This window comes from Scomber scombrus, chromosome 2, assembly GCF_963691925.1.
Source record: "Scomber scombrus chromosome 2, fScoSco1.1, whole genome shotgun sequence".
NCBI lineage: Eukaryota > Metazoa > Chordata > Actinopteri > Scombriformes > Scombridae > Scomber > Scomber scombrus.
In genome coordinates, this window is record NC_084971.1 from 28,968,130 (window position 1) to 29,034,347 (window position 66,218).

At 40.2% G+C, this 66,218-nt stretch overlaps 2 protein-coding genes across 2 annotated transcripts; both read right to left on the reverse strand.

The window, feature by feature from the left end:
- Window positions 1-6,200: 6,200 nt before the first annotated feature.
- On the reverse strand, window positions 6,201-23,074 carry LOC133992261 (calmodulin-regulated spectrin-associated protein 3-like). Its single transcript, XM_062430983.1, has 19 exons — window positions 22,939-23,074; window positions 16,598-16,875; window positions 16,009-16,149; window positions 14,495-14,581; window positions 14,297-14,332; window positions 13,687-13,734; window positions 12,471-12,609; window positions 11,916-12,055; window positions 11,383-11,476; window positions 11,201-11,252; window positions 10,900-10,961; window positions 10,790-10,820; window positions 8,117-10,610; window positions 7,896-8,017; window positions 7,493-7,779; window positions 7,309-7,405; window positions 6,970-7,082; window positions 6,732-6,850; window positions 6,201-6,530 (listed from the first exon to the last, which is right to left on the reverse strand). Exons 1-19 carry the CDS (start codon window positions 23,072-23,074, stop codon window positions 6,201-6,203), a joined length of 4,806 nt encoding a protein of 1,601 aa, XP_062286967.1.
- A 5,057-nt stretch (window positions 23,075-28,131) lies between these two features.
- On the reverse strand, window positions 28,132-51,052 carry lpar2b (lysophosphatidic acid receptor 2b). The gene is made up of 5 exons (XM_062439970.1): window positions 50,705-51,052; window positions 38,248-38,717; window positions 36,567-37,061; window positions 33,671-33,927; window positions 28,132-30,472 (listed from the first exon to the last, which is right to left on the reverse strand). The coding sequence occupies exons 2-5, from the start codon at window positions 38,492-38,494 to the stop codon at window positions 30,356-30,358; spliced, it is 1,116 nt and encodes a 371-aa protein (XP_062295954.1). The 5' UTR covers window positions 38,495-38,717; window positions 50,705-51,052; the 3' UTR covers window positions 28,132-30,355.
- Between the last annotated feature and the right edge of the window lie 15,166 nt (window positions 51,053-66,218).

Below are 66,218 nucleotides of genomic sequence, written 5' to 3' on the forward strand. Positions count from 1 at the left end.
AGATATAATATATATTTTAAGTCATAAGAAGGTGGTATCTTTGTTCTACTTATTTGTTCACATTCATTTTAATGTTCATGCTGTTTAGTGGATGGCAACATGGAGGACCAAACCTCAACTGGGAAATTAATAAATAACTAAATATAATGCTCATATAAACTGAGAAACAATTTACTCGTCTCTACTGTGAGCTCAGTTTATTTTCCATCTGAAAAATGTATTTTGAAATAATATAATTACGTAAAACTCATCACCCAAGACTCTTTACTACTATTAATAACCATTTATTGAAACATCTGTTCTCGCACCCATTTTTAGTTTAAAATACCGGATAACCGATAATTACAGTAATTAGACCTTAAAATATAATTCTGCAGTTTTCTAAACTATCTGCTATAATCATCAGTAAAATCCTTCTAATTCTAGTTTTGGCAGTTTTCTCACTTGCAACCACAACAGCTTTGTGTTGAAGTCTTGAGCTGCAACTTTATTATGAGATACTATGTCTAAAAACATCTGACACTATAAAAATGTATTTAAAAAGTCCAGTCAATTCAGAATCTTTATAATTGATCTCACTTCTAAAATGTGCCAGGAGTCCAAACGTTGGAGTTGTATTTTGTGCTGTGTCACCTGCTGCACTGGTCCTTTTTTCTCTGCAGCCTCTACTGTGATGCTGTCAATGTTTGATCCCTAATTGCTGACTCTGTGTCTCCTGCACAGCTGTATTTCACCGAGATGCCAGAGATGGACGTCTATGTGAGGAGTTATGGCGGCTGGATGCTGTCAGTCACTTCCAGGCTACATGCTCACCTGCTGACTAAAGAACTGGACAGAGTTCGGGCTACCTACAACCACAGCTACCATTATGGAGTCGGCTATGACAGGTATTATACACACACACACATGGACAAACACGTCCTTGTTTTATCTGTAACATTTTATGATCAACAGTGATTTTACAGTTTACAGCATATATCACTATGTAGCTCTACACTGCAATACAAGTTATTTAATTATGTCTCCATCTATGTCTCTATATTGACTTTTTGCCTGCGACATGTGGCTTTAGTCTCAGTCTTTTAGCATGATATGTATGTAGGAACCCCTATTTTAAATGAAGGAACCCAAACACACGAATATTATTATTGACTCTAATTCATATTATAGTGAATGTATATCAATAACAGAACAGACAATACAATACAACCAAATAGTGAATTCATTACCTGCAGGACATTTGTGTAAAAATGGCAATTTCGGATGACATTTTTAACCAGTTATTTCCTGTGAATATATTGCAATGCATCAGAGATGAATTTTCTCATATTTTCAGGAACTTCTTATACAGTTTTATATCTGTTTTTAGTAGTTATCTTTATTTTCTTAATGACAACATAAACTGATTATTTGTAGTTTTATAATCCCATTGTCGTTTTTGTTGCCTTTAGAAAGAGCCTTTTATATCTATATAGGGAGCGGGTCCTCTTCCACAGAGCCCACCATGTTGCACCACCATGTTTCTACAGTTGCCCAAAATGGACAAATCAAACCCTGGTTTTCAGTAGGGCCTTTTGCATGTTTCACAAGTTTTTCGAGCCACTGTAGGTTTTCCTCCATGGAGAAGGGGAATGGGAGGGGTATTCAGTTGGTTGCAATGTGTAACCTTACCACTGTATGACACTAAATCCTAAATCCTACACACTGGTCCTTTAAATGGTGAGATAAGTAACCAATGTTGAGGATTACAGCTGATATAAAGTATCTACACTGACATCATTGCACATGTTAGTCATTTCTAACTATCGTTGTCTTTCTCACTCTTTCCTGGCGTGTGTGTTTTTTTCAGTCCTTTGAAGCTTCTGAACAGACACAATGAGGTGTGGTACGTAGCCGAGGGCGAGCCAGTTTGCTCAGATCCAAAAGAACCGACCCCAGCACACATACCTCGGCCGACTCTGACCAACGCACCCACAGAAACTCCGTCTGACCCCCTCCCACACACACTCTCTGATTCACCCGCACTCACTCCCTCAAACCTGACCTCTTACACATCGACATCCAACTCTTCTTCTCCAGACACGCCCTCTGACACACCCTCTCTCCCGCCGTCTGAAGCCCCTCCCAGTCCTTCGTCCCACCTGCCATCCCAGGCTGCGTTCAGCCACCCCCCCACCTCCGCCCAGATCCTGGTGGACCCAACGACCAATTCCTCCGATCCCGTCTCCGTGAGCCCGTCCCTGGAGCCCCAGGGTGACGCCGCCTTGTGGAACAGCACGGCGCACAGCTCTGTGGACACACAAGCTGACAGTAACCCTGTGGTCGAGCCAGATGACGCTCACTAGCAACCTGCATATTTCATTTAAGCCACCATTCCAGGTATATTAACATGGAATCTAAATAGAGAGGAAACCGCAGCGTTGTGGCAAAAAAGATGAGTGAATGTGTTTGATAGATGAACTTGCTGTCCTCTCTTTCCTCCCCCCTGTGTATTACACCAACTCCTTATGGTACTTAATGTTTAACTATGTGTTTTATCACAGCTTTGCACCTGTAGCCTACTGTATCAGCAAACACATGCCTATCCACTTTGTCGTTCTAAGATTATCATGCAATTGCATCATAGAGTTAGGTAAAATATGTATTAGTTAGAAATTTAGAATTCAGAGTAATTGTGTTGATTCATCTAGCTAACACTGAAAGCAAGAGTAGATGGCCTCTAACATCAGTTTAACCCAAAATCTAACTTAGTAACTAATATAATTAAATGGAAATCTTAATCTGTAATTAATAAGTAAAGTGTATACTGGGACTAACCACAGTGGGCTGTTATATCAGAGGACACTTAACTTGATGTTACTGTATTCTAGCTACTCTTGAAAATGGAGTTTAATGCTGTTATTCAGTGATTCTGTAAACTTTCTGTGTTGCCAGTTTCCAGCCATTAACATCCTACAAGCTACTGCTCTCTGTTCAGCTTCACGTCAGGTTATTTTTCGTGTTATGTGGCAACATATTGGTGAATCGTTATAAGTTATAAGTGTGATTATTCACTGGGATCTTTGGTGTGACCTTAAACGTAAATACTGACACTGTATAGTTCTGTATATTTATAGTTTCCAAAACTCCCCAATTAAATTTTTTCATCCTGAATCCAAACAATCTTCTATTTTATGCTCAAAAGTGCCTGTATAAGAATTAGCCCATATGCATTGCAATATTATAATGTCATGCAGAGTGTGTCATTGTAATGTTTGCATCTGGTGATCTGTTGGTTAAAACACATGATGTGAAGTCAGCAGTGACGTTGACATTTCTTCTGACTGTTGGAGGCAGTCATGTGCTAAAGTGTGAAGTTTATTCTCACAGTATAGGTTTCAAAACCCTTAACAGTCTACACTAATTTGTGTCAGGCCCTAACTCAGTTCAGCTATAATGTTAAACCTGGACACACTTTCCTGTGTATCTATACCCAAATAATCAGTCCACAACTATTGAGCTTAATAATTGTAGCCCAGGTGTGTTTGTGTTTTGCTAACTGTTTGCAAGTGATCATGTAATATATGTTTTAGAGGCTACAAGTTTAAATATTGTTGGACTGACCCAAAGATCCCACAGTATCATGCCTGATCAACCAATGCAATAATATTTACATCAATTAGCACATGTCATTCTCTATCTATGCGTCTCTGAGCTGCATACTGTATGTTCGGAGGAAGGTGAATTAAAAAAACATGACAAACTCTAGTTTGACTCATTGTATTATTTCAAGGTTTGGACTCAATTTACCAAAATAATTTACTTTCAGAGCACATTTTCCAATAAGTTGGCCTGGCTGATATTAACCTATTACAGATACAGTGCAGGTGTATAGGTTAGCTGATGAATGATAAGACACTGAGGTTCAGAAATGCCAAAACATATATTTTGACAGTATTACCAATTTATAGTTTGCCCACCAGAGGGGAGTGACAAGTCTTTTATCCAAGGCAAATTAAAGGGAACATTATCAAAATTGTTTATATAATGGTTGTGTAAAGAAAATTAATATTTTCTCTATATAATCAGATATGAATATCAGCATGAGGCTCATAAATCCTGTATCCATCAGACTGTACTTTAACGATATCTGGTGGTAGTATGAAGAATAACACTTATTAACGCAGCAGCACTCATAACTCAACTTGCTCTTTGAGTACATAACACACTGTCCAGACCTGCGAAATGATCTCATCAGTAACACTCCTGTTTCTTCTAGTTCTCGGTTGGCGGCTCCAGGATTTGTAGGCACTTAATCTAAAAGGTCACTCACCTCATCTAACAGCTGCGTGGGTGTGAACAGACTGTACTTGATTGATCTGTCTGACTCGCTGTAAGTTTTGTTGCACCTGTCTCGGTGGCTCAATGGTTCATGAAGTTTGGTGACCTCATTTAATTCAAGCATATACTGAAGCTATGCTTAACGTCAGCCTGATTAAAGGTCTGATTAGCAATAAGTGAAGACGCCTGTGTGGGTCTGCAGGGCCTTAAAGGCTGCATCTACATGTGATCATTTTATACAATACAAAGAGGTGAGTCACAGCTGATCTTCAATCAGATCTTCACAGTCAAACTCAAAATGATTGAATCACCTTCCTCATTTCCAATAATGACTCTGCTGTAACTTAGTAAAAACCTCAGCTGCTGACTGTAGCACTGATTGTCCAGCAGAGACAGGTCTCTCTCCCAAATCCCCCAAAAATAACTTGTTTTTTCTGACTGTTTCTATTGTAAACTCTCCTCTAAGCACCCATCCAGGGCAGGACCGAGACTATCACTAAATAACTTGACTGTAATTAACTGTGTGCTCGCATGCATTGATACACCCACTTTGACAAACAAAAAGTGGCAGCGGCGATGCTGTGCAATTTGTTCCCCTTGAGTGGGTTTTAACCATTATAGTTGCCCCCAAAACCTTCTAAATACCCTCCCATCTGTATCAGCTTCCAAAAGACTGAACAGAGGAACCCAAACAGTTCACATTTTCAATTATTTAAGGGCCCCGTCGTAGCTGAAGCATCCATCAGGGCCCCGCTCATTCCTCATGGCAGCACTCCTCATTATTAAATCATAAACTGTCCTCGAGATCTGATAAGTCAGTGTGAGAGAAACAAGAAGCCATGTGAGCGGAGCAGGAGACCAGGAAGAACAGAACAATTCAGCAAGAGTAAGAAAAAAAAGACATTGAAACAGAGAGACAGCTTCATCAGCATCAGAGTTTATTCCAGTCTGTTATTTCATACATGAATGCTGGTCTGAAACACACCAATTTAACTGCGTGCACTCCACCAAGAGCGCGACAATCCAGGTACTTGTAAATGTAGCTTGACATGACACACGTCATCCTCAATAGGCTATTAGTTAAGTGTACAAAAGTTATTTTAATTGGCATCTGATGCTCACACGTATACCCATTATCAACATAGTTCCATCAAACCACAAGTTTTCACTGTGATATTCTAAAATAAGCCTATGCCACATACAGTAAATGACCATTCATGCTGTGGTAATCATCTCTGAAAACCATTGACACATTTACGGATCTCTGACTCGGTCCTATAGTTCACTTCTGCATCATATTATTATGGCTATCTTTCATTTAGCAAAAAAAAAAGTGTTTTTAATCCACCTACTGATAATTGTTGGTAGAATTAAACTTGAACGTTGTATAAAACAAAAATCCCGCCAGTCATTCTGACACAAGAAGGCATTTTCTCTGTTTGGCTTAATGTATAAAACGGGTAATCCACTGGAGGACTTCAGTCTGCAGAACCATATGTCTGTGTTTTTCAATAAACAACTTATTAATGTTTCCTTTTCTTCTGAGAGAAAAAAAAAAGTTGCTTTTTGAATTTGTACTTCAAACAATGAAAGTATAAGTAATGAGACTTTTTAAAAGTAACTTTTCATTGTGCAGTTAACCTAACATTTTACAAAACCTCCCTCTGTACACAGGATTTAAGTGTTATCTCTTGACTTGTGCTGTTAACATTTTCATGCACATTAAGAGGAGTACAAATGAATTTTAATATCATTTCTACTAGAAGCAAGAGAGGTACGCTGTGTGTATACGCAACAGTTTTTAAACATGATTTACTAGTTTTCACGATAATTACAGTGATTCTCTAATGATGTTTCACTGTGATGTTGTGTTATGTTCCTCACTTGGAAATTACAGCTTTCTTAGTAATGCTTGCCCTTCTGCTTCCTCCTCCTCCTGCTGCTCCTCCCCCGTACCAAAGGTGGCCGGGGATGGTGAAGGCGTCCACGCTGATGCCCATGGTTTTAGAGGGGATGGCACTAAATTGCTTCCTGTCTGAGCTGTATTTGTAGATTGTCTCCACCTGGGTGGAGCTAATTGTCCTTGGGCCCATGCCAGTCAAGCGTACAAGCTCCTGGGACTCTGGGTTCATGGTGTAAACGCCCCGAAACTGGCAGCTGGAATCACGGAAGAGGATGAGGAAGTGGTTGGCGGGACTCTTCTCCATCTCCTGGGGTTGGAGAAAGAACAGTCTGTGTTTTAGTTTTCATGATCTTCAAACATAACCTAGTTTGGTGTCTAAAATATGCACAGGTAGCAGAAGTCATGCCAAGATCTAAATTATTAATATCATGCCTTGAGGTAGCACCGAGGCTCATACTAAAATATAATACATTATGCAGAAATTTTAGGCAGAAATGTAATCCTATACCTCAACTATCTTGTTCTTTTGTGTCTCGTTGACTTTTCCAGCCAGGCAGCAGCGAGAGAGAGCGTTGTGAATGATGAATTTATTGGACTTTAAGCTTGGTTCTTTGAAGAGCTTCGGACCTGCACAGGAAAACACAGGAACACTCGTTTACACAAACCCATGTCTACAGTTGTAAGTATTATTGCAATGTATATGAAAACTCAATAAATGAAAGAAACTATACTGTGTATTACTGTACCTGTGTATTCTGGGGCAGGCGAGGTTCCATTGGAACCAGTGTCCCAGTCCTTGTCTCCATTCTGGTTAATCAGTCGGCTCGGTGTCACACATCCAGCGGGCGAACCAGGGCGGCTGTCAGGCAGAAATCCAACAATGAACCAATAAGTCTTCCTTTTATATCTTTAAGCCCATTGTTTGTGTCATACTTGGCAGAATTGAGCATGATAGCTTATTATTCTAACCTGGGCATGTTGATATGAATACCATTACTAAATGTTAATATGTTAGCATCATAGCATGAACACTGGAAGCAGGAGGAAACAGCTGATTTATACAGAGGGAGCTGATAGGAGCATACCTGTGGGTTTTCTTAGTGGGGTCGCCACTGTTTCCTGGCTCATTTGTAGCTGCCAGGTTGAGAGAGGAGTGAGAGTAGACTTTGGTCAGTTTTGAAGCTGTAGCCATACAACATAAAGAGAGTTTTGTTAATGAAATCATCTACGAACATCCACTTGACATACTTAATTAGTCGACCTCTTTACCTGCTGTTTGCTTGGCTGGGCTCCGAGAAAGCTGTGATTCCTCCCTGGTCATGCTGCGAGGCCGGGCGTGAGCTTTCTTAACGGAAGATCGTCCATGATTTGTTGATTTCTGTCGCAGCACTTTGTCCAAGTCTTCCATGATCTTGAGCTGATGCCGCCGTGCGTACTCCCCTCGCGTGAAATCTCCACGACGAACTGGAGTAGCAGGAGGTGTGGGGGAAGGGGAGGTTGTTCCAGCAGGAGGTGTTTGGGAGGGAGATGCTACTCTCTTGTCTGACGATGCTAGTCTGAGAACAAAAGACATTGGGAAACTTTGACATGCGGATTTCTGAGAGGACAAACTCAATGAGTAGAAAGTTTGATCAAGGATACTAAAACTGTTGGCTGCTGGTATTTGTTTTACCTGTTTTCTCTTTCTAGCTCATGCCACTGTCTCCTCTTCTTCAGCTCCTCAGTTCTCTTCTGCTGTCTTTCTAAAAGCAATGCTTTTCGCTGGGCCATCTCCCCCTCACTACGTGCCTCATCCTACAAACCACACAATCACACCATCAATTGTCACAACAGGATTCAGGTTGCAGGCTTGCACAACCCCCCCCCCCTCTATGTCCCTTTGCAAGTACTCACCTGAAAGAAGAATCCTATTCCTCCTCTGTTCTCCAGCTCATTCTGCTGTTCACTCGGTTCCAAAGTTTCAGTCTGTTTTGGCTCTTCTTCTTCTTTGGATTCAGCTTTTTGTTCAGACAAATTCACAGTTTGTAAGGCCAGATCCAGCTGCTCCATGGGATCTAGGGGTTCTGCAGCGAGTCCTTTAGTAGATTCCACAGCAGATTCTGTGTTGTCACTCATAGAATCAGAGGAAAACTCCTGCCCCTCATCTGTTGGTTCATCACTGCCCCCCTCTTGCCCTCCGAGAGATGACAGTGACACCTCAATCATGCTGCAACGCTTCCCTGCAACTCCACCTCTCCCTTCTTCACCTCCTATGCTGTATGCAGCAGAAATGGACATAGTCTCGCTCTCAAATGAACACTCGGAGGGAGCGCCAGAGCTGCTGCCACCAGTGGCCATAGGATGATGTCTGAGCTGTGCCAGGACCGCTAGCCCTCCCACTATGTCTACATCCTCCTGCTCAAGCTCCAAACTGAACTGGGTTGGGGTCTCACTAGAACCTGCTTCCGAGATGTTCTCATCAGGCTGTGGCTGCTGTGTAGGCTGAGGAGACTCCTGAGGAGTCCGAGGCCCACCAATTCGGAAGGTTGATGAAGTCTGAACTTGACACTTGCTGGGGGACACACGCCGCAGGTGGGGGAGGGTGTCCACATTGTGTGTTGGTGTCAAGACACGATTGAGAGGGGGGAACTTGAGTTCAGAAGGCCGCGGATGAGGTTGGGCGCGTGGGTGGTGTTTGGGGCTGCGGGGAGCGGAGGAGGAGTGGATCTTTGTGCGAGGAGCAGGGCAGGAGGAAGAGATGATATTTTTTGGGGAGGTGGCCGAAGAAAGAATGTGGGAACGACGGGATGGAGAGGAGGCAGATGGAGATTTGGGAACAGCAGAAATCATCAAAGCTTTAGTGGTGCTCCTGGCAGGATTCTTGGTCGGGGTTCTAGGTGGCGTCTTTGTTGGGGTGTGAGGAGGGGTTTTGTGTGGTGTTTTTGTGTTACTTATAGGCGTTACTTTTTGAGTAATTTTGTGTGTATTTCTGGGTCTTTGGTTGCTCATGAGCTGCTGTTGCTGTTCTGTAAGTTTCTGCATGTCTTTCTGTAGTGACTGCAGAGCTTCACTCAGTTTCTGCACCACTTCGTTATACTCCACTATAACAGTCTCACCTCCTTTTTCTTTTTCTGCTCCTTTTTCTGCTCCTTTTTCTGTTCCTTTCTTACTGTCAATAGAGAACGTGACCTGCTTCTCTAACCGAGGAGGACTGGAAACAGATGGCTTCTCTTTCTCCTTATCTCCATCTTTGTCTTTCTCCTTTTCTTTTTCCTCCTTTTCCTCCTCCTGTTTCAGTTGCTCCTCCATGTGAGTGAGGCGCTCCTCCAGAGTGATATTATCCTCAACTGCTGCCTCCGCTCCTCCCTCTCCTTGCTCTCTTTTTAGTTGAAGGAAAGCATTTTTTCCAAGCCTCTGTCTATGCTTAGCAAAGATGGCTTCAATACGTCTTTTTTGGGCTTCAATGCTTTTACGTTTTTCCTCCAGACGAGCCCCCAACTCCCAAGCCTCGGAGCCTGGTTCAGGGCCTCTGGGACCAGGGCTATCCTGCTGACCTGGTGCCCCTGCTGGGGTGGAGGGTGTATGTGGAGTTCCTGGGGTTGTTGGGGTCAGAGCTGAGGATGACTCTTCCCCAGGAGCAGCAGGGTGTCTTCTTCTGTTGTCTCGTCGTTCAGCAAAGCATGTCATGCGTGGACTGTTGCTGGTGCTGTGGTTACCCTGGCGACCGTTGCTGGGTCGCATATTACCAGGGGCGTTTCTAGGGGTATCATCAGATGCTTCGGAGGAGTCAACGCTGCCATCTCGTAGTACAGAGTCGTCATCACGGGACATATCAGAGGTATGTCCTGATCTGTCCCTCCTCTCTCCTCTTCCTTGCTTTTCATTATCACCCACTTCTCCACCGATGGGTCGATGAAGGACTCCAGAGCGGCAGGGAGCAGAGCTACTGAGCTGAGGATTACTCTGCTCTGGGGAGTGCAGGAAGAAACCAGCAGGGGCTCCTTCAGGACACAACCTGGGCTCCGGCCTTCCTCCCAACACCCCTCTTCCACTTTTCTCTTGTGTCCTTCCCTTCTTTTGATCTTTGCTGCCAGGAGTGTGAACCACCTGTAGCGCCTCCTCAATGGTCGGCAGCTCTCCCATTGGCGTTGTGTGTGCGTAAGGGCCCCAGGAAGACCGCTGGGATGGTGCAGAAGCACTGACCAGGTGGCTGAGGTCCTCTGGGGGGCTGTATGGGACACGAGTCATCCCTGCTGATTTCACTGGTGAACTCATTGCAGGGATGCCGGTGGTGAGGTTGTCAGTGCTGACAGAGCGAAAGACAGAATCTATTGGGTTGCCCATGACAATATCAACATCACTGTCCAGCCCAAATGGGATGCTGAAAGTCACTGCTGACAGAGGACGACTGCAAGGAGGTGGATTAGGATGGAAGGATGGAGAAATGGATGGGTTGTGTGAGATAACCATGAAACCAGAAACCACATGAGCCAAAGTAAGAGAATTTAAAAAAACTTATAAAATATAAAATATGAATACAACACAACATTTACTATAGAAATCACATCCAGCTTTGAGTGTAACTACCTGATTTGTTTCTTTGTCCAACTTTTGTTTTCTGGAAAGACAGAAAGAAAAAGTAAATGAGTCTATAAAAGTCTATTTTGGTTAAATACATTCAAATACCCATTTCTTACCTGGTGACACTGGGGAGGAGATGGGCAGAAAAGGTTGTTTGAAGATGAAAGAAGGAGAACCACTGAAACAAACAAAAAATACAGTAAAATGCTAATTCTCAAATGTTTGATTCTGAGCCTGAATCATCTGTCTGACTTTTACTTCTAATATTTCTTTATCCTCTGTAGTTAGTTCAGGTCCTGTTTGATCCCATCTGTCTAAATGCTGCAGTAGTTCAGGTTCATACTGAGTTAGGTCAGATTTTTCCCCCCTTGAACACATTTTAAGTTTGTGCAGGTTGAATTATTAGGATGCTGGTACCTGTTGCTGTTCCCACTGACAGGACTCGTACAGTACAGCAATCCTGAGACATCTGAAACACACAGAAGCACCGCAGTTTCAGAAACTGATCATTAATTTAATATATGTTGATCAAACACAAAAAAAATCCAACATACTAATATTACAGGAGCATTTTAAGTCACAAACTGTAAGTCACAAACCTGTGAGGTCGATGGGTTGAACTGGCTGGACAAAATCAGGTTTCTTAACCTCAAACCATTCCATCAGCTCGGCTATGAAGCTCATGATGTTCAGCTGAGGAGAAAAAATCATATTATGTCAACATGGCAGTGACTCACATGTGGACAGATTATAAAGGGCAACAATAAGCACAAAGCCTTGGTGACTTTGCTTCACAGGAACAGACAGCACATCTGGTGTCAGAACAGATGAAAATACTGACATAATCCCAAAGAGCAACAGAAAACTGCATGGACAGTGAACTGTCAACACTTCAAAGAGTGACTACAACCAGGCAACAAAATTCTGATTCTTGCTTTGCCATCCTGCAGCTCCTGCACGCTCTGTCCACACATAGACTTAAACCTTTCATCCAACAGATGTGCTTCTTAAACATTTTAGTGCCTGCCTATTATTTCCATCCATATACCTCTCTTGCTCCTCACTTTAATTGCACAGATGCTTTTCCAGTATATACATTACAGTGTAAATGTAAAAAGGTCCTAATGCTTACGTGCAGAACCGGTGGAGCATAGAGGAGGTCCTCCAAAGGGAGGGGGCAGCAGCTCTGTAAACTGCTCTCACAAAACTCTTTGATCAGCTGCAGGTTGTAAAGACTGTCAGCCACTGACATGGTGTCCTTCAGACACACATCTGGGAGAAAATAAAGAAATACTTAAACATATTAAAATGTAGTGTGTAATGTTTGTGTATCCATGTGTCTGTCAGTGGTATGAACTATGACATACATTTTGATTCACTGTTAGAAACATTACAAAAAATTCTATTTAGACTAATTACACCAACAAAATAGAATTATGGAGCATATAATGCATATCCCAAAATATCATGACTAAGCTCATTTAGAGTCAAATGATTATGCAAAGGTCGAAAAAAAAAAGGTACGTTTTCTCTCTGAGTGAAGAAATCACATTTGCTGGCCCAACATGATGGGTCCATCATTTAAGTAGTTTAGTGTCTGGAAGCATGCATCAGCTGAACATGAATATTTTATCATCCGATATGTTCGTGTATACTTGTGTCTTAATATCTGAATACATGTGTGTACCCTCTAGAGGCAGCAAGCTGGGGCAGTAGTAGTGCAACACAGCCGCTATAGCACAGCCATTAGACAGATCTTTGACCGCAGAAACCAGAGGGAAAGTAGGAGTCAGCTTAGACTGCACTTTGTCCTTCCTATAGCGAATCTAAAGAGGAGAGAGAGGGGAGGAGGAGGAGGAAAGTGAGAGAGGAAAGAAAGGGAGTTGTGCATAGACGAGTAGGAAACAAAAACAGTAAATGGGCAGGTGAGGGAAAGAGAGGAAGGATCGTAAGAGATTTTTTTAAAATTAGAGATTTGAAAAAATATTTAAGTTAAAAGTAAGAACTGAGATAGTTATAACAGCAGCAACAGAAACATAAAACTAGCCAGGTTTTTCCCTCACTCTGACAAAAAAAAACTGCAGAACCAAAGAAATAACAGCATTGTCTCAAACTGTGAAGCCAGCCAAACTCCACGAAACAAAGCACAAGACCAGTAATGCTTCAGTTCATGAACATTTGCAAACATAAACACACATACACACCAACCAGACGGTGCAGTTTAAAGCTTAAAAAAGGGCATTGCAAAAATACAACTGAAAAAAGAAAATAATAAATAATGCACAGGAAAAAAATGTCAGTGATTGTAAGTGACAATGAGGACTTTGACCCTCTGATGTCCATGCAGCAGAAACAGGCACTGACAACACTGTGAGCCTTCACTTCTGATCAGGTAACATGAACATAATCAGAGAAGAAAAGGTGAATTTAACAAAAACAAAAACACTCATACTGCATTGGTTAAAAAAAAAGTTTTAAAAAACACCCAGGAGAATCCACTAGAAAACAAAATGCTACATGTCTAAGTGCATCAACTTCAACTTATGCTGAAGGACGTTACGCAGCCCTGTTGCAGGAGGACAAAGTTCAGTATCAGAGAGTAACATCCAGTGTTATTATGCCTCCTATAACATGGCTTTGTAACAAACACTTCAAAGAAAAGCAATAAATAAAGCAAATAAAAAATGCATTAACAGTGTTAATAAGCTAATGAGTTTTAACGATTCCATCCAACCTCGGGGTTGGAGTGGCGATTAGTTTGCAGTCAGTCAGTCAATCAATCAGTCAGTCAGTCATCGACAGTGAGAGGTGTGGCGATTGGTCAGTCTGTCGGTTAGTCTGGTGCGTTGCTACGGGAGACGTGGAGGATGAGGGTGAGAGAAGAGCGAGGTGTTATACGTTACCACTGGCGGCTTATTCCCCGACTCCTTCAAACAAAAAGCGATAGCATGCTGGATGGGGGGATGGCAGAGAGAGGGAAACAAGCATAAATGACAAGGGGGCCGGTCATCATGGGAACCGCCACACCAAAAAGTCACATGGCACTGCTCGGGGAGAGAGGAGCCACAGGGGGCAAAGAGGACGAGGAGGAGGAGGAGGAGGAGGAGGAGAGGAAGGGGACATACAAGAAGGGCGCGGAGGTGGTTTTTTTTATCAGCTAGGAAGTAATTTCACCTCCCTCCCTCCCTCCTCTCCAACATCTCCTTCTCCTACTCAGCTCTGATAATCTGGGCAGTTTGAGATGAAACTGATGACTGAATGTAAGTCAGAAACACCTCAGTGTCCAAAATATCACCAGCTAATAATAATAATAATAAGCAATAATAGGACAGGACATATTTGTGGCATCTTATTGGTCAATTGAAAAAGGTCAACATATATTAAAGGCACTTTTCATGAAGAGACAGATAAGAGGTATGTGTGGCCCTTCCAGCAGGCACAGTAATGTCAGCAATAGCGGATGGACAGACTCTGAGAGAGAAAGAAAGATAGACAGAAGAAGAGAACACTTACGGGGACTAGTTTCCAGTACCAACGGGTGGATTGACACTGCCAGAGAGCAAGGCATGACAGAGACAAACCAGGGGGGGAGAAAACAGAGAAGCAGAGCAAAGTCGATGTTAGCTTTAGCGACACAGCTTCATGAGGGACAGTTGGTGTGTAGCAAAACTTCACAAGTGTGTGTTTGAGTGTGTGTTTGTGTGTTTGTACCGAGTCCTGAGCAGGCTGCATGTCTGTACACGTCGGCGGTTTGGGAGGCTCTTCTTCTTCTGTGCTTTCTCTCAACTTCTGGTTCAGCTGCAATGACAAGACAACCACAGTTAAAGGACAAGTTCACAGTTTTTCAGCCCGAGCTTTATTAAAATGTTGTGAATGAAAATGGGAAATTTAAAGATGCCACCTTTAAAGAACAAGATATTAACCCTTAAACAGGCAACATGCACCAGGAGATACAGACTCTTTGACACCTTGTTAGGAGCATGATGGGTTAAGGTGATTGTTCAGTTGTATGTGCCTTGAATTGGTAGAGTTGAAGCTTGTGGTAGGCTTACACTTCGATAGAAATGATAAAATCAGTTTAGAAATTATTAAGTGTGATATTAATGACCAGAGAAAACAAGAATGTATCACTTTTTATAATCAAATAAAGCAATCAATTGTTTACCATTATGACCATATTTATACTCATAAAAATCCAAAATATACAAAATATTTTAAATATATTTATGGTAATGGTGCAAATGAGATAAGTAGGATTTTATTTTTCACATCTCATTTTCCCCTCCTGCCTGTTTAAGGGTTAAACTTTTCTTTTTATGTGGCTACATGTGATGCTACATGTAATGTATTGACCGCACACCATAGTCTAGTCCTCATAGTCCTCATAGTCCTAATCTATCCTATAAACACAGAACTCAATCAGACATTTGGCAATTTATAACACAATATTCAGCATCTCTCGGCAATAAGTTGCAATAAGCACTTTTTTTTTTTTGCAGCTTCTAAAATGTGATGAATCTGGGCTCTACTGGATCTTCACATACATTACGGTGATTCATCTTGTACTGGCTCTATACGCAGCCCTTCAATTCATCCTCTATCTAAAACAGGCCGAATCTGACACGAAATCTTAAATATGGGCGACTAACTGAAGGTCATTTGTGGACATGTGAGAAAAATCTGACATCCGTTCGATGGGGAAGTAGAGGTGACACCACAAATGGTTACCTAAGATTTTGGAAATTTGATCAGGTTTATAATAGACACCTGACATCATAACAGTATATAAATAACAGAAAATGACTAAAAGCATGATGTTAAAACTTTATAAAAACAGGAAGTAATAAAAAGATGTCACAATAATGTTTTTATTAGGTTTTAATGACTGAACTGTTGTTACTTTCACACCAGAAGCAGAAAGCCTGTCAATATGAAGTCAGTAAAACCTGACAGCAGAGCATCATTTGTGACATTTTTTGTGGTAAAACCCTTCATGACATGTCTGGGTTTACTGAGAGCTTATTGGATTATCCTGCTTTCACATTAGCTTTCAGTGATGTTATATTTTGTATGACTATAAATGATTGTAAGTAACATTTTCATGAGATCTGGATTATAAACAGTAAATCTGCTCTTTAACATATTTACTATCTTTTGTGAATGAAAAAAGAAAGGCGATGACTGGCAGTGACATCAGTGCTGTTACCACGGCAACGTGATCTCACCCTGTTGACCCAGAAGAGCAGAGCGTTCTCCCACGGAGCCCCGACGCCCATCTGCTCCGCCTCCGCCGCCATCTTCACCCTGCCCACGGTCTCTTTAGCAGCCAGTGACATCAGCGCGTCGATCAGGGCGAGGTGGGTATTCTGCACCAATCAGAGACAAGAGGGGCAATTTAAGCTCATGACTTTCTCTCAGGGTGTTATTTTTCACTTCTGTCTCTCCTCCTTTCCTTCTTTTATCCCTCTATTCTTCCTTTGTCCCTTCCTGCTTTCTTTCCTTATTTTGTCTGTCATTCTTTTGTTCTCTCTGTCCTTTCTACCTTTTCTTTACTTCAACTGACAGAAAAGCATGAAAATCCCCAAAAGTAGACACAGCGTTTTCAGTTGACAATGACGCTAATCCTTTAATTTCCTCACATTTATTTTGGATACTGTAGAAAATTTAACTCAAATACTTGTTTGTTTATTCACTTACTTATCATCTAGTATATTGTGAGTGTGGTATTTGCTTTAGTAAAAGATCAGAGTACTTCCTTTCACTGTTGGACCACACACACATCTTTACACACTCACACATCACACCAACACACACCGTCTTAATGGGAACAAAGCTGAGGTCTTCCTCTGTGATGTCCACATCCTGGATCTTTGGAGCGAAACCTTTCTTAATGAGGAACTGCAATAGGGCGGAGTTGTCGGCCGGGGACCCCTGCGACGCTGGCACAGAGACCCCGTGCGCCTGGGCCAGCAGGGCCTGAGCTCTGCAGTAGATCTCCGGGGAGAGAAGCAGCTTGGAGACGGACGGCTTGAGGTGCTCCTGTTCATACTGGTCCTTGTAAAGCGGCTCCCGCAACTCCACAGGAACGTTCTCTGCAAGACAGAGAGAGAGGACGGCTCAGTGAGCTTTTTAAAGTGTAGAAAGAGAGAGTCATGACAGTGCTAATGAACTCAAAAGCTCAGAGTTAATATTTCAGTGGATGGCGGAAGTTGAGAGAGTCCACTCAGTCATTATCTACAAGCGGAGGTGCTCATTCATCCACACTCTCTGACCTTCATGTGAGGAGAAGCAGAACCATAAAGAACACTGAGTCAGCTTCCCTGCATTGTTCTCCGATGAGGAGGAAAAATAAAATGCAGAGAATTGCTTTGATACCGCATCGTCCCATGTGGCAGAGTTCACAAAGGCTGAACAGGCTCCACCAAGATACTGCAGCTCCGCTACATCATCTGCTCTGGATGAGAAAACAGAATGGTTTACTAATGTAGAGAGTTATTTTGGTGTATGAATCAGGTACCATTTAAATACAGAGCATTTCCTGCTGGTGATTACTGTGGAAAAAACAAGAGTAATGGAACAAGAGAGTAACAACTGGGAGTAACAATTTTATTGGAATGGAGAAATAAACTGGGAAACATCTAAATCTGATTATAATCTTATTCTAATGCATTTCACAGTCACAATATCCTACCAAAATTGCAGAGGCTCAGTAAATGTTAGGACTAAGTCACTTTTTTCAGCAGAGTGGTGAAACTACAGAATGCACTTTTCTTTACTTTGTGTGCTCAGCTCCCAGCGCAGTTCGTCAACCTGTCAGCCTGGAGAGCAGGAACAAGCTCAGTAAGCAAAGAAGTTGGACAACATGTCTAATAACAAGGTACTGCAGATTTGTGACTTCTGCTGTGTGTCTATGTGAACACACACACACAAACATACGAGCACGCACACACACACACACACACACAAACATACGAGCACGCACACACACACACACACACAAACATACGAGCACGCACACACACACACACACACACACACACACACACATACAAACATACCCACACGCACACAAACACACACACACACACACACACACACACACACACAGACTTAAGCCCAAATAAACAAACTTTTTGGGTTACATCCTTGACTGTCTGAGGTAGTGATTAGAACATATTTTGCTTCTTGTGATTTTCTGTTATTAATATTCTGTTATGATGTCAAGTGTTTGAACAAGGTCAAAGGCTCCAAAACTTGAGGTAAACTTATGTAGAAATGTCGCCTGAAAGTCTAAAACCAGGGCTTTAACTAGCTTTAAATGTTTCATTTGCAACGTTTTATTCTACCTTGCTGACGAGCTGACATTGGCTCGTTGTGCATCACTATGGATGGTCATCCTCAGCCTTCACTCTCAGACTTCAGATCAAATGTTTTCCTAAACATGTCAGAGGAAGAACTAGAAAAAAAAGGGAAATCTGTAGGAAATCAGTTTGCTGCTGGAAGTTGTGAGGCGGCCTTAAAGCAGCTGGATCATAAAGGTCAGGTATGAGATAAATCAGGAGTTTTTTTAAACTGTAAATCATACAGATATATTCCAGCAGCAAAAATGTAGACCATAATATGTCCCCATTAATCTTGTCATTTTATGATGAGGACAACAGTCGCATACAGCACTCCACAGTAAGGTAATGAAAGGGGATTTGGGAATATATCTGAAAACTCAGATGGAGGGGTTATTAGAGAACAAATAAAATATTGTAGATGGGTTAAATTCCCAAAATGAAAACAGGAGTATTCACTGATGCAATATAGTTTTGGGGTTGGAAGGTAGAAAGAAGCGAGGTACAGATCTTGGAATAGTTTAAGACTCATCAATCATTTATGGAGCACAACGATATAAGTCGATAGCTCGTTTTCTTCCACTCTATCTATATTTACATATGTGAGGTAAGTATTTTATTGGTATATCATTACACTGTAAATCATGGGCTTGTAATGTAATTATGTCAATCACAACTGCGGTATAAAACTGAGAAACTTTAACCACAATTGAAATTAGGTGACCATTCGTGACAGTGTCTGCAGGAGAAGATAATACCATCATCTGCATGAACAGCTCAGTTAGGTTAGCCAGACAAGAGTGTGTGTGCATGTCAAGTGATCTATGATGTACAAGAAGCTCAGACCACTCTGAGTGGGTCATTTCATAGACACATACACTCAGAGGACACACGAAAACACACACACACTTCCATGATTGACCCATATTCCAACTCTGCAGTCTCTGGAAGGCGGCTCAAGGAATCGGGATAATCCTGAAGATTGGAGTGGACTTCCTACAGGGAATATCAGTCTACATCTCTTCCATTTACTCTACAGTCAATCCTCATTCCCTCTACGCCTTTTTTATTAACTCTTCTCCACTCATTTATCCCCTCATCTGTCCATACGCATCTCTGTAACCTAATATTGTAAGGCTTTATTATGTTACTCCTTCTTCCCATTTTGTACCTGCTCAAATTAGAGAAGAGAAGAGAAGAGAAGAGAAGAGAAGAGAAGAGAAGAGAAGAGAAGAGAAGAGAAGAGAAGAGAAGAGAAGAGAAGAGAAGAGAAAAAATATCCACACACTCCACTGCAGTGTGACACACACACACTCGAATCATCCACCATTTTTTGGGTTAAACCCTCGTCTTTCACACTCTGCAGCACTGGGAGGAAATAGGACTGCTGTCACTATGGGAACGGTTGAAATGGCAAGCGGCCATTCTGTCCCAATCACAGCAGAAGCAATGAGACTGGACTGCAGAGTAGGACCCAGCTAACCCATTTAGCATAATACTAATCTAATCTGGGAGAATAAAGGAAACAGGCCTGTGGTACTAAGACAACACAACAGTGTATCGACAAGACAGCGTTTCATATCCTGTGGATTTTATGAGTCTGATCAGATGCTAGAAAGAATAAATACATGTTATTATCAGGACAACATAATGACAGTCATCCTCCCAAGCTGTCCTAACACTTACAAACAGCTGACACACAAAGCTGTTTTTGGATGCAGCTTGGAAACTCAAAGGTCACCGAAATTACAAAAAACCTATTTTCTCTTTTATCCTGAGTGGCATCTAGCCATGCAGATAGCTTTAGTTTTATCTGACTGCATTTCCATCCAATCCACAATGGACATGAATGGAATAACATCTGTGGTGCTCAAAGCTTTGAAAAATGACATTAAAAACAAACTCAGCTACAAACAGCTAGAAACAGTCCCCTATCTCTGGAGTTACTTTCTATTGACAGCTATAATAAGTGTTTTTTGTAATTTGGGTGAAACAACCCTTTAAAGTAAGTGAGCGACATCGACTAAAAGACTAGACAATCTCAAGAGAGGTGGGCTACATTTCTGTGTGATGTGGTGTTTGCCTGATTGTGTATTCATTTGTTGTTTGAATAAAACAATTAACATACATGTTAAAAAAGAGAAGTGGGATACAACTGAATAACTATATGACACTGAAAGGCATAACATCTTCATTGGAGAAGCTGCAACCACCAGCAGCTTTATATTTATTTTAAATTGGTGCTTTTGGGTGTGTGACAGAAAACTGTATATCATTATAAGAGCGCTGTCTCATGCTGGGTCGTCAGACAGATGATGCATCAGCAATCTTTTTCGTATATTAAAGTAATCCTGCATTAGAATGCTTTTGTTCTTTTTTTTAATTCTAGTCAGTGTCTGAAGTCTCTCATTGATTGCATTTTTATTTTAAAAGTGACTAAAACGATGAATTGATAATCAAATAGTCACCAATAAATATTCTGTCAATGGACTCATCGTTGCAGCTCTACAAGAGAGGGATGATAGGTAAGGTGGGATATGATTATATATTGTGATGTTCAGTGTTATCTGTTTTTTAAATCAATGGCAGTATCTGTTCTTATATTGATTATTATGGTATATTTAATGCCCTTATGTTAGTCTTACATTGTTTTGTGACCCCTGTGTATTCTCTTCATTATTTATATAATTCATTACAAGTCTATGTTATATGTTATATGTTATATGTATGCTTCTACCTTTGATCTATATATCTTGGCCACGACACTCATGTGACAGATTGATGACCATTTTGATAATGGAAGAATCAGTTTAGTCATTTTATTAAAAAGAAGAAATGCTGCATATTTACTGGTTGCAGCTTATTAAATGTGAAGATTTGAATCTTTTATGTGTCATGCATATTAATAAACTGAATATATTTGAATTCTGCAGTGCTGATTGGATAAAATAAGATATTTATAGTTATCATCATGTGCTATAAGAAAATAAAAAAAGAAATGAGACCCCTTTTTCACTGTTTTATTTTATAGATGGAATGAAAGTAGTAATGAATAGAATGATTCATTGAGGAAATAATGGTCAGATGAATCAATAGTTAAATTAATCATTAGATGCAGCTGTGAATCGGCAGGTCATTGAGCTTTATCCCTGTAAAATCATGTTTCATTCACTCTATCTGGGTTTAAAAGTGATTTAGTCTAACACAACAAAAATATAAGAAAACAAGAAATGCAAGTCTGCTATACTGTAACTATTTTGTGAGGCAGTCATCCTTTGTGTCTGCTAGAATAAATTTCAGCTGAATCAGCAGTGTGTGGCGAGTCCCATGTGTGCCTTTATTAGTGCTATTTCCTTGCAGGCTTTCATTAAAAGTCTATGAGGCACCCGGTGGGCATTTTCCACTTGACAGACAACAATGAGGCCTCCCTCCTGAGAGGTTTGCAGCTCATCTCACCTCATGTCCCACTGACTGACAGGATGGACACAAATGTAATCTGAAAATCCGTGTCTAAAGCTATTACTGCATCAAAAAAAGCATGGCTTATTGCTTAAAGGATAACCATGCAAGTTTACCATTGCAGTATTCATCTACGGTCTGACATCATTGTGTTAATCAGCAGAGCCTGAACCTTAATCAGGCTGAAAAGATTAGTCTACAAGCAGAAAAGGTATCAACAATAATTCTGATTATTGATCTGCTGTTAGTCATTTATCAACACAGAAGCAGCTGTTCTTTGATCCCATTTTCAGTATCATTATAAATCCAATTTATCTTTAGGTTTTGGAGTGTTGGTTTGGTCAAAATGAGCAGACTGATGAACCTTTAGCTCTGGAAACGTTTAAGATTCAATGATCAATCAACAACATAAAAGATTCATCAATATTGCCTAATTACCATAATAATGAGGCCAGCTGCAGCCCCAAACTACAGCATGGACTACAAGATGATGTCATCAAAACCAGTGCTGAACCAGCATCTCTCTGACACTGTGTCAACAAATCTTTGACATCAGCTTCAGAGGGATGACATTAGATTGCGCAGCTGTTTCTGTATCTCCTTTACATCACCACATCTGCACGAGCCATGCAACAAACATATTCAATTTGCATGTGGAAAGATGCTTTTACAATTCTGACATGCTATATGTGAAAATTATCTCTAAAATGCTTCATGAAATTAAATTTTCTGCAGCTGTTGCCACCAAAAACAGCCCATTGTCTGATAAAAAGCTCCTGTGTCACCTTCATTGGCTATACTGCCACGCGTTATAGCTCAACGTGCGTGCGTAACACTGACACAAATATTATGCCGTGCTGACCCATTTACAGCCAGCCCACACAAAAGCTATGTTTAGACATCTTTTTGCATCATTTTATTAAATTCTAGACTCTAGACCAATGTATTAATAATAAGAAAAACCCTTCCACAGGCCTGATATAGCCAAGCACTGACAAAAGGCTTTGTTGCACTGCAGCGATGACAGCCCTTCAAGCATCATGCAGCAATGAGGAGAATCCGTCTGACAAGCCTCATATGCATGTCAATAATTGTCTGAAAGTCCTTTACAACATGGTAGCCTACGTACACTGCAGGATTAAAGCTGCACAGCCTCGCAGGTGAACCACACGCATCACAGCAGCGGATTTTAAGGATGGATGCTGAGCAGAAGGATGCTGAGGTTTCCCCTCCAGCTCCAAATAAATCGACCGACGCTAGTCTACCTCTGAGCTCCATATATAGATATATATAGCAGGATGAATTATTAAGCGCCCCACCCAAACAGCGCCACGGTGATATGAACAGCGGGTGTACCTGCTGAGCCGTAGGATTTAGACAGCAGCCACCGGACGCTGGCGCAGATCTTTGCCCGGTTGAAGTCGTACTGGTCCAGGGGTTTAATCTCCGGCACCGAGAAGGTCTTTTTCATCGCGCTGGGAGAGTCCACCATGGCTGAGCTGTGCTGCACGGAGGACACGCAGGCAGCAGCAGCAGCAGCACCGGCGAAATGTGATGAGGAGGGATGGAGGAGGAGGAGGAAGAGGAGGAGGGGGAGAGATGAAGGAGGATCTTGTGATGCAGACTGAAACAAATGAGAGATAACAGAGCAGCAAAAAAACAAGTAAAACAAGATGGAAGATTTTAGAGAAACGCAGTCTATTATTAGACTAACAAAATTAAAGAATCAGTTATGATGAATAAATACCTGACTTGTGCCATCTGCCCGGCTCCACGCCCCCGGACACGTCACATGTCCCAAAACATATGGTCCTCAAATCCTCCATTTTTTCTGACTCACGTGAAAGCAGCAGCAATAATATCAATGTTTTCTACATTTATTTCTTTCTTTATTTAGTCTGTGATTGCATTATTTAGAGTTTCTAACTGGCTAATAAACCAGCAGCAGTGTCCTCTTCTTCCCCACGTGGTGGTGCTCTTGAGCAAGGTATCCGCTTCACCTCACAGGCTGACCTGGTGAACTGGTCACAGGACACAATGGGAGGATTTGTTTGCATTGTGAAAGGACTGATGTGAATATACAAACAAACAAACACAGATGAGTAAATGTTCTCTACATTGACATTTTAGAGGTAAAAGAGCCCAAATCAAAGTGCATTGATAAAATCCCCACACTGTGTCTCTGGTGGTATTCAGTACATTTAAATGTATTTATTTTTTAGATGTTATATCTTTAACATATTTTTGTAGATAATGCAGTGCACTTTTACTGGCACCTCTTGCACAGAATATTTTATTATTATTTATTACGTATATATGTATATTTGTTTTATTAGGACAACTTTGGGGTATTTTTAGTGATACATTTTTAGTTTTTTGCATTGGATAGTAGAAGAGATGTGTTTTTTATGTGATGTTATGTGTGGCGGTTTTAAGTGTGGATGTAGCTGCTGTAAACCAAGCAATTTCCTGTGAAGGATCAATACAGTATCTATCTATCTATCTATCTATCTATCTATCTATCTATCTATCTATCTATCTATCTATCTATCTATCTATCTATCTATCTATCTATCTATCTATACACTACCGTAATTATAGAAAACTGTTAGTTCTTCCTAACGTATGGATCTCTCTCTCAGAACAAGCCTATCCTGTAAAACATCTCAACATCTGTGAGATGGATTGACAAAATTTTAGCTGTAGACTTTTTTGTTATTGTATCTTGTTCAGTTCCCCAACATAGTACAACTGCTTGAAGCATACTCACTGTGGTCAGCAGAAAATATTACACTTGGATTAATATCATAACATTAATTTAACAATAAACTTAGTTGGCAAAGCAATTTAAGTTTGTTTGACAGCCATCGATACGGTCATGGGTCGAAGGATATAGGGTGCTGTACAGATTGGCAAGGCAAATTTTTGATTTGTGTAAATAAAACATTCTACTCTACTTGCTGTACTGATAAACATCTTGAAGGCATCCCTGATAATATTCATGTTTCTATGTTAAAATAATGATAAACCTTTGGCTGTATTGATACTTTGCTACAGTTGAGGGTTTTTATTGAGGAAATAACATCTATGTACATCAGCAGTCTTCTCAGTCTTTATCTGCATGTTCTGTGTATGCAGGTCTGAAAACAGGAAAAGCTTTACTGATTGTATCAAATCAAAATCAAAACACAAAATACACACGAGAACCGTATGGTTTCCATTTAAAATAGACCGCACAGACATCGAAAGGGGAAAAGGTAACTCTGACATTTGATTGCTTTGTTCTTTTTCTCAGAATTTTGTAACATGTGGGAGAGGTAATATCTGGCAATCAGCCCTTTTGAGCTGAGCTGCAAACGAGATGTAACTCTTATCTAAGCATGCACCGATCTGAGGGTGGTTTTTTGTGTCAAAGTTGTTTTGGTTGCCGTAGAGCACTTTAACAAACTGCTTTCATTTCTGAGTAAACGGCATGAATGAACGAATGAATGAGTGTGTGAGTGGGTTGTACCTTCTAGCTCAATGAGGTTTATACTCAGTCAGGCTCGTATGGATTGTTAAACTGGACTGTCAATAAATGAGTGCCTCTTGATATTGCACCTGGTTGCTATGAAAGATGTTACAGTGGATACATAAACTGTCAAAGAGCAAAAAAAACAAGCAAAACAGTAAAAAACCGAGACAACTTCTGATCTGGTTTCCTCGCATAGTCAAACAAATGTGCAAGACTGGTGAAACAGAAGCTATTAATTTTCCAAATGTATGATTGTGTTAACTTTGTTAGATTTGTGACAGTGTTAAAGGACCAGTGTGAAGGATTTAGTGACATCTAGCAATGAGGTTGTAGATTGCAAACAACTGAATACCCGACGTTGCCCTCTCTATAGCCACTGTTTGGTTTGTCTGTTCCGGGCCACTGTAGAAACATGGTGGTGGAACATGGTGGCCTCCATAGAAGGAGACCCAGCCCTTATATAGATATAAAGAGCTCATTTTAAGGAATTAAAACACAATTCTTATTTTCAGGTGGTTATACACTAATGCATGATTATATTCCATTTCTGCCAAGTCTGTTCTGCTAGATGTCACTAAATTCTCCGTACTGCACCTTTAAATAATTAAAATTCCAATTATGATTACTAAAGTTTAGTTATATATTACTATATTATTATATACTACTACATATATCTGTAATAATAAGTTTATTTTTCACCAGTGAAATATCTATACTCATATTGTCATATAATCACTACATCAGACGACACATAGTTCAGCACTAAATTCTACACACTGCACCTTTAAAGTAAGATATCCAGTGTTTCATCAGCACTTAACAATGGATGAGTACGAACACTTTGGCTAATATTCAGACAAGTCAAGTAAACACTTCATGTCAAAATCTTGCCTCAAGAGTCTTCACAATCAGTACAGACTTCAACATCCTCAGTCCTTGACCTTTGAACTGAACAATGAAGCACCCTCCAACTCCAGTTTAGGTCTAAGAATAGATAACGTTCACTTTGACTGTGCTGTTTACGTAATATTCCTTCAGTTGGATTTCACAAATGACACTGCAGTACGTGTCAAACAACTTTTTACACTTAGTCCAATGTGCAGCGGAGACTTTAAAGATAGACACTTTTAATGTAAGTCTTTTTGACATCTCTCAGCAAGAAAAAGCACAGGTGTAAAATTAAAATTGATGATGGTTGGATTTCATTTAGCTGCGTCAGTTTCAGCGTCCTGGCTAACTGTCACACTGTAAAACTGTGAGCCAGCATTAATGTTAATTAGTAACACCTTTGCTTTTCCTACAATGACAAAGCAAAAAATGTCTTCTGCGGAAAAAAACAAAAAAACAATTAAATTTGCCACATTAAAGAAGTGTTTGTAATAAACTGCCATATACATGAAATAATCGTCCACGGGCATTTAAGAGTGAAACACACATTTGGTGTCTTTAAAACTGAGGCAGCATCACAGAATGTAACAAAACCAGTTCATCCACTTTGTTCTTCCCCCGTTCCTTGTGGCTGATCGCATGCAGGAAGATTACAGTAATGAGGAATAAATAACCCTTCTGGATGATCACTCTCTCAGAATTAGTCAAGGTGTAATGGAAGTGGTGTCTGATCCGGTTCATCAGTCACTTTGAAACGAAAGGTTTATTTTTAGACTCTGTTTCGACCTCAGCACGGAAAACAAACCAGCGATCAAAACTCCTGCTTTGACTGACTGCTGAGAAGACTTAAGGTGTGTATGTACATATTTATGCCTGTGCGGTTCTGTGTGACGGTTTGATGACGTTAAAAAAGAGCGTAGACTTTTCCTGATGACTCAGGGTGTACATTTACATTGGAGTTTAAAAAGAAATATGACTGAAACTTGAAAAACTATTTTTGTTTCCTTCCTTCACTTTTATAGTATCGTTATCTCTCATGCAGCAGTGTTGTCTCTACTTGTATGACATGTAATATTTATTATAAACGACCAAATGACTGTGTTCAATCTTAATGCTATCTAATCTACTTGGAACTGATCATATCGTACATCAAATGTCTAGTCTGGCACAATTACAATGCACTTTTGTGAAGAAATAATTTCATAATTTTAGATTAAATAGCTGAAAACACCTTTTCTAGCAGCAGTGTAAATTACATTTTTATTTTTATGTTATATATTAATTTAGAGCAGAATCTGGTAATTGTCCTTTGTACAGAAGCAAAGAAAGACCATGATAATCTATATTTTATAAGTAGCTGAATATCTAATTATGAAATTAAACCGACTTATTGCGCATTGAATGTTTTACTTTTTTGGCCTCTCCTTGCTTCCGTACACAACTGTATTGAGACAAAGATCAAACTATCCTCCAGAACAATCTGTGTTTGGCTAAATAACATTTTGCTTTCTCTTGCAGGGTAACTCGCTATGGGTGGCTCCTCCTCGAAAAGCACCTCATTTTGGCAGAAGGAGAATAAGAATAATAAGAATAAGAAGAAGAAGAAGAATAAGAAGAAGAAGAAGAAGGAGGAGTCGCCTCTGGACAAAGCCTGGAGTCAACTGAGCGGGGCAGTGCCTAATAAACGGAAAAGGAAGAGTATTGTGTCACTGGATAAACTGAACATGGATAACCTGAAGAGGGGGAAAGGTTCCCAATGGAAGAAGAGACTCTCACTGTCAGCAGACAAGAAAGAGCCAATATCACTGAGGAAATTGTCTCTGGGTAACACAAGGAAGTTGTCAGGTCAGAGTCTTTCACTGGGAAAGAAAGAGAAGGACGGAGGAGGGCTGGGAAAAGTAGGTGAACAGATAAAGAGGAAGCTCTCAAGACCATAAGAGAAGTATCAGCACTTAGCAAGATGATTTCCCTCCATCTGTGAAGGTGCAGCACACGAAGGAGGACGAGACCAATGAAGCAAAAGTGTTAAAAAAAAAAAAAACTCAATGAGATAATGAGAAGCTTGAATTTGGAAGGAAGACCAAATAAAACATGTCAGTGAACAACAGACAGGCTACTTGAGACTCAGACACATATATTTTAAACGTTTTTAATGATGCCACTGTCAGTTACTGATGGATAGATTATCAAGGCTGAAAAAGAGACACAGGAAACCGAAACACAGATCACAGATTACACATTCCTATAAATGACTAGGTGTCAGTTTTACTAGATAAAAACACCAGCTGCACTTAATTAACCCCTCAATATTAATCTCACACTTGCCCTGTATCTCAGTCACACTTAACAAAAAAAGGTATTGATTTAAAAAATATATATATTTCTGGATATTAACTTAATGAAAAATAATTTCCCTTTATGGTGTTTATGACTCAGGTGCACCAAATACTGTACATAATACCTACTGTCACAGTGTGATAATAAATAAAACTTTACATCACAAACTACTTACAAAGAGTATTATTTGTTCATTTCTGTACAGAGAGAATTTACATCATGCAACATGAGCAAGAAAAATCATCAAAAATTAAGGCAGAGCTTATAGCATACTGCTTAAAACTTTAAAAAAAGAAAAAAACTTTAAGCAGACTGGGGTTTTTTAAGGGCACTGAACTGACGCCAACAGGATCTTGTACCGTAAGTTATTTGTCAGTGTTTTCACTTTGAGTTTCAGAGGAAAAGTAAAATCACAAAAACATGAATCATACAGGTTTACAGACTTGTGTCTCTTTCAGTTTCTATGAGGGCAAAAGGTTATCCAACACCTGCGTCATACACTTATGATTATTATGACATATTATAGTAAAAACTGTAAATATCCTTCATCTGAAATTTTATAACAATCGAACCAGAATCACGTTAACGAACAGAGGATTCATTTTAAATTCTACCAAAGGCTCCAATGTTGATTAATCATTTACTTAAGATTTTAGATTAGTTAACCATTGAAGCCATTAATGAGAACAACGTTTGGGTTGTCAACTTGTGACAGATTGGTGTTCATCCTCTTCCAGCATAATGTGCTTTGTCTTCTCTTGAGCTCTTTTATTGAGCCTATAAAAAAGGTCTCAAGTTTAACAGCAAATCATTAAACTTGCAGTTGAAAATGTAGGAAATCTCGATGAAAGGCTCATTTGAGTTCAGTAATCCATCTGGTCTGCTGTTTGTTAATTTAGCTAATGATTCTAAAATAAAATAATCCAACAAATCTTATGTTTAAAAGTTTAGTTGTACAACGAGGTAAAAAACAGGACTGCAAGCAGTTATACTGGGGTCCGAACATTCAACAGAGCATAAATCAGAAAGCACCAACATGTCTCAAGCAGAAGGCCAAAACATCACTAAAAACAGCTTAAAAACAGGTGGCTGGACCATATGAGCAATATAGCAAAAAGCAGCAGCGGTAAATAATAAGTTCTAAATAAATGGACATCGATCTCTTAGTGGTCAAATGATCCATTAGAAGGGTATTCTTACATGAATTTAGGAGCTAATTAAAAACATGGAAACACAAAAGCAGGTTAAACTACATCTTTCACAACCTAGCAACCCAAACATTGCTAATAAAAATGATAAATTATTAACTATTAACAAGCCCATTAGTTGCAACTTACAACCCTTTATAAAGAGGTACTGAGCTCTTGTGGCCTTTGAGCTAAACTCACATCTTATGTGCACATAAGCTCGGACGCATCACATTTACAGTGATTCTATACAATAAGACACCATGAGGATTTAACAAAAAAAAAAAACCCTAAACATTTGAGGCAGGGCCGATTACTTGTTTGCACTCTACTGCACGACGGTCCGCACAGTTTCAGTCATTTCTTCCATGAGTTGCCAGCATGTTGCAGCGGTTGTTCAGCAGCCATTAGCGCCGCCTCTTCCACCTCGGTCTGTTTGGGTTAAACTTGCAGGTCGTTTATGTATAAACAGGATATTCGCCCTCCAGTGTCCCCAGTCCTGGGCGGATGGGAGGGGGTAGGGGCGGTGGGGGTTGGCTCCTTACGTCTGCTGAAGGTCAGTGATGGAGCGCAAATGAAACACTAAGAAACATCCCCCGTCAAGTTCTCTCCGACGATGTGAAATATCCCTTTAAAAGAGGCACAGCAGGCCAAAATCTTGTCTGCTTGCAGTAGAGGTAAAATCCCAAAATGTGTAAAAAGAATAAAATATCCCACCTTGTCTGAGGAAACACAGATCTTAAGGCATGTTTAAGGTGTTCATACACTGATCAGCAGATCCCAGTGTCAAGTGTGTGTGTGTGTGTGTGTGTGTGTGGGCACGTCTTTGAGTGTGTGTGTTGAAAGTTTATGATTGCTCGAGTTTCCACTTTACTGAAGAGGCCGGGTTGTCATCTGAGGTTTTGTTCCTGAGAAGTGTCCCGTTGCTGTTCTCTGTCTGCTCACCCATACGAGACTTACAGTTCTACAGTCAGAGGTGGAGAGACAGATAAGAAGATGAGCGGAGGGTTGAAACGAGGTAAAGAATCAGGAATGGGGGGAGGATTAGATTCAGGCAGGAAAAGGTTAACAGGAGGTGAAAAAGAAGAGAAAATGGGTTAGTCATGAACAGCCTATGAAAAAAAAAAGAGTTAAATGAGCTTAGAGTGAAAATGATGTTTATCCCATTCCAGACAGTTTGACATGATGTAAATTTCACCAGTGTTATCACAGGGAGCGAAGCACACAAAGCAGACAGATGTGACCAAACAAATTACAGATGTTGGCAGATTTATGCATTTATTTATTTTAGTTGTAACAATGTTTGTACAAAAATAAACCCAGAGTAATATGAAAGTGTTTCTGCGCTGTCAAAACAATACCGACAGTAAGCTTATAATATAAAAAAAAATATATAAAAAAATCTGAAGACAAAAGAATATAGTCTGAATATAGTGTTATCCCTTTAATAGCTCCTTGTATTGGGGTTCCCTTTAAAAAGTGGTTATAGGTAATGATTTGGTATTATCCATAAATGTTTAACGTCCATTTAATTGAATGAGTCAATGAATATTTTACTACCAAATCACACAGTGAGGGAAGAAAATGCAAATATGTCCTTACCAAATGTGCCCCGCCCCCTCGCTTACTGTTCAATCATAGTATCGTTTGTGAGTCAGTACACACACTCAGATATGCATGTGGGTATACACACATACACAAACACACATACACACACACACACCTCTATGACTGCACTTCCTGCTAGCAGCAATAACAGAGTTACCAAGGCTGCATGTGAGCGAATGACAGAGTGCATGCCGTCAAACATACACACATGCCAGAGTAACACGTCAGAGGAAACATGGCAGGGAGCATGACCCACTCTAACCACCAGCACACATCTGGACCCATTTACGACTGTATGGCACGATACACACACACACACGCGCACACTCACACACATCAGCAAACAGCACGGAGAACATAGAAATGCTGCGCTCAGTAAAAACTACTGGTTGCATAAAGCGGCGGGGTATTTCCAGGCACTCGGGTAATTCCAAATAAGAAACTGGTTTATAGAACGAGGCAGTGTTTGACTGTTTAGGTAATGTTTAACAAGACTTTAAGAGGTTGAGCGAGGTCATTCCTGTATGTCTTTCTTAAGTCTGCCAGATGGAAAGTTTCACATCCTGGAAGGATGGATGTACACATGTATGGACTATATTTGTGTCTCAATTCTGAGCATGCAACAGCACATTTTTTGCGTAAACATTATCAGACAACACCTAAACTCATACTAATAATTTTATAGGAGATGAACAGCCAGTTAGAAATGATCCACTCCAACCTCTGGCTGAAATTGTGGCACATTTAACACTATTATAACTATTGTGAAAAGGGTGTAACGAATAGATCAAACACAGAAATCCTTTTTGTTTGCTCGAATGAAATCATTCTTTTCCATGTTTTCCACAAAATAAAAACTTGGGAGATGGGAGCAGAGACACAAATATCATTCCTCACATATGAAGAAAGAGGGGAAAAAAAACATCATGCTTAGGTGTTTAGGTGTGTGTGTGACTATAGTTTTAAGTTCAGCAAGCAGTTTGCACATTCTGTTTATCTTTTAGCCTAGGGGAGTAAAACACATATGTAATAGTCGTTCAGCTTCAACATTAACAAGATTTAGTGTTGTATAGGTAAGCGGTCATATCAGAGAGACATCCATCATCCGAGAGGTAGCCGTCTGACACACCTGCTGGCTATGAAGTGATGACACTCATTAATGGTGACAGGTAAAAAAAAGACTGAAGTTAAACGACTATTACACCCTGAAGAAGACATGGCCAAAGCATTTGTGCAGTTTTCTCGCCTTCACTGATAACAAAAAGGTTTAAAAAGATCATTGTGCTCCAGCTGTTTTAGGTGTCTGAACTCTTCTTACATTTGTACATATAAATGTCTCTTGAATTTCGTATGAACGTTACACACACACACACACACACACACACACACACACACACACACACACACACACACACACACACACACACACACACACACACACACACACACACACACACACACACACACCTATTTTTCAAATAGCACGGATATCAATATTGCAAGACAGGAAGTGAAAGTAGTAGGTGTGATGCAACGATTCGGAGCATCAGTCTAATATGTCGATCTGCAGTTACTGTTGCTATGTGTGAATGTCGATACACTCAAGGCATCTTCTAACCACAAGTTATATATAAATACAGTCAGAGCGTTGAATCTTCTCTGCTGTGGCTTGCTCATTAACTTGTGCATGGTAAGCAGCTTTTTGCAATAGACAATGCTTATAGAAATCCTACTGAGGTCCAGGCAGTGCTTGTCAAATAAGTATCAACCAACTGCAGGCTGATGCATTGCAACATTCATTAACGGTTAAATATCCTCCAGGCAACACAGTGATACTGCAGGGACTACAGACTTAATGCACCAACGGAGAACTGAAAAGACAGAAGCTTGTATATTTGGCCAAAGCAGAGAATTTGAACACAAACCACACAAATAAACTGACAACTCTGAAATAATGAATCACCACATTTGTATCTTATGATGAATCTGTTATGTCAAGGGTGGTTGTGCTTGTAATAAATCACGATAATAACGAACATGTGCAGGCCTTTTTTTATTTTTATTTTTTTTATTTGTGAGGCTCATCATTTGCAGTTTTTAAGGATTTTCAGAAAACCACCCCCCCCAAAAAAAAACAACTGAAGCGGATTAGTTTGAACCCATTTCCAGTCAGATTTAAAAGTTGTTTTTCCTTCCAGTAAAATAGGGAGTGAAGAACAAATGAGGGAGGAAACAGAGCTTCTGATTATGAGCTGAATCCTCTTTATGCATGTGAAATTTGATTTAAAAAAGCCTGTTTTTTTACCTATATTGTTACTTTTTACAGTTTATTAGTAAAACTGAAAATAATGAGCCGCATTCAAATGTAACATTAAGCCGTGAAGTCGAGTTGCCATGTTGTCAGTTTGTCATCGCATAGCTTCTAAACTGTTTGACTAGTGGTGAACAAATAAATGTCGTCATCGATCTACAGTCAGTGTGGTTTCAGTCCTTAGTGCGAGTGGTTGTTTTGTTTGTGATTGCTGTCGTCGGCTCCGTTGCTCTCGGACAGTACCTCTTGCTCCAGGGTGTTAAAGTGAACTCCAGATATGCTCTCTGGGTCGCCCCGCCGGAACAGGAAGCACAGGATTTCCTTGAAGGTCCTCCTCATGTCTTTGTCCCTGAAAGAGTAGATGATGGGGTTGACGAAGGAGTTGCACTCGGCCAGCACCAGGCAGTACTTCTCGTAGCGCAGCACTTTGCACTTGTCACAGCCCAGACCGTCAAGCAACAGCACCACCAGGCCGGGCGTCCAGCAGATCACAAAACAGCCTGTAGAGGGAGGATTGAGAGAGTTGTGGGGGGGGGGGGAGGGAGATCAAGGTTACATAAAGTCATCAGAACATTTGCTATAACACTGGAAATAAAAAATATATAAAGGGCGTGGAGAGTGGCGAGAAAGGAGGAACGAGAGGAAAGAAAATGAGCGGACAGGCAGTGGTGAAGAATGTGAAGAAGTAGGGGGTAGCTAAGGGAGAGACTGTAAATTCCTCTCTAGACAATGCACATGCACGCACGCACACACGGATGCATAACATGTCAGTATGTGCGCCGGGTTTAGTCTGTATTATCAGATTTCATTATCATAATACTCGATTAGGCAGCTCAGGAATTCATTATGTACACACATTCACAGCACGTTCAGCACCAATATATTCACACATACAGGTTTGACGGTAAATGCGAAGATAATGTGGACACACACACACACACACACACACACACACACACACACACACACACACACACACACACACACACACACACACACACACACACACACACACACACACACACACACACACACACACACACACACACACACACACACACACGCGCGCGCAGTATGAAATGCATTTCACACCCCTAACCATGACCTTTATTGTCTCACACGCCTGCACTACACGTATTAACACTTCTCACATAGCTATTTGAAGACATGGGCACAAACCAAAATGTCCCTCACTTAAGGATAAAAATGCAAGTTAGTCTTCATGAACGTTAAAAGTACAAGAATACACACCCACACACCCATACACACACACACACACACACACTCTCTCGGTGGTGTCATATGGGCAGAGAAGACTGTTTTCTGTCACAGTAACTGAGCTATGCAGGTCCTTGTCAGGGCATGCTCTGGGTTTTACACGAAACCTCCTCACATGCCAGAGGTGTTGAATACTGGGTGCTGAGCGACGAGAGAAAGACGTGTAACGTTTTTAAAACTTGAGGAATTTAATCCAAAGTTCAAAATGTGAGAGCAGAGGCAGAAGGGAGGATGGGCAAGAGAGCAGAGGAGTGAGAGAGGGCGGCCAGTTGAACAGAAAACAAGAGGAATCGGCAGGAGAAGGAGGGAATGAGTGAGGAGGATGTGTGTTTAGGCAGAGGGGGGTAGAGTGTACTTTAACATGCACAGACAAGCTAAGACAAGAGCTTGCCTCACAGCCTCTGTGAGGGCTCGTAGGTTTAAGAATTGAGTGATTCTGTGGAGATTTAAGTGATAATTTCCTGAGAACTTCCTGTTTCTCTTGTATGTTGAGAAACGTGTGCAGTATAATCTATATACCTGAAATCAGCTTCTCAATCTGTTTATGTAGCTGAGATTTTGAGTTTTAAGCAAATAAATACTACTAAAATTCTTTTTCTTATTGTCATGTGTAGAGCCAAACTAACAATGAATTGATTCTACTTTTGACTGTAACCCAATATATTCTGCTGTTTACTAACCCTAACCCTGATATAAGGCCTGATATATCGTATTCCTTTGTGCTGTAGACCTCTGCTGTTGTCCAAAAACTATTAAAAACACATCAATGAGCTACACTGTTGCACTGGGTGACATTTTTCTTCGACACAAAAGAGTACAGACTTGTTAGTTTGTTAAGAAGTGGCTCCAAAGATTAATAACAGCGATCACATTTTCAATCTCGGATCGGAGAGTAGTTCTGTGTAAGTCAGACGCCACTGTGCATGCGATCTATTCTATTTAACTTGTTGTGCTACATATCACAGCCTCTTGACTTTGAACTACACTGTATATCTGTCAAAGAACTTCAATACAAAAGGTTGTGACATGTAGCACACATACTAATGGGGCAGCTGTGGCTCAGAGTCGTCCACCAATTGGAAGATTGGCAGTTCCATTCCCGGCTAATCCAGTCCACGTGTCCTTAGGTAAGATACTTAACCCCAAATTGCTCCTGTTGCTGTGCCATCAGTGTATGAATGTGTGTGAATGGTTGAATGAGACATGTAGTTTAAAAGCGCTAGAAAAGCTCTATATAAGTACAGACCATTTACCAATTTACCATTTAATACATTAGCATGCATGCACAGTGGTGTCCGCCTTACAAGGAACTACTCTCCAGAGACCGGCAACGTGATCGCTGTTATAAGTCTTTGGAGGCATTTCTAAACAAATGTGACTATAGTCTAATGCCACCTAGTTTAGCAGTGTGTCAACAACCGAGGTCTACAGCACAGATATACATCAGACTTTAGATACACACACAGTATTTGTAAGTAGATGAGCTCATTGTTTGTTTGGTTGCTTTTTTTTTTTTTTTTTAAGTAACAGCTGTTCCTCTCCTGCACTTGCCTCCCAAGCTGCAAACTCTTCATACTCATGATTACTTACATTACTTAAAACTGCTAGGTGGAGCAAGAAATTGTCTTTCTGTGTTATAAATGAACCCACACATAAAAGACACAAGCGCACACTGACTGACAGTGACAGGCTGTTTGTTTTCAAGTGCATTGAAGCAGGAGGCAACAAAAGACAGCTGGTTTGAAGGAATTAATTTTCCGTAAGGCAACTTCGGTGACAGATGTGTAATGTCAGTTTGTGGGTAATGTTTGGTTTATAGCCCAGACCTTTGTGTATTTAAGTAGTGCATGTGCTGCCTCACCCAGAATCATGGAGACAGTCTTCATCAGGTTGAACACCGTCTCTCTGTGTCTCATCTGGGTGGTGTGCTGCGACATCTGCTTGCTCTTGTGCCTCACATAGATAAAGATCCTGGTGTAGACGGCCACCATGATGGAGAAAGTCAGCAGATTGAGGAGGGCCCAGAACACCAGGTAGCTGCGGCTGTACATCGGCGCCATGGTGGAGCAGTTAGGCAGGTCGCATAGGCAGTGCCAGCCCATGGTGGGGACCAGGCCCATGATTATTGCCACCAGCCAGATGAACAACATGATGATGAAAACACGCCTGGTACTCATCTTACTGTGGAGCTGCATGTTGAAGATTGTTTGGTGACGCTCCACAGCCACCGCCAAGAGGTTGAGGACAGAGGCTGTCAGGCTGGTGTCGATCAGCCCCTGTCGCACAAACCACTGGTTAATGGACAGTTTAATGGTCCAGGGACCAGTATGAAACATCAAGTGGAGGTAGGACACACCTGAGAAGAGGAAAATCAGGTATTCATTACATATTAATAATAGAAACAAGGAAACACAGTACAGGATACATTACTTCCCAGTGATCTTATTTATCTATTGCAGAAAGGGCACCCGCACCTGGTCTTCACAAATAAGTCATAGGCTATTAAATTTGTTCCTTAGACATGATCCTAATGCAAAAATTAATGTATATGATCCAAATGTGTGTTGATGTAACCCATGTAGATTACTATTGCTTTGTAATTTGGCATTAACTGTGCTGTTTTTGTTTGTTTGTTTGCCTTGTTAATGCAAAATTCAAGAAAATTAGCCCTGAATGGCAAAAAGCCCCAAAAGTGTCAAAATACACAACCCGTGTATTTTCGGTGCAAGACCGCACACTGGCATCTCCGGAGAGGCACATCCCAAAAACTGTACACTGATTACTATGTCTGGGGTGTGCTATGGGCGGGAATTTTTCAAATGAACAATAGCACTGTGCAAAAAATAAAACAGTAAAATGCAAGCTGCTGCGTTGGATACCGGTGAGACGAGCAAGTCAATGAGTTTAAAAGTTTCATCAGACTTTGAAACACCAGACGATGGTTTACAATACTATAAAAAAGTATTTTACAAGTCTGTCTTTTTAGTCAGTACCTCTTTATGGTGCAAAAGAAGAGAAAAGTCATTGAAATATATTGACTTGATTTGACTAATTTGAATGGCTGACGCTTCATATTAGCTTCAAATAAACTTTTAAACATGTTTTTGCACAACAGGAGGCTTATGTCTCCCATCACTTACACCGTAAGTGCATTATGAGGGAACATACAATTTAATCACATTTGTTATTGACCTTATTTAACTACTATAAAGATTCACAGTGCAGTCAAGGGATGTAAGATATGATTATATATATATCGTTGCTCTATAATTTATTTAATTGTGATGCAAACAGCAACAGTTTTCATCGTTTGGAGTCTGTCCATCTTTTGCACAGATTACATTGATAACTTACTCTTCTTGGCTTTTTACTTGCAAAGCTTTTATTGCACTTGGAGAGTTGAGAAGAACTAAACTCATTATGTCACGTTATTCCAACTCAGCTCTTCACTGTCTGTCTTTACTCTGCTAAACTGCACACACACACAAACACAGTAATTACAACATGAAGTAAAATGACATTAGTATTAATAAACTCGGTACCTGAGAAGAGGTCTGCCAAAGCCAGGTTACCCAACAGGTAGTAGATGGGATAGTGAAAGCGTCTGTTTTTTATAATAGCACCCATGACCAAAAGGTTCGAAAAGATGACAATGAAGCAGACTGTCATTCCCAGAGTGACGACCACATAGTCACGCTTACGCCAGTGGTCGCTGATGTTCTTGCCACTCTCACTATAGAAAAACTTGACAGTCTCATTGTTGTAGCATTTCTCTGTGAAGTTATTCATGTTGAGATGTCTGGTGGATGTCTGATCAGAGAAGAGGAGCGGAGAGCGGCCTTTCAGACAGGAAGTATAAGGGGATGACTAGGGTGCCATTCAGACTCGACCTCTCTGGTGGTTTGGACATCAGCATACCATCAGCTGCATAGGTGAGGACTGGAGGGATCCAGTTAGAAGTTTCAGGCCTTTACTGTGATGCTGTGTAGGACTCTGGATCCACCTCCTCAATCTGTGGAGAAATGAATTATCGTTACTATAAAGACAACAAACACAACAATTATTCATGATTTAATTCCAAAATCATCATGTTATAGCCCAGAGTCAGGGCCAGCTTTATGTATCAGTTCTGTGTAAAAAAATACCACCAATGCAAACCTAGCATTTCCTGCTTTAGTGCTTCAAGTTAAAAGCTTTTAAATCATTAAACGGGAGGCTTTCATTGTGAAGAATTTACAGGAAGTGAATCTTGTCCCTAACTGAACTTACAAAACTGCATTAGAGGTGCTAAAAACAACAAGACGAAACAACAACATATGGAGATGTATGGGGTTATCTGTTCAGCAGATCAGCAGATCAGAAATAATGAAGGGGGGAATAATACAAGTAATAACATCCACAGTGATGATGATTGATGAAGAGCTGCAGACGACCGGCACACCTCCAACAGGTTAACTAACTTATTTTACTTTGAAAGAGAAATCTGTCAAGAGCCAACGCCAGCAATAAAACCTTTGGAAACATAGTGTTCAGTGCAGTAGGAAACTGGTGCTTTTTGCTCACAGGAATTACTTTTACATATATTTCTGTTGTTATTTGACACACACTTTTAACCATCAACATCCAACACTGTGAAATTATGTCTGAAAATAAGGAAAAGCATAATAGGTTTCCTTTAAAATGTGTGGAAAAAGCTGCAACTGACTATTATTTTCATTAATGATTTAATTGTTTATTTTCTTGAATAATCAATTGGTCGTTTGGTCTATAAAATGTCCTCAAAGTGACGTCCTCAGATGTCTTCTTTTGTCCCAAACAATAGTCCTAACTAACCTAAATAGTCATAACCCACAGCACACTAATTAAACCAGAAAACTGCATTTGAGGCGCTGGAATCAGTACCAAAATAGTTCGGGACTCTCAATCATTTTATCAACTCATCTTTGCAGCTCTAAATCCAATTATAGATATGACCAACACACATTCATGCATATTGCAATTTAAACTGATTAAAGCTGCACAAATTACATCAGTGACTAAAAATGAAATTCATTAACTGGTTGATTATCTCTGCAATAAATCAGTTTCTACTAGGGATGCACCGAAATGAAAATTCTTGGCCGAAACCGAAAATGAGGAAACCATGGCCCGAAAACCGAAACACCGAAAGAAAGTATTATGCCAATTATTAGTACCATTGCATTTATGGCTATGACTGTGTACTAACCTCACTAAAATCAAGGCATTGCAATTCAAAGAATAAATCAATTACAAAAGTATGAAAATATTTATTTAGCAATGACATTACAACAATGCACAATATAAAATTATATTATGTTAAAAATAACACTTAGTGTTACACTTGGTGGAAGGGTGTGATCAGTATCGGTCGGGGGGGGGGGGGTGTTGCGATCGGTATCGGTCTACTAATCAGCAACACAGAGCTATAAGCACGCTTTACTCTCACACGTGCTGCATTTATATTCACACGAACACACACACCTTCTCCTGTGCTGTGCGCTTCTCCGTCTCCAAGCGGGTTCTCTGCATCCATCGCGGCCCGGATCATTTCTCGTGCGTGCTGCTTTAATCCCACATCCAGGTAATGATCTTTATAACGCGGATCAAATACAGTCGCGATGAAGTGCAAAGGATCCAAATAGATCTCAGTGAAACGTGTGCTGACAGACTCTAAGAGTGTACTACACTTTAGTGCTGCAATTAAAGGAATAACGTCTGCTACAGATGCATCAGAAGAGCTGATCTCTTTAGTTAGCTCTTTCGGTGATGAAAGTATTTCGGCCGAAAACCGAAAATCCGCTTTTGGGCCATTTTCGGCCGAAGATTTTCGGTGGCCGAATTTTCGGTGCATCCCTAGTTTCTACTTCTATAGCCTACAACATTTCAGCAAACAGTGAAAATAATCTAATATGACATCTTAATAGGGATATAAAAAAACACAGAAAATCAGTGAATAATCACTTTTAAGAACCTGGAGTCTACAGAGCCCGTCCGATCAGCTGAGAAAACAAATTGTAATTCTGTACAGTCCACACAGTTTATAATCCGTGCTCTAAGATAATAAAACCATGTGCACAGATTTGTAAACCGTGCTCTCAAATTGTGAACTACATTATTGTTTATAATTATAAAAACGTTTAAATAATGAGGATAATTAAATAATGTATTCAAACTAGCCCATATGGTAATCTAATATATGTGCCATTATGAAGATATCACACGCATGTCATGTACTGAAGCACATGTATGACATACTCTAGATTGATAGTTAACAATAGATTTATCAGTGCAGCAAGGCAGGACTCACAGGACCTTTCCCCTGACTACAACACCACAGAAGAAGACAAACAAAGGACAGTTTTTAAGGTGCGGCTCAACCCTTGCAAACCACTAACAATATATGTATCACCCATGTATTACCCATGGATCTTTTTTCCCCCCAGCTGACCCCCGGGGGTCTCCATAGGAATCAGTGTATATTTGGCATTTTTCATGTTGAATGACTGCAATGATTAATTGATCATTTAAAAAACAAAAAGAGTTGCTAATTGTCTATTGATTGACTAATAGACATTACCAACAACACCAGCAACAATCAATGGTATTTAACCACACGCTCAACCAACCAATCAGGCCAATACAGTCCAGAGTCTTACAGAGCCACACTTATTAACTCATCAGTAAAACCGTGTATCAGATACGACCCAGTAGACAGGTATTCGTCTGGAACTACAACACACAATTATTTCTATTATTGATTAATCTGCCAAATATGTTCTCAGTTCTGAATATAAATAATAATGATAATAATAAAAATATGAAAAATTCTCATCACAATATCCAAGAATTCAAGGTGATGGTTTCAAATTGCTTGTTTTTTCCCCACCAGACAGTTAAAACCCAAAGAAATCCAGTTCACTATCACAGGAGCCAAAGAAAAACAGCAAATCTTCATATAATATGAGAAGCAAAGAATGTTTGTCCGTCTGGCTTGAAAATTACTCAAACTGAATTATTATCAAAATATTTGCAGATTAATGTGATGTTGAGCAACTGATAAAGATCAGGACGTTTGCTGCGTTTTATAACAGTGAGGCAGCGGAGGAGCCTTAAACGAAGGGAATATGAATTATAAAACATAGTTCAGGGTTAGACTATTGATTGCACATTACATTTTTCTGAAGAAGCGAAAGTCGTAATAAGTATATATTTCTATAACGATATATATTGATATAGTCAAATGCATTAATGAGCAATAAGCTCACCATTCATATGCATCATGTATCAATGCGTGACTCCAAAGAGGAACTTATCACTTTTCATGTTTGTTAGCTTAGTAAAAAAAGCGAAACCACAACGCTTCTCAAAAAGGGGAACTTCCTGCTTCTCCTTATCTTACATAATAGTAAAGTAAGTATATTTGGGTTTCGGACTGTTGGTCAGACAAAACTAAACATCTAAATCAGATCATCCAGTCAATTGTGCATAGCTGATTTATGATGTTTAACTGACTTAATGATAAATCTGGGAAATAGAGGAAGATTAATCAGTAGTTAAAAAACATTTTACTTTAATTGTCAGTAAAGGAAGTCGGTGCTAAAAAAACGATGAGTCACTTGTGCTAACCCTGAACCGTGTCAGTTGTACCACAATGGTCTGAAAACACACAACAACACACACTAATTTTAACTACTACATGTAGAAGTAAACGTAGTAAATACAGCCTGCTAAAGCCGGTTTTACAGATTGTTATTTATTATGAAAAAAATATGTAAACACTTTATGCAAATAGTGGCGCTCACAAAACTCAAGTGTTAAAAGTATTTTGATCTACTTCTTAAACCAGAAAATCCTGATAAGCAGCAACAGCCGCTATTACTGTCATCTCCTACAAACTACTACTGAGCCCCATTACCAACACTAATGTACACATACTGACAAGTTACAACAGGAAAATGATGTGAGGCTTCCTGAATGTGACACTGTAATTAAGACTGACCACGAATCAGACCGACTTTCATTTCAAAAAGACGCAGTGGCCAAAATAACAAGTTTCATCCTTCTATTTACAGTAAACTTGTACAGGCTGCATGGCGCGTTTTGAGTCAACAACACTCCCTCACACATTCTCTCTCTTTTTTTTTCTTCTTTCTTGTGAAACGCCAGCCCGGCACGACGACGGGTACTGTACCGCCGACTCCGAGTTCAACTCTCTCAACAATGGAAACAGCAGAGCAGCTCCCTACAGCAGAGACACACCTCACAATTACACAATCCAGCTATGTAACCCAATCTCAATCCAAACATGCACGACACACACACACACACACACAGAGAGAGAGACACACACACACACACACACACACACACACACACACACACACACACACAGGGAGGGAGCCTCTGTGACCCACTCTCCTACCAAGGGTGTGTGGAAAGAGATGCCAAATCAAGAACAGAAAAATGTGGGGAGAGTGAGAACTTTTAGAGTCTTGAGAATGAAATGATGGATGAGACACACCGCAAAAAGAAAGGATTTGATTCAGGCAACAAAACAGTAAAACAGTTGAAGAAAGTTGAACAAAAGTACACAGAGAGAGAATGTTAAAAAAGGGACAAGCAAGGTTAAAGAAACAATAACAAGAACGCTTTGGTGAATAAGTTAACGCAGATGTGTGTTTGTGTAACCGTCTGAACACACATAGATGGCAACATGTGGGCACTGGTCTGAGAGGAAGTGAGAGACTTCTGTACTTTTCTTCTTAAACGTCTCTTTCTCTGTCGGAAACACAAGCTGTCAATCAAGCAGAAGCACTACAGCTGATCTTTGACCCCGGATCCTTCAGATCACTGCCACACACACACACACACTTGCTCCATGTCTGACGTCAGGAAAAGACCTGTGAACTCTACTTTACAGTTCATTAACACCATGCATCAGCTTTGCAGTTTTTCATGCTGCAAATCTTAAAAACATGTAAGACAATCTCAAGACACTAAGGAGAAACACAATCAGCACCTTTTTCTCCCAATACATTAAGTTACAGGATATCTACTGACAGTGAGTACTCTCTCTCTCTCTCTCTGACTGACATTCTGGGAAATATGCTTATTTGTCTTCTTGCATTAGATGAGAAGATAAGATTGAACTCTCATGTTGGTACAGTAAACATGTAGCTGGAACCAGCAGCGGGCGTAGCTTGGAAACGGGTAAAAAGCTAACCTGTCTCTCTCCAGTAGTAGGGGTGGGAATCACCAGAGGCTCCATGATACGATATTATCACGATACGATGTTACTGCGATTTTAAATAAACTGCGATATATTGCAATTCATTACCCTTTTTTCAACTGCAAACTTCCTCCTGCATGCTGACTGTCACCTCTGCTGACTTCACCAGAAAACAAACTACTAGAGCCATAATCAATAGCTACGTCTCATTTGTTTAATTTGTACAAAAGCCAAAGGACTTATCTTCCAGACTGTTTCTCCAGGAAGTTATTAGACCAGGTTTTGTGTCAAAGGTGCTCCTTTAAATGGGGTTTTCCTCCTGTTAGAAATGTTTCCTGTAGTGCCACCTTTGTTGAAATTAGGGCTTAGGTCTTGGTCAGAATTGCAGCAGAGATAAATGGTTGGGGTTAAGACAGGGCTGGTAAAGGGTTAAGATAAGGAGGGAACACATATCAACAGGGGAAACAGACTTTGACACAACACTGGCATAAATACCTCCCTAAAATAGCAAATTAACCAGAAATTCGCTTAAACTGATCTTATCTGAAGTCATTTCAACAAGCAACACTTGGCAAAATGGGAAGTCTGCTAATGCGTACCTTTTCCGCTGGCCTCTTTTTAACCATAGAAAGAGTGATAAGAAATTTTAAAAAAGTTTGTGACAGTTTCATTTGCGTCAGAGAGTTTGCCAACCTGATAAACATGATAAACATGCAATGATCTAGCTGAAATCAGTAAGACAGATCCTTATTTAAGGTAAGGTATTCACACATTATTTAACCGTTTATTTTTGTTAAAAGTCTTGTTCAGTTGCTTGTGTTTCAACATTTGTGACCTTTGGCTTTGTTTGCATTATGATGATAATAATAATAATAAGGTATATTCATCTAAAAAAAGATCAGTTGGTTTTCTGTACTGACATTTCTGAGATGGTTATCAGCATAAGTATAGAAGAACTTTTAAAATGTATGTTTATCTCTCTTCTTTTTTCTGATGTGTTGTAGGGCAGCGAGCTGTTTAAAGCCTAATGCATGAATAGCCACATATAGGTTTGTCATCAATACTCAAAAATATACATAGTTCTGTACATGCAAACATACAGTACAATAGTTGCGTTACAGCATGCAGCTACATGCTAAAACTGTTTTTGCTCATCTGCTGCAGTGCAGTTTGCAAACAGATGAGCAAAGCAGGCGAGTGATTTTGAATCTGTGTAACTTTTGTACTTAAAAGGTCACAGAACAGCAAAACTCTTGCAACAAACTTCTAACTGCCCTACTTTAGTGCACATGAAAGATCAAGACTGAAGTAAGTTTACTGCTGCTTAAAAAAAAAAAGGTAGAAAGACACACTGGAGGACAAAGACTGCAACAGATGCAACCAGACCGTGATTATGTGGCTTCTACACAGCTGCAATCACAGGATGTGGATGTTTCAACAATATAGAAAACCTGCTCTCATTACACCTGTTTCCAGCAGCAGAGGTTAGCTGGTTTCATTTAAACAACCTCGACACCAAACAACAAACAAGCAAAGCGACAAAGCTAGTGCTCATAGTGGAGCATTTAGGGGCTGAGTGGACACGTTTTTCAGGTGTTGGTGAAGAGCAAAACAGAGCTACAAGGAGAGAGGATGATGGACTTACAGACACAATGGTGCTTAACAGGATAGATTAATATTTTAGGAAATACGTTTTTTAATGCAGAGAGAAGATTTATAGTGTATCTGTGTATCTACATACTAAGCTGGAAACAGTGAATGTGACTCTGCTCAAAAGTAACAAAATCCCCCCACAGGCTAATTAATGTAGGTTTTAATAAATGTCTTACTGAAACATTTAGCTAAAGAGCAAAAAATATGTCAGGGTATAAAATGTATGAGTCCTTAAATATTAAGTTATTCTTGAATTAAATAGGGTTGATAAGACAGCCAGCGGCCAGCCAGCTTAGCATAAAGAGTAGAAGCAGCTAGTCTGGTTCTGTCTATAAGTAACAACATCTGCAACATTCAGCACCTCTAAAGCTCAATAAGTAACATCGTTGTCTGTTTAATCTAAAACAAACACACACACACACACACACACACACACACACACACACACACACACACACACACACACACACACACACACACACACACACACACACACACACACACACACACACACACACAAGTGCAAAAATAACTTTGGCCTCAAGCAGTTAGCAGGAGTCTGGCACATAACCCCTGTCATTGACTTTTTTACACTTCTGTTTTTGTATGGATTAAAGCAGATTTTTTGATACTGTGTATGTATTTGTTACCTTTTGACAAAGCCAGGCCAGCCATTACCCAAAATGTCAAACTATTCCTTTAAACCCATTTACTCAGGATGATTTGTGGTGAAGTAACCACAGTTATAAAGCGCTGTTCATATTTATGTTTAATGATGCAGATCAAACTGTTTATTCCCAATAAACCAAATAAAACATGATTTAGACTTCTAAAAGATATGCAAATTAGAGTTAATTAATTATAACATTTCCATCATAGCTCATTGTAACTCACTATAATACCTACACTTGACCTTATTGCGTATGAGCCATGTATCCCTTCACAAAAAAAAGTTACTATACAAAAATGTAATCTCTTCCTTTGATACTAGATACTTCCAAACTAACTCTTTCACTCTGTGTGGCTCTGAGGGAATACATTTGCATGACTGTGTGTTTTCATGCCTCATATATCTGTGTTTGTGTGTGACTGGACTGAATCAGTAAACACTAGTTTGAATGCAAACCCGTCATTACCAGAGGAGCCACACCCGAGTCTCTTCTCCCTCCTTCCCCCTCTCTTCCTCTCTCTGAAAAGAAGCGCCTTGGCACATCAACTTGAGGCAGCACTTCTTTGCAATAGGAAAGATTTACACCACAAACAGACACACAGACACTGCGGCAGAGGTGGCGGGGGAGTGTGTGACAGTTAATTCTGTGTGTGTACGCTCCTATTCAAGGTAAAGATGGATATTCTGCTCCATCCCCTCAGGAGGAACACACTCGCTCTGCATGTGTTCGTTCAAATTAGCCGCCTGCACGGAAGCGTGACCATCCGGCTGTGAAGTGTGGACATGCAAATGTTAGGACTGGCCAGGTGTTGTCTGCATAATGATTCCCTTTAGCCGCTTGATCACACATGCACTTGCACGATCACTTCCTCCCGTCTCACACAAGGAAACCAGAGAACCTGATTGTGTAAGAAAAACTGCAAACTACACATTTCCTGTGGAAGCTTTTCTTAAAGTGTAAACAAGACACATTTAGATGAAAACACAATCACGATATGTTACTATGCATCTGAACTTCTGCAATTAATGACTTTTTTTTTTTTTTAAATGAATTGCTCCCCATCAAAGCCTTTTAGAGATGCTGTAAGAAATGAATAAAAGGAACCAAATTGGATTCTAAAGGAGCTTTGAGGTTGCAGTCTTTATTTTAGGATTATGTATTTAAATCTCTGAATGTTGTTACTGAAATCTCTGAGAAAAACGCCCCTACAGCTAACTGTTTTCATAGTGCCAGCTGTACTTTCATTATCCAGTGTTTGCTGCAGGGTGACTTTAGGAGTTGAGACGGTTAAAAAACAGGTTTCATCTTAAAGAGTATTGCCGGTACTCCTCATTGATTCTCAGCCAACCTAACTTTCCTTTCTCTATAACTGATCGACTAGTGACTTCATGAGAAATGCTCACCAGCACAACATGAATCATGACAGTAACTGCCCCAGATCATCCATGAGCATCTAACACACAGGCAAAGCAATGTTTGTGAATACTGCGGAAACAATTATTCCATTAACGAAGTTTTAAATCGACAATTTTGATAACTGAGAATTGATAAAGTCAATTATTCCAACTTCTTGATTAAGAGGATCTGCTGCTTTTTTATATGTTTTATGTAATTGGAACTTGATATGTTTGAGTTCTGGGCAAAAATTGAACAATCAAATGAAACAATTAAAAAGAAAATCAACAAATATAAGCTTACCAAACATATTGAGAAGCTTATAATGGTTTGTTATTGTTGATATCACATCAGCAAAAATGTTGTATGATGACATAGTTTCAACACAATACACAAACTATATTACCACAACAATTATTTTTCAATACCTGCTTTTGTGTTCAATGTTAAAACACAAGCACACATATTGATTTAAATCTGTAGCTGTGTCGTTGAAGAAGAAAATCAACAAGGGACAAGACACCAGAAGAAGTGTGTGGGTGTATATTAGTGTGTTAAAGTGTAGCAGACCAGAGACTCTCACTAAACTTCAGCGGAGTAACTATAGCTTGCTTGCACCACAGGTTGGCAGTATAATTCATTTAATATTGTATCATAATAACACCAAACAGCTAACACGTTTTCATGGTTAAATTATCCAAATGTACAAGTTTACAGGATGGTAAACATCTGCGGCTGAGTAACAGCAAACTGGAAACAAGAATGTTAACACTGTCCTTGTGTTATAAGTGGCCATGCCTCAAAATCCACATTTAAAGGATAATTCAGTTAAAAACATTACTTTCCTACTGCTTCACCTTTGCAAATGATCAACATGCTGTGTCACTGATAACCTACTGAATGATAGCCTGAATAAAACTTTTGGGAGCACTTTGAATGCCTTTACTCAAAAAGGAAATGTTTTGGACTAAAACAGAGATTCTTTTAGTGGGTCTCAGATTAAAGCCGTTAACTCCCCTGCCTGTAAAAACTTGTGAGCACGCCAGAGATTTGGGTGTTATTTTGGATGCTGATATTAATTTCCCAGAAGCACATACCAGATATTTCAAAAGACGGTCGTTAAATCATCTCAGAAATATATATATGAAGTTAGATGTTTCCTGTTACAGTCACACTCTGAAAAGCTGGTTGATGCATTTGTTTCTAAGAGGGTAGATTAGTGTCATGCAGGTGTTAAATAAACTAGCAGCTCATTCATTATACATAAACCACCACTTTGAACACATCACTCCTATTTTAACTTCACTTGCTGCCAGTAAACCAAAGAATTGACTTTAAAATACTACTAGTGTTTAGTTTTTATCTGAGTGGCTCCGCTTCTTCTCACATTGTGTCATTGAGTCTACGCCTATCATATAACATGTGCTGTATAAATAAACTTGACTTTGGACCTGTCATTTCAACACGATATCGTCAACGGACTCGAACAAGATAACACACATCACTGAAACCATTATATTGGCTTTCATGTTCACTTTGTGTGACAATGTTCTGGTTGACTGGATCTGAATATTCTTCCTGTTTTATGTGCACCTGCTTTATTTTATGTAAATAAAGTTGACAGGGATGATTGAGATGTCTTATTACTGTAACTGTTGGAATATAGGAGCACTGGAAGGGATGCAGTGATTCAGCCAATGGCCACTTGCCAGACAACCGACATGCCAATATTTTGGTACTTTTGAATGGGTGCTACTGTCACATTCTGCTAGGAAATGTAAAAAGTATTATGGTTCAATACTCAGCCTTAGTGGCAAGTGTTAAATCAATGAACAATGAAAATTATGAATCACCAGCCACTGATATGCGACAGACTTTGAACTAATTTATTAAGCTCAACTATCAAACATTTACTGGTTCCAACTTCTCATATGCGAAGATTTTCTGCTATTGCTGAATGTTTTAGACTGTTGGTCCAACAACAACAAAAAGCAATTTGAAGATGTCACCTTGAGCTGTGGAAAACTGATTGGCCACGGGTCAGTATTTTATGATATTTAAAAGTTTAAATAAATGTATGCATTAATTAGCCGACCAACAGAAGATAAATAAAAGCAACTATTTTAATAATTGAACAATTGGTCTAAACTTCATTTTCTTAAAAGGAAAAATGCAAAATATTTGCAGGTTGCAGCTTCCCAAATGTGAGGATTTGTAACTTTTCTGTCATACATGATAGTAAACTAAATATCTTTGAAATTTGAACTGTTGATTAGACAAAATAAGATATTTATAGCCACAACCTTGAGCTCTAAGACATTGCATTGGACATGTTCTTGACTAAATAATGAATGAATTGAATAATTGGCAGATTAATCAATAATGGAAGATAATGATCAGTTCCAGCCATAAACCTTTTAACACTGACACTATTTACAGCCGCGGAAACCAGACTTGTGTCAACAATCCAAACAATAGCACAATGGCTCTAAGCTTCACAATAATAGGATTCATGGCAGAGCTGTAGTCATGTGCAGGGTCAACTGAAACTGGCAACACCTGTACTGTAAAATGAGAATCAGAGAAACTTACCATGTTATTTGCATATCTTTCAAAACCATGACGCATGTATGATATTTCCATACAATCTCTGTAGGATATGTGCTGTCGTGTCTACAGCAACATTCAATACGGAAGATACAAGAAATTAATACATTTTATCTTGCTTTAGAGGGCAGGACTAAAGTTGCATGGTTGCATTACTCATTTCTCAAAAAGGGCACGGTCCAACTGACAGTGTTGAGGATGTTCAAGGCTGTAATGAACTCCAGACTGTCTCCACAACGCTTTGACATTGTGCAGATGCCTCAATGTGCTGAAGGGAGCCCCGACCTCCCGGCGGAAGAACAAAAACGCGCAAAAACACCACAGCTCTGCCTTTATCCCCACTGCACACATGTCAAACTCAATGAAAAAGTCTTTCACAAAACAAAAACACATGAGAGGGGAAAAAACATGTAGTATACTTACTCTTTCTTGTTCGTTGAACTCGTTTATCAAGTATGGAGCTGAGAAACAGTGCGCGCTCGCACCTGAGGTCACCTCCTTTCAACGCGCTCTGAGCTGAAGATGAAAATATGCGTCAGGTAATAAAAGCAGGATTGTTTTTCCTCTGTTTTCTAGCGATGCTCCATTCCAGTTTTAATTCGTCCCACAACGTTGGTTGATAGCAAATGTGTCCTTTCACCACCTGTGTTCACTTCTCTGTCGTTTCCGGGTGTTTGGATGGTAGTTACCTGTGCGCAATGATCCGTGCCGTGAGTCCCAGGAGGAGCACAAAGGGTGCGGCACTCTCCAATGCTGCTGCTGCCGTCTCTCTCTCACAAAGGAGCGGCTGAAAGCTCCGACGGTATGCTGCCAACCTGAGCGCTCGGTATCCGCCCCCAGCTGCCCCCCCCCCTTCAGTGGGCTGATTGGGAGGCGGGCCAGCCAATAGCAGAGAGAGCGGAAAGTGATTGACAGGGTGATTCAGGCTAGCTTATAGGACTTTGATTGTAGTGAGAGAAAAGTGAATTAATGATGCTGAAGGTTAGATGGAGGTGAGGTTTCCAAGATCTCTGCATGTGAGAGGCAAAAACATTTATTTATTTAATTATCTGAGAGACTATTGAGAATATTAAAAGGCAGGTCCTAATGAACATTGAAACAAGTTTTTTCTTGTTGTAACATCCTGGTGCAACCTGGAGCTAAACACCCTCAGGACAGAAGAGTTAAAGACTTCAGGAGAGCCTATTCTTCTCCCCGACCCACCATCATCAGCACCAGCTTTGGAGTCATTGAGGTTCCTTGGCACCACCATCTCCAAGGATCTTTAATAGGACTTCAACATAAGCTGCAATATAACCAAGAAGACCCAGCAGATATGTGCTTCCTGAGGCAGCTGAAGAAACTCAACCTGTGATCATCCAGATCTTCACCGCCATCGAGGAGTCCATCCTCACATCATCATCCTCTGGTTGGTAGTGCAGCAACCTTACAGGATAATCCAGAGGCTGCAGCACATCATTCACTCAGTGACTGCCTCCTACATTGATTGGTTGTACTCCTCCGGGGCCAGGCGGCGTGCAAGCACGATCGTCACCGATCCATCCCAGCCTGGACACAGACTCTTTGAACTTGTTCAACCAGGAAAAAGAGATCCATAAAACCTCTTACAGCAGAAACAGGAACAGAAGCTGCTGCCCTACTAAAAGCTGAACTGTTATCAAATTTTAAAATGTTCATTAAATTTTAATACTACTTTGTGTATTTCATTATCATTATTATGACCTTATTCTTTCACTCCTCTATGTTGCATTTATGGAGCAAACGCCAAGACACACATGCATATTTGGCTAATTAACACATTATGATTCTGATACTGGTCGTTAATTTCTGTTTTAGGACTAGATGACGCAATCCCTTGTGACTTTCATTTACCTACGATGACGTGAGTGGGGGTGATCTGATCAAACGGGGGGGTTTCCAGGAGGATGCCATGGTAGGTATTTGAGGCGGGTGTGGGAGCAGGTTAGAACTTAATTGAAACACTTTCAGTTTAAGTAATGGTGGACAAAAACCACAGTCCTCCCTCAGTGCCAAAAATGTATTTAAAATATCAAAACATGTTTATCCTAATACGCTTCAGTCATTCAAATGTGTTAAATAAAATGAAAATCTGTCAAATTTACTGTTGTTTTAGTGCCTAATTCCTTTATTGTTTTATTACTATCCTTCTATCACCATTAAAAATGAGGGACCTTTATTCAAAAAAGAAAATAACTTTGGGAGATACCCGACTGATTTAACTAACATTGGCTGCTTTGAATAAACTGTTGTGGGGACTGTGGATTTCGTGTTTTAAAGGGATTTTTTTTAATGGTCAGAAATAGAAGGAGGAATAATTACAGTGAGCACAATCTCTTCCCCTGTTTATATGAGCACCTGACTGTTGTTTTAAAACAGACTTGAAAAATTATGAAATTTTCCTTTAAATATAAACGATACCATTTGATGTGTTGCACCAGAGTTAGCTTAACTAGTTTCGTCTGCAGTTCATTGGCAGGTCACAAGGAAATATTTGCCAATTTATAAATTTCAAATGACAACTATAAAAATAAAAATCCTATATATATAATTATCAACCCGTTATTATAAGTCTTTTACAATGTACTTTCTGTGCAGCTAAACAAACTGTCATGGTGTAACTTATGAATGAGGTTAGCAAATAAAACAATAAAATACAATAAAGGTGACTGTATTATGTTTATATAAGGTTTTATACAACCAGTGATATGACGTACTTAAAACAAAAGCTCATGTAATCACTTATTATATTGTGTGTGCATTTACGTTAGCTCCGTTTCCACTGCAGGAACTTCAGGGTTATTTTACGGGGCCGTTAGCATGTGTCTATAGCAGGAACTTCCCCCAAAGGACAATCTCCCGAAACTTTTACGGGAGCTAAACGAGACTTTGCCTCGGGGTAGGGACTCCGAGCAACCCCTGAAAAACTCCTGGGTTGGGCTTGAGGTTTACTTGGTGATGATTGGGTATACTCAAAGTGGGACGTGGCGTCAACCGTAGACTGTATATAAGAAATGGACGTAACATCCGTGACGTCACCCATTGGTTTGTGGACTGCTGGTCGGAAGCCAATAGTTTCGGATCTGAGCAGTGCCATCGTGAAAATTTCAGGTGCATGCAGGGAAAAATAAAAACTTGGATTCTACTTATATGGGCATCAGGAGGGGCATGAGGCGGAGCGGGGGAGTACCACAGTCTACACCAGCAACCTAGTGATGCTAACCAAGTTAGCTGTTACGACTAACTATAACCACAAAACTCCAGAGAAAACTGTTGGTGTGAAACAAGTTTACGGCTATTTCCATTCAGTCCATCTGTCCGCGCTCCTGAACCTGTGAATCAATCAACCTGTCAATCACGATGTAGCCACGCCCTAATGCATACCCTACTTTATCGTCAAATATAAAATTGGGGTGGCCAAAATTTTAACAAATGAACATCATACTGCATTGAAGAAGGCTTTAAACTAGCGATTGAGACCATAAACACATTTTGAAAACGTTTCCTGAGGTTAGAAATCAAGTGAGAAGTTGGTGAATTCTCCATTGACTTGTATAGAGACAGAAGTCCTTTTGACACTAAAACGGTCGCCCCCTGGTGGCCTTTTGATAGAATGCAGTCTTAAGTTACCTCCGCGTTGGCCTCCGCTCAGAGGACTGGAACTCCCCACCTGGCGTCAACAGAAAGCACCAAAATAAGTGGCATTTTAAAAACCCAAAGGTCCCGCCTCCTAAATTTTACCAGGAATTACCTTCTTTGTGGAAACGGTGCTATTTATCCCGGTTATGATCTTATTTTTTTCTTTTAGTATCCAACCAGTAAGCATAACCTGGTTTCAGAATCCTGGGTATGCTAGCTAACCCACGTCTAGGTTTCTGAACATTTTTTGCCTCATGAAATCAGAGTACGTGGTAGTTAATTAGTAATCCAAAAACATTTTGATAAATGATCTAATGATGATTAACACACTGAAAGGGAAAAGTCTGACTCAGGTAATGCAGACTGTTAAATGTGTGGTCACAGATGGAGTAGTCCAGACAGTCATAAAGCAAACTTTGTTCATTCTCAGTTTTTGAGGTGACTCAGTAGGTGCAGCGATCAGTGACCGAGATGTTCAGTAATAGTAAAGTTCGTCTGCAGGGAGACACCTGGACACTGTTACCATCATGTAAATGTCATGTACTGGAATATGATCATAACCACAATGAAACTGGGATAGTAATGTGCACTGATACACACCAAATGACTGGTGGCAGAAACTCCCTAAATTACAGAGGACATGACGTCAGTTTCCTCTATAGTTTCTACGTCCCTGGGGAAGAAGCACTCAAATCCTTAATGAAAGTTAAACGAGCAACACACTGACACAAACAAAACCTCAATAACAAGCCCAGCATTAAAAAATTTTCTCAGTTAAGGATGAGCAGTACAATCTGTATCCAAAATTAAGGTTTAGTTTTAGCAAACAGGAGTCCAGTCTAGCTTAATTTCATTCATGGAAACCTCATACATGCAGGTTTTGGGGGTTTTGTTGGGCGTAAAAAAAAAAAGAGGGACTGATGCACAGAATAAAATCAAAGACATAAAGTCAGAAGGACAAAAATAAGTCAGAAAAAAAGATAAAATATTTGACATGAGGATAATTGTATTGTTGCTTTCTGTTAAAACAGCCCAGGAGAGAAGCTGCAGCTTTCTGGGCTGAAAGTAGATGCTGTTACTTTACGATCTAAGAAACTATATACAAGATGACCAAATACATGAATTAGGACAGAATTACAACCACATAACATGGATATTGTTACATTAACTACTCAAGAAGTGACCCACAATCTGTAAAGTGAAACCTTTTTCAATCTGAAAACTTCTTTTGTTCATCAGACCTACTGAACTTGTCTTCTACTTGATCAGATTCACAACCCAAGCTGCCACCAGTACAGCACAATAATGACAGTGATAACGACAGAAACACCACCACTCTCCGGCAACAATGGGCTCATCTTTTATTCAGAAGTTGAGGGCACGAGGCCCACAAGCGACCCAGTTCACCATCCCAGAGATGAGAGGGCAGAATCCAGAGAGGCTGTTTTTACATCAGGGACACATGTCAGGAACAAAATGAAACCAGTGTGTTGCTTTTCTTCCATTGTTTGAAAGTGGAATAAAACACCACTCTACACGATGGATGAGTGCGGAGCGTTTATGAAAGAGCAAACAACTCTCTCATAATGAAAATGAGCGTAGAGAGAAGGAAGAAGATAAGGAGGAAATAACAGGAAGATTGTAGGGCAGACAAAGATGGTGCAAGAGTGAAAAGACAGAGCAAGGAAAAAGTGGATACTCTTTCCTGTTTACACGAGCGGCTGAGCGTGTGTGTGTGTGTGTGTGGTGGGGGGTTAGCGTGAGAGAGATGTGACAGGCGTGTTTGCTCAACATGTACAGTCTGCTGTCCTTCTTAGGCGGGTTGTGTGTTGCTAGTGTGTAGTGGATGTGTGTGTGTGTGTGTGTGTGTTCCAGCTGTCATAGTTTCCAGTTTGTCGTCTTGAGGCTCTCCATTCTCTTATTTCCTCTCAGCGTCACAGACAGCTGCCCGGAGGCTGAATGTGCCGTCACCACGGCAACGGGGATGCTGATTTCCCTCCATGCCTTCCACACCTGTTGATGCTCTACACGGACAAACACATCTTTCATGCTAGAGCATAACAACCACCCGACCGGGGTTACCACCAGGCCAAAGCTGTTCGCAATTACATTTAAGGTTTAGAATTTGTTATTATTGCACCATAAATTATATCTTTTGGCAGAAGCGAGCGTTAAACAATGATCAATAATGCTCCACTAAGGTGAAAATCCACTTACAGCTGTTTGCAACATGGAAAAAGTTATTTTAACAATATCTGGGACCAGGATGAGTTTCTGGGGTCTGAGGAGGATTGAACTGGACTTGGTTGAAGATGAAGATGTTTCGCCTCTTATCCAAGGAGTGTCCTCAGTTCTGAGTTGAAGAAGCTCACACACACCGCAGGGCTCCAATGTCCACTTACATCAAGGTGATGTTTCGAGCACCACTGCTCTTCATCAAACTCGCCACTCACCTTGGTTTAATAAATTATAAGTGGACATTGGAGCCCTGCAGTGTGCCGGCTGTTTATTTCGACATTTGCTCACTCTCTGCCCAGCACCTGCCCTCTTCAGCTTCGATGTGCGTGCATACTCTAAGCCTGAAGTGAAGAAGCTCGCTGGATGAGAGGTGAAATGTCTTCAAGTATCTTGAACCAAGTCCAGTTCTCATTGATTCAGTGGCTGATAATCTCAACAGACAGTTTCTGGGATCAATAATTGAATTTTGTAGAGCTTTGAACTGAAGTACTCATGGTTATCCAATTTCTTAAAAATAAGCATTCACAGAAATTCATATTTTATAGTTTCAAAAGAATCAAAGTAGATTTAATGTGACTTTTATGACTGATAAAACTGAAAAAAGCTGATCAGTAGAACAAATAAAAAAAAGATGATGTAGTAAATATAAAAACACTACAGTATCACTGGTGCAGTTTAGTTTTAGAAGTCAGATAGAAGCACAGGGGTTTGTAGCCTGAGGGGATTTCTGCCTGTTGCACCTCCGCCCGTGCCAGTGGGCCAGCCGCAGGGTCATCAGCTGGGAGCCACCCTTCACAGATGTTTCGCCCCTTTAATCCCAGGATATGTCTGGGTGGTGGTGCAGCGGTAGGGACGCCTCCCTAAAGCTCCCCGCAGCCGGCTCTATGATCCTTAGTTCCCCCACTTAGGGTCTTTTCTTCTGAGCCACAGCCAGAATCTCCCTTTCTTTGCCTCCTCCGCCAGCTCCCTGAGTGCCTTCTTATGAGTTAACTGGAGATCACTTGTGTGGTTAAGGAGTGTCAGTTGCTTGAAGTATAGATGCACCTAATATCTGGAAGGTCCAGTTTTTGATGAGTCAGTAATGTGGCGAAATGCACAGAAAAAAGTAACAATCCAGCCAACTCTGCAAAAAGGTGAGAGCTGACGGATACTCTCCATTCATTAGCGTCTCATATTTCACTGGCTAGGTCACGCACGCTTTCATATAATTTCCTTTTTGTTCGACATGTGGTATGCCCCACCCAAACCTCATTGCAATGACATGTTAAACTACAACAAAGACCTCAGAGTTGTTGTGCAACCAAGTTATATGGAATTGATTTGAATCAGCTGTTACAAAACGAGAACCAGCTTGTAGAGTGAAACACAGCTGGGTTTATGTTTTTGACTTTGACACAGAAACTACAAACACTGTGTGAAATTATTTTTTCCACTGCAGAGGCTCTTTAAACTATCTTAATTGATAGGAAAGGCAGGTGTGATTTTGCGAGAGGATAAACACCTCTTAACAGTAATATGGAGAGCTTCACCACCCACAAAAAGGGGCTTTTACCATCTTTTTTTTCTCCCCAATTAACAATTATGACTAAGAACATTGAAATCCTAACTGTTTCCAAACCGTTGCAAGAAGGGATGTCTACTTTTTGGTCACCACCCACAAAATCATGCTATTTGATGTTGTTTTTTTCACCATTAAACAATCACGATTATGACTAAGCACAAATGGAATTCCAACTCTGCATTAGTGTTTCCCATCAACTTGGAAACCTCCCTACAGTCATCACAGGTTGGTCATGAGCACTTGGACCAAAGATTGATTTTTTTCTTCTCAGTTTTGTTTCATACTAATATTAAACGAACTCAAAGCTGCAGACCAGCTACTGAATGGACCTCATATTGTTTTGCCAGCTGCTGTTTTACAGGTAAACAACAAGCTTTCAATTCCTACACATTTTTTTCTTTCTCCTGTGATGTTAACGGACTCAATTTAATCCATCTTGCTTCCACTTGTGAGAGGTCCTACATAACTGCTCAACAGATATAAAGCGCTATTTATGTAACCAGGACTGGGTTGCTCCAGCTGTTTGTAAATCCATCACTAGGGCCATGTACACATGTAGCCGGGTATTTATAAAAACGGATATTTCCCCCTGTCCGTTTTCAATAATAACATCGTCCACACCAGATCGTTTTCAGAAAAGTTTACATCTACATCAAAGGTCAAACACCTGATGGTAATGCATTTTTTGTTGTATACTGTGACGTTCGGGAACCTAAAAAGTTTTCAGAAATAATCGTTTCAGTGACCTAAAACAGAGTTTTCGTGTGGATGAACATGCCCTAGGTTTGCACCATTAAAACTGAATTGATGTCTCATCCAATAAACAGTTTAATATGTGTAAATTGGCTTCGAGAAAAAATCTGTAGCACTGTCTAGTATGATTCAACTAACTAGGTAAACATTAGAGGTGCAAAATGTAAGAATTGTCATGCAATTTACATGTATTAATCAGTTGGTTTGCCAATGTGGGAACAGATTGTAGAGTATCTTTAAAAAAATGCCTATAACAGCTGGTGGACTCATTTTTATGTGAAGGACATATGTGCCCTACTGAATGGCTAGCCTCTCTCCGGAACCAACAGGGTGCAACACCAGCTAACGTTAACTTAGAAATTGAGTCCGCTAACATCACACAACAACCTGAACCCACTACAACACACAGTCAGGTAAGCTAACATTATCTGTACATACCTGATATGCTACTCCTCCAGCCAAGTGGAACGTATGAGTGTTTGTTTCTTTACCCCTACGTTCATTTCTGTGTGTCCCCTCCTATACGTTTTGTTTCCGACATCCCACCAGAGGTATGCATCTTTTCTGTTTGTTTGTTAGCTTAAGTTTTTGTATAATACGCTAACATGTTTTTTGTGTCATTTGATTTGTGTAGGGGCTCATATGTTTGATTGATTGACGGGAGGATTTTGTTTCTGTGATCAGAATAATCTTACGCAGACGACACGTCAACCACCACCGGTTACAGGAACACACGCATGAGGGCAAGCAACAGCCACCGGTGTCATTAATGAGAAGGAATTTCTGATTGTTACATATTGTACCTTTAAGTCACTGTCTGACAAGCTGTAGAATAACTTTCAAACTATTTTAGAGGCCAAAACATAAAATAAACGTAACTGCTGATGCTTTATAAATGTAGATTTAACTTTGATTTATTTATATGTGCATACCTGGAGAAATATGCATTGTAGAATTAGTGGTATTCATGTAGTTTACTGTGAGAGGGAAATATCAGACTATGCTAATGTACCTGCCCTTATTTGGTCATTTAGTCTCATGTAATGTTTAGTAATTTGACGTATTTTGGGTGAGGGGGATTGTTAAATGTAATGTTAAGTGTTGTTATGTCAAACATGTCGACCATATTCCATACGTCCTTCTGCTCTGTTCAATCTCAACTCGTCATATATTCACAAGTTAACGTTAGCTTTGTCAGTTGGCTCATTCAGCCGGCTTACGCAACACTTCCACCTGTCAGTTAGTAGGCACAAATATTTATTATCAACTCATCTCTTCATAATGATTCGTTTATGTGGTGCAACAGGTTTGAATCAAGCGATGTTTTAACCTCCATTTAGTAAACATTACAACTAGGACAGTGCAGCCAAGGACTTCGTAAGGTATTAATAAAATAACAAAGCAAGGACAAAGCCAAGACGTTTATTTAGTATTTCAATTGTTCTTTTGCTAAAAAAGTCAAAACAGACAAAAGGAATTTCTATTTTGGAAGAGGAAGGAGGAAAAGGGGGAGGTTGTGTGGATCCCAAGACAACAATGGAGGAAAAGCTAAAGTGCCTCAGAGTGATTTAATGAGGAGGGCATGAACGTTTTCGAACAATGTGATGAAACAGCAGAGACGGAGAAATGGTAAGGCCCAGTCAACAACTGGACGACAGCCAGATCACCTCCCACAGGCCACCACGTGCACCATAAAACAGCGAGATCCAAAGGATGAGAGCAAGTTGCGTGTGAGCGGCAGAAATGTGTCAGCGAGTGTGTGTTTTTGTCCGAAATATTTGCTGTCTTGTGCAATGACTTTGACTCACAATTGTAACTGTATGTGTTTGTGTGTGTGTGTGTGTGTAAATCACATATGGATTTGCTTATTGTCATCTGGCATCGATTTTGGGAGGGCCTTGATGTCCCAATGATTGCCCTCATCACTGATTCCCCCCCCCCCCACACACACACACACACACACACACACACTGATTGTAAAGCTGTTAACAGAAAGACTGCAGCAGTTCCTCTCTTAGTGTGGATGTAAGGCCATATGTGTGCAGTTTAGGCTTCTATGGCACTGTGCATCCTTTCTGCTCCCCCACCCACAAATACACACATATTTACAACAGGAAACTTGTGGTTGTACCTGTCAGAATAGCATGAAAGCCGCAAACACATCTTGCTAAAGGTTCCACGTTCGTTTGCTGTTGTAGAGAAAACTTGTTTGACTATTTTTGTGTGTTATAGATCAATCGTAGCAGAGATGGAAAATGTTACCAATCTGAAAATGTGACTACTACATTCAAAATCTCACTAAAAGCTCAATCAGGAAAAAAAAACCTTACTAAAACAACAGAGAATTGCACGACCCTGGTGTTCCTTTCAGTTTATAGACCTTTTTGTTTTAGCATCTTTCAGCTGATTGTTTCAGATTTACCATCTCATCAGCACTACTTACACTAAGAACAAAAAACACTTCATTCTACCTGCCCAGCACCAAATGGCAGATATTATTATATTATCTGGTGAACACAGTGGAACATTTAGCTGCTAGAGAACCTGATATTTCCCTCAGGAGTAGGTCGAAACCAAAGGAAAAAATGTGTGAATGGTTCAGGTTTAAGTAAAGGAACAGTGTACTAAGCAGTAAAATATTTGATCATAAGCACTAATTCTGAATCGAATGATTAATTTATTGACATATTGTAAATGTGATTTCAAACCTGGGTATCACGACCCCCTCAAGGGGTCTCAACTTCAGTCCCAACATCTGAACAGTCAAGTTAAACAATCCGAGACACGAAGATCATTCTTTGATTGAGCTGCTTACAGCTCACAGACATAAATGACCTGTGATGACAGAGGGGAAGCAGACATAGCTTTATTTTAAGGATGCACAAGCAAAAAACAACAGCGACGTCAATTATCCAAACTGTACTGTCATAGGTTCAGTTTAAACACCGCTTCATGAGTCTATCACACTGTGAGGGCAGTGTTGGCATAATGCTTGGAGAAGCGGGCTTGTGATCATTCGTGCTGGTTCGATATCTGGACCTGCAGGCTGGGTGAGAAAGTTACAGAGCAGAACTTACTCTTCCGGTAAGGGTACGTTATGCTCTGTAACTTTTACAGCATTTCCCAGCATTGGGGGAAGGGCCTTCACCCAATGCTGCTGCTTAGATGCCCTCGAGCAAGCCTCTTAACCACCAACTGCTCTGGGGCTGCTCAGCTCCCCATTTCTGCCACAGCTGCTTCAGTCTACCACAGCTGTTTCCTGATGTGGATGTATAAATGTCCACACATATATAGATATTCTCCTCTCTCTTTTTCAATTCTGTACCTTGCATCGAACATGTTATCCTGTAATGCAGCGGTTCCCAACATGGGGGTTGAGACCCTGATCTGAGGGGTCACAGAATTATTAGGGTAGGGGAGCAGACAAAAAACTCTTTTCTGCTTCAGATCCTTCTCTAATCTTTGCTTTTTGTCTTGTGCATTACTTCTTGTGAATTGTATCTCTATAGCACTAAGAATATTAACATTAAACAAGGAAACACATTTTGGTTGAACTTTATATATCCAATGATTGTGAACTAGACACAACTAGTGGATGTATGTGAATAGTCTTGATATTGCCAGTGTGATCTATGCAAATGTCTTAATTTCCGGCAGACTGGGCACAGGAAGTGAATTGCTATCTCATGCCATCGAAAAACAACAACACTTTTTTTTTTTTTGCAGACAGAAATGATGTGCATGTTCATGTGATGAGTGAAGTGACAAATGGTCATTCACACTGTATGTGGAGAGGAAGTCTAAGGCCAAGTGTGAACTAAGGTGTTAATGCCATCTGTGAACACCACCACCACTCCTGTAAAATAACTGCAGCTGAATGTAGAAGTGGAGTAAAACATATGTTTACCTAGAAAATGTAAAAAGAAATCTGCAAATATGCTGTACTCCGATAATGGTAGAAGAGTCACAAAAGAAACTGGACACTAAGAATGCAAAGAGCCACGCTTCTCTGCTACTATAAGAGCGTCACATGACTGCTGCATGAACACACACAGCTTCGGTCGAGACATATCTCAAGTATCTGCTGCCACATGCAGTTGTAACTAATACTTCTCATTCCTTTCATGCTATTCACGCGCTCGTCGCGTCATATTGTCTCTGTATCTTGGCAGGCATTTCACTTCTTCATTCATTAACCCACTCATGCTCCCAGATCCCCTTTTTCCTGTCACATTTCTGAATCTCACTTCCAGTTAATGCATACCACCATGTTTGCCAAAAATGCTCAGGCTTTACTATTCTCACATTCGATGCCTGCCCCTTTTTTCAGTGTTTTTTTTTGCTATTCCTATCTGGAAAAGGAAGAAGAGATTCCTGCACATCACCGGCATGCCTTATCTTTATGTTTTCTCACCCTCTCACGTGATAAATTCAGGGTCATGTTTGGCTGTTTTCCCATATTTAGTTTCTCTAACCTCAACCTAACCCTAACCCAAGCGGGGGGAGGGGGGGGTTGGAAATGCAGTAGGTTTCTGACACTCCCTGGATTTGATTTTAACAAATATTATGCAAAACCACAAAAGGAATTCATTTGAAAGTCAAAGATGAGAAAAAGCTCTCTGCCTGCTGTATAACGCCAAAGGAACGTTAAACAGGACAGATCCGAACAACAGCAGGTTTATCAGTGTACTAAGCGCATTATCAGACTGCTCAAGGCCACAGGAGACACAGTTTAGGATACAGTTTAAATAACAGTGTGTGTACAGTACTATTAAGAGTGTACGTGCCAAGGCTTCTGATGTGTGATAACCCGCTGATGTGTTTAATACTTGAGCTCTGAAGCTTATCTGAAAAAGCAAAGCAGTGATGTTCTTAACGTGCTTGGGATCCGTGTTAGTAGCAGTTTCAGTGTGTGTGCTGCTTCTTTCCAACCTGCGGCTGGTTTGAACTGGTCTCAACCACAACATCCTCTGTTGCTCTGTTGTAAAAGTACATCCTGCACAGTCGTCCCTTCACAGAAAACATGTCCTTTGAAAACTTATTGTCTCATGAAACAAATGATGGATTTTATTTCCTTTTTTTGTTGTTTGTACATTTGCTATTATTATCTCACTTAGTCTTTACATTTGGGACACAGAAACAATAGAACTGTGATCAACTGAAGTCTTTGTAACATTGTGCAGGGGATTGTTTGGAAGTGAGAGTATTAAAACATGTTCAAACAGCATGGCAGCAACATCCAGCGCTTCAGTAAGTTTCATATCACTATTTTATATGCTAAAACAAAACAGGAACTTGCAAGAACAAGTATTTTAATAGCAGAATATTTTTTTCTATTTAACCACATCTCATCTCACCTCCTAGCAATTTGCCTCTATTTATTGCAAATTGGCAATTTTTTAATAGACTGTGCACAGAGCTTGCAACATCTCTCACTTTTTTTCTTTGATTTTGGCTCCAACAGCTTTCATTTCTTGCTGATTCTTATGAGACGATGTGTTTGAAAAGCTCCTCAGTTGTCAGATGCCAGTGTGTGTGTGTGTGGGGGGGGGGGGCATCAATCAATCAATCAATCTTTATTCTTGTAGCCCCAAAAGTAATCTCAAGGCACTTCTCACAGGTCTAGACCGTACTCTTTCATATAATTTACAGAGGCCCAACATTCTCGCATGGGCAAGTACATGGGAAGAAACAGGAAGAAACCTCAAACCGAACCACTCTAGGTGGGCGGCCATCTGCCTTGACCTGGTGCTTTCTTATTGTCCCTCTTTCATGTATTAGTATGACTATAAGAGAGGAAAATATTGCTTTCTCTCTTTGCCAAGTTTTCTGTTTTGAAGAAAAGAGTCTTGCACATCTTCCCACTTCCACCTCTGCATTAATCCATGAAGCCTCTTGTACCTGTTGTGCTGGAGACCATCATACTGGTGCCTGTGCTGCTAGTGCCTGCTGTGGGAAGTGCAATAGCTCTGGATTTGCTGGCTGCTGAGTTCTTTCAGTGGTTTTACTTGGATCATTAACATCACCGTTTATTATGTCTTCTTTAACTGGGTACATACCAATTCCTCTAAACCCATTTTGAGGAATCTCCACAGAAGCAGCCTTTTTTCCATGTTCTGCAAAACAGGGTGAAAAATTACAACTTTCTTAACTTCCGACCTCCTGTTTCCCTGAGTAATCTCCTCCTTTCTTCATTCCAGCTGTTTTTAAAAAAACTTTTAAAGAGGGATTTGAATACATTGTGTTGTATGCTGGTCAACACATACATGACATGAACATTATTCTCTTTCATTCAGTTTATAAAGTCGATGTTGTAGGCATGGATATTGTGTCCATCCAGCAGAAGAAAATGTGGCCTTGGGTTTTGTTATGACAAGTTTTTAACAAATTGCCTCCCACAAGTCCAGGACCAGTTTGCTGTTAATCCACCATCTGAACCTCCTCACAAGAGTGTTTGGCTGTTCCTGGTAGAGCCATTCGTCTGTCAAACGCTTGGTTTTGAGAATCCCAAGCAAAGACGTGTAGTCTTCCAGTGCATTGAAGCTGGAAAGCACTGCAGTTGTTTCCCGTTTATCGCCAGCTGTGACCTCATAGCAAGCCCTCCCTACTTTTACCACAACTGTCGGGATCACAAAGTGGTCCTGCAGACCTGTTTCATCACAGTTCCACAAATGTGACAGGAGATCTTTAATTCCGAGCTCTGTTAAGAGTTCCTCGTAGCCATCAAACCACTACTTAAACCACAGTTTGATTTAACCCAGCTGCCCAGGCAGCAGCAGAAATGGGTTCTGGTTTTTCCATACTTAGTCTGGATGCTTTTTAGGAAATGATTGAAACAATACTCCCAAAAGTGTTACCTCAAAAATCAGTCAGATTTTTTTTTTTGCATACTGATGCCAGGGCCTGTATAGAAGCCTCCGTTGGCATATGTCTTAGTCAGCATCACCAGTTCCTCTTCCTGTTACTTCACAAAAACAGGGTTTCTCCGTATTGACACCCTTTAGCTACACCCTTCACCCTCCTTTGCAGTATACTTTTTGGGACGTTCCATGCACGAGCTGCGGTACTTGCCCTGCCTTTATAGTTCATCAAATTATAAAACTGCACCTTTATTGTGTCCAGGGGTGGATTTAGTTATTTGGGAGCAGGCAGATTCTCATAACTCAGGTAGGTTTTCAACACTAAAGTGACAGAAAGGTAATGTGAAGCTTTAAATTCTTATTTAAAACTAGATAGCTAAATTAATAATAATGCATATTTTATTATTTATTGTTATATTTTGTGAGTAAAATCTGCAACGTAACTGCTAACATTTACCTGCCAGGTAAATGTAGTGGTACAATGTTTTCCTCCGAAGTAGAAGTGTACATCTTCATACTTTTAAGTGCTTTGGGGACCTTTTGTAAGTTATTTTAGGATACAATGAGTTATAGAGCAGTAACATAATTCAGTATTTTTCATATCTATCGCTTTATGGGGCCTTTTTAGTTTAGTTGTCCTCTTCTGTCTTTCCTTGTCTGCCATTGGCATCTGAAATGTACATGGATTTCAGTGTTTTAGGCTTTTTATTTCTGTTTTATTCTAAAATATTATATACATGTTAGGAGAACAAATAAAACAGCTAGGAATCGCTGGCTAGAGCTTTTAATGGTGTAATATTTCCCAATTAAGCTAGCTAAAACATGGCTATGCTAACTCTTCTTAGCTTAGTTGCATATCAGCAAACTA

Coding starts and splice junctions, on each gene's coding strand:
- LOC133992261 (XM_062430983.1), bottom strand. CDS start 23,074: ATGGTGGACTCTCCCAGCGCGATGAAAAAGACCTTCTCGGTGCCGGAG. Junction 10,821..10,899: donor CTCCTCCCCAGTGTCACCAG/GTAAGAAATGGG, acceptor CTGTCTTTCCAG/AAAACAAAAGTTGGACAAAG. Junction 7,083..7,308: donor CCCACTAAGAAAACCCACAG/GTATGCTCCTAT, acceptor TCTGCCTGACAG/CCGCCCTGGTTCGCCCGCTG.
- lpar2b (XM_062439970.1), bottom strand. CDS start 38,494: ATGAATAACTTCACAGAGAAATGCTACAACAATGAGACTGTCAAGTTT. Junction 37,062..38,247: donor TTTGGCAGACCTCTTCTCAG/GTACCGAGTTTA, acceptor TCCTCTTCTCAG/GTGTGTCCTACCTCCACTTG. Junction 33,928..36,566: donor GACTGTCTCCATGATTCTGG/GTGAGGCAGCAC, acceptor CTCCCTCTACAG/GCTGTTTTGTGATCTGCTGG.